The 54,082-nt window shown below is 32.6% G+C and overlaps 3 protein-coding genes across 3 annotated transcripts; 2 read left to right on the plus strand and 1 right to left on the minus strand.

Moving 5' to 3' along the window:
• Nucleotides 1-8,294: 8,294 nt before the first annotated feature.
• Uxs (UDP-xylose synthase) lies at nt 8,295-13,554 on the plus strand. Its single transcript, XM_077437510.1, has 9 exons — nt 8,295-8,511; nt 10,200-10,699; nt 10,899-11,078; nt 11,169-11,274; nt 11,346-11,459; nt 11,536-11,723; nt 11,800-11,932; nt 12,009-12,145; nt 12,234-13,554. The coding sequence occupies exons 1-9, from the start codon at nt 8,442-8,444 to the stop codon at nt 12,348-12,350; spliced, it is 1,545 nt and encodes a 514-aa protein (XP_077293636.1). The 5' UTR covers nt 8,295-8,441; the 3' UTR covers nt 12,351-13,554.
• Nucleotides 13,555-14,213: 659 nt separating this feature from the next.
• On the plus strand, nt 14,214-38,383 carry LOC143917205 (putative multidrug resistance-associated protein lethal(2)03659). The gene is made up of 25 exons (XM_077438677.1): nt 14,214-14,389; nt 28,463-28,553; nt 29,872-29,957; nt 30,042-30,186; nt 31,093-31,300; nt 31,388-31,610; nt 31,692-31,848; nt 31,922-32,124; nt 32,206-32,593; nt 32,671-32,813; nt 32,903-33,055; nt 33,134-33,327; nt 34,207-34,398; nt 34,472-34,671; nt 34,756-34,907; nt 34,989-35,215; nt 35,289-35,439; nt 35,524-35,754; nt 35,843-35,960; nt 36,053-36,292; nt 36,363-36,549; nt 36,627-36,799; nt 36,874-36,973; nt 37,050-37,190; nt 37,276-38,383. The coding sequence occupies exons 2-25, from the start codon at nt 28,474-28,476 to the stop codon at nt 37,339-37,341; spliced, it is 4,158 nt and encodes a 1,385-aa protein (XP_077294803.1). The 5' UTR covers nt 14,214-14,389; nt 28,463-28,473; the 3' UTR covers nt 37,342-38,383.
• A 1,827-nt stretch (nt 38,384-40,210) lies between these two features.
• Nucleotides 40,211-41,886, minus strand: LOC143917043 (opsin-1-like). The gene is made up of 8 exons (XM_077438414.1): nt 41,753-41,886; nt 41,556-41,676; nt 41,362-41,479; nt 41,065-41,278; nt 40,841-40,988; nt 40,645-40,755; nt 40,409-40,575; nt 40,211-40,337 (listed from the first exon to the last, which is right to left on the minus strand). The coding sequence occupies exons 1-8, from the start codon at nt 41,884-41,886 to the stop codon at nt 40,211-40,213; spliced, it is 1,140 nt and encodes a 379-aa protein (XP_077294540.1).
• Between the last annotated feature and the right edge of the window lie 12,196 nt (nt 41,887-54,082).

The following is a 54,082-nucleotide window of genomic DNA, read 5'->3' on the forward strand; positions in this document are numbered from 1 at the left end:
ATCATGAGAAAATAAGATATTAAAAAAACCATCAAGAGTTGCATGAAATTGGGATGGAGTGCATTTTGGCAAATGAAAGTCGTTTTTAAATAAAAAATTCCACATTGCACGAAGAAAAAGATCTCCAATTAATTACCAGTGATGACGTAAGGATGTGAAACTTGGACGCCAAAAGCACAAAGCCCAATGCACTCAAACAAGAATGCAACGCTATATACGGCATAATGAGGAGATACATATATTATAATATATATTATAAGAGTTCATTATATGTTTTTATTATGTAATTTACTTAAATGGGTTTTTACCTGTATAAATAAATAAATATAGAAAACAGAATACGTTGGTGATAAGTATGACAAGGGTGGTGGATATAGTGGAAAGAGTGAAAAGATTGAAATAGCAATGAGCGGGTCACATATCTCGCAGAATGAACGAAAATTGGACAAAGGAAGTGCTGGAATGGTACCCGAGAGAATATAAAAGGGTTAAAGAAAGGCCTCAAGAAATATGGATGAATGAAATTAGAAAAATATGTGAGGTGAGATGGATGAGAATTGCGCAAAACAGAGACGAATGTAAATATGTAGGAGAGGCTTTAATCCAACAGTAGATGGTAAATGGCTGTAAAATATTATGATGATGATGATCTTGCTTGTGCCGACTGTCCAAAAAAAAAAAGATTACAACGTACAAAGTTCTATTTAAAACCAACATTACAAGCTTCGATTTTCTATACGTGACAAATAAGTACTTACGATGCAATAAACTGATACGAATCTGTGACTCTATTTCGACAATAAACTCTACGTATTTCGAAAATAAAAAATCGAATAACAACAATAGTTAGCGATGACATTTTTTGAGTGATTCGATTTGGTGTCGAACGTCAGCGAGAATTGTATTATACTAAACGTAGGTGTGTGTGTGTACCGAGATTTTCACGCGCCAAAAAAGCGAACATTCCCAGTGCCAGAAATCCGTCGAAACACCCGTGACCAAATCGGAATGAAAAATGTACGAAAAAAGCAATTGGGAATCGGGTACAAAACGCGATCTAGGATTCCGGACAGCATTCCACGTAAACAAAAAAGGTAACTCACCTGCAATTAATTAATATCGGTATGTCGGCTTGTCGCTTTTTTGTCTCGAGAGAAGTCCCGACATACCGGGAATGCCAAAACAACTCTCGGCCCGGCCACAATCGACAATTAGAAAACGCACGGTAACACACAACACATCATCAATCATCGATCACTTTGTTTCCAAGCCAATGAGATAATGCAAAACAACTAACCGAGGCCGTGTTCAATTTCGACGCACAACCATTTTAATTTCATTAATCGGACATTGTCCGTCGGCCGAAATTTCCATATACATTTTCCGGCCCGGTCTGATCCAATGAAACTAAACTGCAGTATTTACACTCAAACACTACTTTTAGATTCGATCTCTTTAAGGTTTGCTGACCGCACAGGTGGCACTCGATCTGCATACATACAATTAATAGATACAGAGCATTGCTAAGAATATTGTATATGCACATAATAACAATGCTCCTTCGAATCCTTCAAAAAATGGACGAGTCACGTTATTTTTTCCGCGTGCAAAAATATTTTCAATTCCCGCTTAGGCGTTAATATTGCCGATAACAATGCTTTGCATTCGTTACATATTATATTAATCAATCTGAAACGGTTCTCACATGCGAGCAAAGTCAAAAGGCGCGGACCTCCATTAACACCAGGTGTGTAGCCGTGAAGTGTTCAGCGCTTCTAAAACGATACGTCCACTACATAAAATTCTCCTTCCATTGATCAGATCGTTTTTCGATACCATTCCTAATACCAAAGCGATAGGCGTGGGATACAAAAATTATAGAAGATACTTTTGCAAAATTAATTATTCTCACCAAAATAGCCTATTCCTTTTTCATAATAAATGACATATACGTACAGGGCCACCGATAGGAATCCCGGGCCCAATTCCAAATTAAAAAAAAAATCTTATAGATATATTTTTAATATGCAAAAAATTTATCAAACTATTAAAAAAATACCTATATGTTGGTTGCTATTTTTTAAAATAATTGAATAAGAAAATATGGTACAACAGGTACGATTTCCGACACGGGGCTCTGGAACTTTACCCCGGTCCCCCCCCCTGTCCACAGCGTAGCTCCCTGGAAGTGCTATTTCTCACCAGAAGAAAGGTCTTGGGTTCAAGTCCTGGCCGAATACGTGGCTGGCGAAATCTTAGAGATTATTAAAAACACGAATGGACCATCTCCTGCTAGATTTTCCGATTTATCTAGCTTGATTGTTGTGACGGATCCAATAAATCGGTTCCCCCCCCCCAGTTTCTCACAATTTCAAGTTTCTAGCATCTCAAATTTGTTGATTCTTATAAAATATGCTACCTACATATTCTGCAATAATGTATTTCTTGCAAATTTGGTGTATATTAAAAAAAAAAAAATTTACCATATACATACATATGTATGTATGTCTCTATTTGTATTCTATATATAATTGTACCTACTGTAGTGTTTGAAATTGTTATTACTTATGTACAAAATAATCTAACCATATGTTTTTTGGGGTAATTCCTATCATGACACCTATGATAGAAATGCATGTAATAATTAAAATATGATATATGAATCAGACTATAACTGTCGTTTATTGAATAGTGGACACTGCCATGTGCCATGTATATACATAAGTATGCTTCAGCTTCAATGTATTCCTGTATTTATCACTAGTTCACTAATTCAATTTTCATACAGTTAAACAGTAATGAACTAAATCAAAATTTAAATTTAAAAAACAACTACACATTCAAGAGTATCCCAGGGTATTTGATCATTTCTGCTTTAATCTGAGTATTTCCTGGATAGTTTTTCACTTTTAATAATTCATTATTGTGAGTTTTTTTTTAGTTTTATTCAAAATCGCCGATTCGTTTTCATGGAACGTTACATATTTACAATTTGAGTGAAGCAATTTTCACACTGCAAGCAGCCGAGCGCACGCTAACCTGCAATGTTGGGGGTCAACGGGTCAAAGAATCGTCCGAACGCGTCCCAACGAAAGATTTATCGTTGTTTATGAACGAGAACGAAATTAATAAACGTTAAAACGAAAACAAAAAAAGAGACCATCGACAAAGAGGGCGAAAGATGCAAAAGATGCGACTTGGAAACTTTCGATGCATAATGAATCGTCTGGATTTCGCGAAACGTCCGCATAAATTATAGCAAAAGCATTCGACCGACAGTCAACGGGTTTTTGCACCCGACGACTCAACTACGAAACGACGACCCTAATATAGATTTCAAATGTTTTTATAAGCCGAATTTTTAAACGACATTAAACATTACATATTACACGTGCAAATATTTAAATACTTATACAGGTGTATGTATGTACATGATGTGCACATTCACGCATGATATATAATATTTAATCGAGCCGACGCACGACTCTCACAATGGTGAAAAGGTGTATAAATAGCGTAAAAAGGCGAAAACACAAAGAAGATTAATTACTTCGAGATGAAGAGTGTCGAGACGATCCACTGACAAGACACCGGAGACCAGAGTCGGAGAGGCTCAACACCATCTGCGATGATTGAAGAACAACAATGATCTGGAACAATGCATCGTTTCAATATCAATTTTCTTCTGGGAACGCACACGCTTAACATTATCTAATACATAACGTATATGATTTATATATTACAATTTGAGCAATGCCGACACTTTGTATGAAAAGAAAAAAATAACAATAAAATAATACTAGTCGCGTGGGTGTCGATTTGAAAAAATAAAAAAAACCCTACAAAAGATTGATTTTATGTCTCAAATAAATTTTTATACAAAATGGATATTCAAAGTTCATTTTTTAAGTCGAACGATGTGATTGAGTACTTAAAAATTAATAAAACTTGTGTGTTTGTATAAAAAATAGTGTATTTTTTTTTTTGCCTTACATCTTGATGTATCTTACATATTATAGATAGACGCAATTCAAATGATCTGCCAAGCCCACAGGTTTGATCCTGAATAATGATCGAAGCATCGATCCATGTTATGTGTTCACAAAAGATCTATGCACCTTTTATTTTTGATAAATAGACATGGCGAAAAATGGATCTGTCCAAAAAATATAAAAAGTGAAGTTAGACGAGAAAAAAAAACAATAAAACACCTACCCCCCGTTAACACTACCATTTTTATATTAAAAACCTATTATTTTTCCGCATTCTATTTGTAAAAAAATTTTATACAATTCTTCGCAAAAAAACCATTTTTTGAACATATGTCGCTTTTTTAAACGAAAAACTAATGCAAATTGTTGAATTTAAGCGTATATTTATGTACAATATCATATATAAAACAAAGACCGTTCGTCCGTTGTGTGGGTGTAATACGTTTCTGATTGGCTTTCGTTAAATATTTATATAAATTCAATTCAAATAAATTTAATAAAAGAACAAATTAATGTCTCCTATTAGATTAGCCATGTTTAAGCGGTTTATATCTATTACAAATACCGAGTGGAGCCGGGTGCAACCATTAGTATTATGTATTTTCAAACGTAGGTACACAAAAACGATCAAAGTATCCAAATTGTAAATTCAATGTCAATTCTTTCGATTGTATTACATAAGAAAATAATGAATAATTTAAAATATGTACATATGTATGAACGTACGTATATACATACGTCATCAATAGAAATTATTTTAGGTTCCTATTTTATGCATTCTGTTACTTTGAAAATAAGACGCCGTTCTGTCTATGAGCTCTTAGCAAAAAAAAAAACTATTATTAAATATCTTTTTTTTCGTATAACAATAGCATTGCAAAAAAATAGTGCCACACACAAAGGTGAAACAAAAAATTGTATATAAATTTTCTAGAAGTTTTTGATTTTTGTTGTGTTATATTATATTTAATATAGCATTTTAGCCTTTCGCTGACTAAATCGCGATATGAATAAATAAGCGTCCTCCCCCTATAAAAAGTCGGGTCGACGAGGGGTGGGTGTCTTGGGCATTATTGTGTTTATTTAGCCATAGGCTATGTGTCCAAATTAAAACTTTATTAAAACCTTGGCCTGATCCCCGCAGCATACGAACCGAGCTGAATTAATAATCTAATCGGATTTTGGAGGGGAAGTTCTAATCGGATATCACAGCACGATTAAAAACGTATTTTCACTGTGTATATACATATACATATACATACATATATGCGAGCGCAATATTGCATTCGATAATGTCAGTGATACACTTGCTTAAATACATACGTATTTATACAAAAAATATGTAAATATAAAATAAATAATCATCATGTTTCATAAATTAACTTTATGTTTCTACATAATAGTAGCCAAAACCATTTTGATTATAAAAAAATTCCAAATGGCATTTGAATTTCAAACATGCATACTACAATCCTATAATTACTATTAATATAATAGATTAATTCATAAAATTTTTGTATACCAATTTGTCAATTTTATCTTTAAAAAATGGACCCAAAGGTTTAAATGACTTTGAAAGGAACTACCCTTTTCTAATTTAGCTATACATATTTCGACTTTTTCTTCATTTCATTTATGAGGCCAAATAAGGGTTGATTTCGACAAACTTATAATAAAAAAATATAAAATGAAATTAAGAGCGTGTGGTGGCTGGGGGACGGGGGTAACTTAATTTTATTTATTTGTTTTTATTACTTCATATAATACATGTATTTCAAACAGATTCATTGATGTATTCCTGTTTCGTAAATTTTATTTTTGTTCGAGTTTTTTGTAGGTATAAAATAATATTTATCCCCGTCATCTCTTTACCGAACAATGCTCAATCTTCCATGTACTCTAAAGTAACTTAAAATCATAGTTGATTTTTAATATTTCAACAAAACAATTTTAAATTAATTAAATTTATATAATAATCAAATTTTCAATAATTTTGTTGAGCTTAAAGTTTTCTTATAAAAATCAATATATATATATATATATATATATATATATATATATATATATATATATATATATATATATATATATATATATATATATATATATATACATATAATGAATATAATTTGTAAATATACTATGTAAAACACTAACCAAAAAAAGTTTCGCCTGCAGTACACGACTTTTTAGCTTTGTGGAAGGCTGAATATCCATCAGATCACACTTGGACCTCGGCCAAGTGTGATCTGATGGATATTCAGCAAAAGTTTGACAAACACTGTAAAATGACACCTGAAAAATGAGAAAGCATCTGCAAAATTTAGTCTCAATTAATCAAACAGTGTGGTAATGCACGAGGAACATAAATATATTCACATGCATTGTGATAAATATATAAGTATATGTACTATATTATTTTAATTTACTTGAAATTGTTAATAGGAATCGTATCTTCTATGTATGTATAAAATGTACATATGTACATGTAGTTGTATTTGGTATAATAGAGTCAAAGGGTAGAATTCGTCGGATTACCTGTGGATTATCAGTTGATCCTGTGTTATTGGAAACGTATCCCGCATTGCTATTGACCCTCGCCCTCGTCACGTATTCCACCCGTCATCATCACTGTCGCACCCCTAAGAAATTCACCGACCCTAACGATAACAAATGGGATCAAGTCAAAAAAATAATTAATACTTTATAATTTATTGAATCAATTTCAACTTGGCTGTCTCAGATGTTTGCTTATAATAGTTGAATCATTGCATACCTCATTAATCGTGAAAACAACAAATGAAGATTTTATTTAAATTTTTTGTATTTGAACTAAAAAAAATGAATTCTTTTTAAAAATAGAATGTTATTCAAACGCAATAAATACAAAATTCATTCATTCTTTTCAATTCTACTATTTTTTCTATTAAATCGTTCATGTCTTATTTTAGTTCTAAATCTTCAGATTAAATTAAAAGATTCTGACTATGAATCTTGATGAAATTTGCGAAAATTTTCCAGCATTTTTAAATTCAATAAAAATATACAGAAAGTAAGTGATATTTTTTATGAAAATAAAATGAATAAACAATAGTTTTTATAACAATTTATTTTTTTGAAAACTTGGCAATTCGCATGGTATATAAAATTTCACAAAATTAAGCCGGAAGCTCATTTTAAAAAATCAGTAATTGAATATTGAAAGTGTCCATTATAAATGTTTTTCGATGCCAACGTTTATTCAGTTAGTTGTAGACCATCTATCTTTATGGATGTAAGCGTAAAACCTTACAATTTAACTGTTTATTACAAAGATGAAATTAATTCGGCACCGAAATTAAAAAAAAATATTCCCCTTACTTTTTTTATAGTCACAGAATTCCATTTAATAAAGCTTCAACACTAGACAAACATCTCAGAAAATCACACTCACTCGCGCGGATCTTCTGTCGCACAGAAAACTGCTCAAATATTGCTCAAAACTGCCCAAATCTCGTAAAAAAAAGCATTTGCTGAGCAATATTTGAGCAGTTTTCTGTACGGAAATTTTCCTGTGTGACAACATTTTTGGGGTTATCATGGTAGCGATTCACATTTGGGATGTAACCAGTGGCGGCTCGTCTATATGGGCTGCGGGGCTACAGCCTCCCAGTATAGTTTAAATACTTGCTATTTTTGCCGTCTATATGGGCTGCAGGGTTGCAAATATCCCAGTATAATACATATGCATGCTATTTTTGTCTGCATTTGATAACTGGTATGGTCAACGAGCTAGTTATAAACCGATTAATCTATGCAGCCCTCCCTCTATGAATTCTCACGAGCCGCCACTGGATGTAACCTGTTTACCACTACGGGAGGATTATTAGTCACATTGCGGTGGTCACAAAGACAATTTTTGCCATTAAAATCGCGAATACGCAATATTTGGCACTCAAGATCTCAGTATGACTCAGCTTTTCGGCTGCCAGATGTTCCGTTATAGAGATTTTAGTGACTTTATGACCAGTGCTTTGTGACCTGTAATCACCGAACCGTTTTATATTGGCAGCTCTGTTAACACCGATTGACGGAAGAGAAGAGAAGAGATACCCACTAATGGTATGGGCTTCTTGTTTATTTTTAATCAAAATTCCAGTGCACAGCTAGAATTCAAACGGGAAAATGTCGAGATTTTTTAGGAGGCAATTATAAATATTTTTGATTTAATACATTTGAATAGATATCGATAAATAGTTGAATGCTTTGATAAAATAAAGTTTACAATGGAGCATGGCCGCCGTGTTTCGGCCGCCGTCTGGAGAACTGTCATGTAGCGAGAAGCGAGCGAGTGAGAGTGTGCAGTGTTGTTTGGAAGTGGTCGGGCGCGATGCGTCGTTCTTTGGCTATTCGTGCAGCCGACGAGACAGTCATTGTGAATAGAGAGTGGGATTGTGAATTGGAGTGATAATGGTGCGAAGATGTCCTCGCTGGATGCCGGCCAGAGCCCTCCTGCTGCTGCTGCTCCCCGCCGCCGCCAGTAATTACTCCACACAACACACTCACAACAAATCCACTCCACTCCACTCCACTCCACATAACCTCTACACCACAACAATACACTGCTCCTTTATATCGTCGCTCAAACCATACACCATCATTATTCGATTCGATCGAACATTCCGACTATTCCACGGACCTCGTCGCTCGTCGTTGTAACGTCGTAAGTGCCAAATTACGAAACCGGTCCTGATGACATTTCGGTCTCGGAATGTTCCGCTCTACCATTTCAGCCGAGTTTACTTTCGAATTCGTGATTGGCGCTACGACCAATTTCTCTATACTCTCCATGCACTTTTAACGCATGCCGTATAATTAATGTATCGATTTCATCTTTTTTTTTTCATTTAATTCAATAAAAAAACTCACCTCGAGTTGCAACAAGTTAATTATAATTTTCTTTTGTATTAGATTTTTATCTCTATTCGAATCTGTCAACACGACAAAAACATTCACGAGTGTAAAAAAAAATAACGAGTGGTATAAAATATAGATTATTATCACCTAGCAAAGTATATTTTAAAATTATTGCTACTTATTGTCTTTGCAGAAAGACAAGAGCAATTTAAATTTTAACACATGTGTTTCAATGAAGGATTACAATATATATTCTTCGTCGTTTTCTCAATGCTGCACATTGTGGTCATTTGTATTATCTGGAATCCGGTGGACGATCTGCATCCACTTCTACCGGTCCTGTGCCAAGTTGAAAGCAGCATTTGGGGATGATCCCGTCTGGCCATCCAAGAGACTGTCCTCTCGCTCGCCTTCTCTCTAGTGTTCCGGTGACTATCAGCTTCTCTAGACTCTCCACATTCTTCCTGGCAATATGGCCAAGTAGGAAATAATCCTTTTCCTACGTGTTTTGGAGAGTCACTCTGAATCTTCCAACTCTTTAAGGGTGGTGATATTCATGCGGCTTGCGATCCATGGAATATGCAGCATCTGCCTTCAACACCACATTTCGAAGGCATCTAACATATCCCTTTCGCTCTTTTTAAACAACCATGTGTCGACTCCATACAATGCAATGGGGATCACCAGAGATTGCACTACTTTATTGAAATTTTATACATAAAAGTTCATGAAAATATATGTAGATGCTCCTAAATATAAAGGGGTTTGCATATATTTCTGGAAAAATGGCCGCATTGCCAAGCACTACTGCTAGTATTACTATATGAGTATTGCTACCATACTTCTTATGATATCGCTTGCTATGCGAAAATAAACAGCAATGTGTGTTTCTTTTCCGCTCTGTTACATACGCAGGTCTTTAAAAGCTTTTTTTTCGCTGAAACGGCAAATACTACCGAGTTATTTTTTGTTCAAATTTCAAATGAATGATAATAATTGGCCAAATGAAAAAGCGCTCATGTTGGCCATGATACCTGAGCACACAATATGTGTAAGCACAATCTGGGCAATAATAAAAAAGCAACTATTTGCTGACGAAAGTCGAGCCATGTGGTGCTAAAAATGTTGCTGAGCAATATTGACTAAAAATACTGCTCATTTACAGGTCTCTTAATTGAAAGAAATTTTCACACTAAACTTATATGTATATGTATTAACTTTTATATATTTTTGTAATTGTTAAAACATTTTTCATAAGTATTAACACATACGTAAAAAAATCTGAAATTTTGTATTTTTTTCTATTTTTAGTTTTCACTTTGTACAAAAATGTGCGTTCTGAAGATGCACCTGATTATAAGTTTGACGAGTCGAAAAAGGCGTATCATGTTGATGATTTCGTAGATAACGTTTACATTGACAACGGTGGTAATCGCCCAGTTCAAGATAATCCCAAGTTCTTTTCACCGTCAAAAGATAAACCGAAGCCGCCAGCAAAAAAGATCAAATTTGATTTTGTTAACGAAAATGAATTCGACCATGACGATAACATCGCCGTCGATTTTAAAGATAAACTGGACGAAAATGTGATACCAAACGATGCAAGGGAGCAGTTGAGACTGGATGATTTTGAACCGCAAGTGGACAAAACTGTTAATAGGAGAATGGTAGAAACCGACATTACCGATTTGGCAGATGCCAAGAAAAAAATTGCAGACTTGGAAGCCAAACTGGAATCGCTCGAAATAAGAATCCCAAAGAAATATCCTGATGTTAAATATTTGAATTACAAATTGAGAAAAAGAATATTGGTACGTTTTATTTTCACTTGTTTAGATTGCTTTCGCTATTCACACTTTAAATTACGATAAAGCATATCAAATATAAACAATGTGCCGTTTATTGGAATTTTTATGTTGAATTGTTTGCAACCAATGCCATTGAAATATGAGGTTTATAAATAGGTCAGTAAATATATGTATTTGCTCACGTTTTAATTTTTGTTTTCAGGTAACTGGCGGTGCTGGATTTGTCGGCTCACATTTAGTTGACGTGTTGATGATGCAAGGTCATGAAGTAATTGTGGTTGATAATTTTTTCACTGGCAGAAAAAGAAATGTAGAACATTGGCTAGGCCATGAAAACTTTGAATTGATTCACCACGATATTGTGAATCCACTTTTTATTGAGGTTATACATATTTAGATGTACATATCTAATTTCCTACGTACAAATATAATATGGTAAATAATTTTAACAGTACAATTATCTTTACCGTAGGTTGATGAAATATATCATCTTGCAAGTCCAGCATCACCACCACATTATATGTTTAATCCCGTCAAAACAATTAAGACGAACACTGTCGGTACTATTAATATGTTGGGTAAGCAATTGACTATCCTACAAATTACACGTATATTTGTTTTTTATTTTAATTATTTTTGTCATTGATAGGTCTTGCAAAGCGAGTAGGTGCAAAAGTATTGATAGCCAGTACTTCGGAAGTGTATGGGGACCCCACTGTGCATCCGCAGCCAGAAACGTACTGGGGGCACGTTAATCCTATCGGCAAGACTAATCTAATCTAATTTTAATTAATTCCAAATTTGAAATCAATTTTTTCATAGACTTATTATCATTTTAGGACCCCGAGCGTGTTATGATGAAGGTAAACGTGTTGCTGAAACTCTGGCTTATGCTTATGCTAAACAAGAACATGTACAAGTGTGTGTTGCTAGAATTTTCAACACGTATGGCCCACGAATGCATGCTGGTGATGGAAGAGTGGTTTCTAATTTTATAATGCAAGCATTACAAAACCTTACTATTACTGTGAGTTAAATTATTTTTATTATATTTTTCGAAGTATATAATTTGGTGAATCATTAAAGTTACATTATTTTCACAGATTTATGGCAACGGAAAGCAAACAAGGTCATTTCAATATGTGACCGACCTTGTTGATGGACTAGTGTCTCTTATGAATTCAAATTATACTCAACCTGTAAATATTGGAAATCCTGTTGAACATTCAATTGAAGGTTGTTACTTATTTTTTTGATACGTTATTTCTATCTTAAAGTTTATAATTTTATAACATTTTCTATGCGCTTTCAGAATTTGCTCTAATTATTAAGGATCTCATAGATGGTTGTAAGAGTACAGTGTTGCAAATGGATCCTGTTGAAGATGACCCGCAAAGAAGACGACCTGATATCACAAGAGCTAGGACTTATCTAAAATGGGAACCAAAGGTATTGTTTATTATTCGGCCAAAACACACAATGCTGTTTTGTATACGTATTTATTTGAAGCTGTTACTAATATTAACAAAATTTATAGGTGCCGCTCAAAGATGGACTGAAGAAGACTATTGAATATTTTAAAAATGAACTCAGCCGAACGAGTCACTCTGAAAGAAACATATATGTGCCAGAAAGTATAAAATCTGGAACATGATAAGAGTTTTTTTTTTTCAATTAGGGATCAATCGAAGTTGTAACAAATTTTATATTATCTAGACATGTGGAGTTTTCTGTGATTTTTTGAATAATGCATGCACCACGAATGGTAGTTGCAATTATAATATGTTATGTATGTAGATATAACTGAATACTAAGTCAATTTTAATGATGTATTAGTATATTTGCTTATGTAATTTTAAGCCGTGAGTTTTCCACTGAGATTCTAATATTTTGTGTTTATTTATTTTAATAACCTTATTTTATGTACAGAAAACTATATTTATGTGTCTAATGTCTTAAAAATATTGATAACTACGAATCAAATTGGGAAGATGTGTCATTGTTAACTGATGCTGACAGTGTTTTAATAGTACATCATTCCTCGACCAAACGTGATCAATTAGAAGTTTACGTGATAGTAATTCTTTGAGAATATTTGCTTAATCATTTGAAAACTGGACTATATTTTCTTTTTTATCAACTAATTGATCACAATTTAAAACAGTGACAAGTATTACAGGGTTAACAATAGTAAAAATATATATTTTAATTTGTATTTATTTGTCATACGAGTTTATTTCGTAGAATTTATATGTTTGTAAATATTTCAGTCTTTTATTCAATTTTTCACCCTTTGACCAAATCAAAGTTATTTGCTTATATCTACATAATCTTGGAATTGTTTGAATTTTTTTTACTTTTTTATACAAAATTACGGTTTTAAACAAGAAGCTTATATAAATTTTCTGAAGAATATTTTACTGTGTATTAATTTTATCTGTCTCGTATATTTAAATTTTATGTAATTGATTATTACTAACACACACATTGAATGCGTTAAATTTGAAGGCTGTTAAATTGTACTCTATTGAGATTTCTAAATGAACAAATCATACATTTAAAATGTAACAGTTTTGTGCCTATTAGATTTTTAGGGGAAAGTATCTTTCATTATTTTCGTTTACAATGTACTTTTAATGTTACAAAAGCTAGTCGTTATATATTATCAAATATTTTACAACATACACCGTTAAATATGCGTTTAAAAATAAATTTGTATGTACATTGCTTTGTTTAAGTTTATTATAAAGTCAGTAAGTTTTATTTTAATATATATATATAGAATTTAATACTGTACATAAATGTAATTAGCAATATTTGTGATTGATTTTGGTGATAAAATAAAAATGTTTTCTTTTATTCTGTGATTATTATCTATTCCGATCCAAGATTATGTACATACTCGACTACACTATCAAGTTATCATGTTTCACGAACTATTTCCTAATTTTACAACAGGTGAATGATCTATTTTTAATCGACAATCCCACCATCAATAAAACACTTAAAGTAAGTACTTAATCATTGTTTAGAAAATGCTACTCCGATCAAAAGTAAAGTAGCACTATCGTATCAAAAACAATAATTATGTATTTAAGAAACCGATCAATGGTAGACATTTTCGAGAACACAACTACATAGCATATGCAATTCACCAACCTTCGAGATTACGATGAGCGGGTCATATTTCATTAATAAGCCAAACCTACTTAAACTCCCGCAATAAGAAGTCTGAAGTTTATATTAGTTTAGCTACTGATTAGTTACAACCTCTGTCTGGACTTTACTTTCAAGGATATGTATAATATGTAATGTGACCGAAATACACAGTTGAAGAGATCCGACAGAAAACAATGAGAAGTAGAACGAGTTTTTGGGAAGGCTATGACCCGGCCTGGCTTAAAATATTCATTATTCAGATAAGGTGAATTCATTTGAAGGGAAAACTATAATGTCGGCAATGGTTGTGTTTTAATACGTTTTGTTATAAATTATGTCACGTTGGGAAAAAGGAGATGAATTAGTTTGTGTTTGGCTGCCGCGGTGGTCGGTCGGTGTTGTTGTCGTTCAATTTTGGCGGCGAATCGGCGAAGATCTAAGAGGACTCAATGCTGCAGCAGCCCTAGTTGCGAGCCTTCGCCCCGGTCCACGTTTGCGACTCGCACATTCACACATTCTATCGCCACCAGCTAGGTAATCCGCCCCCTTCGCATTCAACTTGCCACACATAACCTCAAACTCGCATAAATCGACTGTAATTCGTATCCTGTTGACAGTTGACTCCATACTCCATTTTACATACTTACATACGTATTCATTGTCTATACACAAAGTTGTACTCATTTATTTGGGAAAATATTATTGCACAATTGCATGAACTTTTCATCGAATTGCGTACATATTTACAATTAAAACTTTCTGCAGTTAGTTCTATAATATATTGTTCATTGTAGCATCGGCTCTATGTACTTAAATATAGCACATGACATTTAAGATGCATGTTTAATTTTACGATAAATTGCTATTATGTAAATTTTATTGATTTTCTTCGGTAAGTTCATTTTAATGAGCAATTTTTTGTGAATGTTAACTACATTGTATATACTTTATGAGACTCATTTCGATAATGTGATCAATTTATAGTATTCAATGTGTGCATTTAATTTACAAACTGGCTCATGGTTTGTGAGTTCGTTACTAATCTAGTCAGAATGTTTTCCACTAAATGCACCTTGGATTTTTCTTGGAACGCATGCGTGATTCAAAATGTTTACATACATACATATGCAAGTGGATATAAAAAAAGAGGTTATAGAATAAATTGTACTTTTCAGGAAAGTAAAATTAATATTAAGCGTAGTTTTTTTTATCAGAAATTCAACAAAAAAAAACTTTTTTTCATCAGTTTTATATCTGCCCCCTTCATCTTGGGCCCTTTACTTTTGCACCTTGCTAATTGTAGCACACATTATATAAAATTTGATACGATTAATATTGTTTGTATTCACGAATTTACTCGACAAAAACTTCGCATATGATTCTAACAAGAGGAAAAACCATACATGTTGATTTTTTTTCATAATTAGATTAAATTTGCTTTTGGTCGAGCAGTCATTTATAATTTAAATATAGGTTCACACGTTTCTCAACTTCTGAAGTTACGAGCCAAAACATTGAAAATAGAAGAGATAACCATTTCGTTCTGCTTCTATGTAGATACATAGCTAAATTTAATAAATCGAAAGTGTGTAAACTGCCAATATAATATGTATGTATCTCATCATTTACACTAGTCGTAGGTAGCGATTGTTTTGGCAGCGATTCATCTACTTATTTTATTACAAAGTATTATTTTTGGAATTCTATTTTATGCATATTGTATTTGATTGGGGAAATAAAGAGACGTGTGAAATTTGGATGAAGTGTTTTTGGGCGAATGAACACCGTTTTTAAATTTAAAAAAATACCACTTGTTGAAGAAAAAGATCTTCAATCAATGGATTTTGATCAAAAGGATCTTTGAATGCATTAAACATGATGACGCTAAGATTTTTAATGCACTCTATGCGGATTGAAGCTATACCTGCTATCCCGTTATTTCCCCCGAATTATAGTTAAGGTGTGTTATAAGTTGTTACAACAGCAATCCACAAGTATAAAACAAGACAACCCATATGCATTTTAATAAGTACGATGTCTTGTTTATATTTTTTAAGGAATATAATTTTTTAGGCTCTCTTTTCTTTATATTTCGGCCGCCTATGTGCGTTGCACACATTTGTAAATGTGCTAGGCACGGCCCTGGCCACAAGGAAGATAAGTAGATGAAATTATAAAAATGTGTGGGATGAGATGGATGCGAATTGCCCAAAACAGTGATGGTGAATGGCTGTAAATGATGATTATATTTAATGCCTTTTTCGATATTACTAATGTACCATATGTGCAAAGGAGTAAAATAAGGGATAATATTTTTGGCACGGCTGTAAAATAAATTACACGACAAATTATAAATAAATTAAATGTCAAAACGACATTTAATGTCAAATTATCATCTCTAAAATAACTGGCACGACAGAATCGGCGTTCGACCGGCAAATCAAAGGTCAAACGGGTTGTCAGTAACAAAAATAAAATTTTACGTTTTAGTAAAATCTTAACCAGTTGCATTTTCACTGGGTAATCGTATTATCTTGGCAGCCAACACTTATTTATTTAAGGGCTAGGTTGAGTTAGGGTTGGCCCTATTCATTTAAGATTTGGTTGTTCGGGCCGGGCCGCACCGCTCAACTCGCGAACAACTTGGTTGAGGGCGACCAGACCAATGCATGCAGGTAGATGGGACATGCCACACCCGTCAACTTGTTTGTCGCACACATTTCTATACATTTTTTCGTGTCGCGCAACTATGTAGTCGGCCGACAAAGTTGCACTGTGCGGCCCGGCCCTTAGGGTCGGTTTTTATTTTTGTCAAATTTTATTTTTGCTAGTGGCAACTGGCAACCCATTTGACGTTTGATTTGCGGGGCAAAAACCGAATCTGTCTTAGAGAGGGGCATTATTTTTATTTGCCGGGCCGATAAATGGTACCCGTAAAATAATAAAGGCACATACATATAAATGGTGCAATAATTGTGCCGTTTAATTCCGACATCGTTAGCATTTTTATCTTATGTATGCATTCAGTTTCTATCAGATTGATCTGTTGAACAAAGTACGCCTCTTCATTGAAACAATTAATGCTCTCGTTCATGACATATATTGCTCAATTTAGATCTACACGTGCCGTGATATTTAAATAATAATAAAAAAAACACAATGCATGTATTCTTTTGTGCACTTTAAGTTCAACATTTAGCATTTTTACAGTTACCTGTCGTCGAGCATGCTCATTATTTTTTTGCATGCCGCTAAGTTGACACAAAAAAGCATTGCAAATTGTGCCGTCTTCTCTTTTCCTTTCAACTCTGTGTATATATACCTGCGATCTCAAATATAATATAATCGCATTGTAAAACAATAAAGCTATGTATATACAGTGTATATTATACACCCACCAACTAGTCTTTGCTTGTTTGATCTGTTTTTTTTTTTTTTTTTGTTCTTTGCCATGTAGGACGATTCGCAATGAAAAACAAAGATCTTTTTAGTTTCATTTATATTTATTAAATCAGTTTTAGACCATCTCGAATCTTCTTTATTGCAAAAAAATTGTCGCAAAAAAACCATCAAATCGTGATTACACTATTATCGGGAGACTAATTTTAAAACCGCAATTTGATTTGTTGCTGTTATGCAACCATTAGAAAATGTGATGCTACAAACTCCCATGGAAAAATGTTTAATGCAGGGAGGAATGTTTATTTTGTGATATACATTTATATATTTATATGACTACAACTATAAAAATGCCTGTGGTGCAAATTGCTCTTTTATTTGAATTTCGTCGCGAATTTATTGTCCCCTGTCATAAGTTTTTATGAACGCATCGTCGACCCTATTGTTCTGCTCTAACCATTGAATATTTGAATACAAATACATGTGTAACGTATTTACATATGTACGTATATCTAGATAATAACATATGTAGCTTGTTTCGATTTAACGTTACACCACTGTCGTTATAAATGAGATACTATTTTTTGCACGGCCGAAAAATAAATTAAACGACATATGTCAAAACGACAATTAATGTGAAATTAACATCTCTAAAATAGCTCGCACGACCCAATCAGGGTCCGCCCGGCAAAAAAAACGTCAAATAGGTGGCCAGTAACAGAAATAAAATTGATAGTGAATTTATTAAAAAAAATAAGCATTAATTATAATTTTTAAAATGTAAATTGCTATATTACATTAAAATATATGGAAATTTTATTTTTGTTACTGGCAACCCGTTTGACATTTGATTTGCCGGGCGGACCCCGATTGGGTCGTGTGAGCTATTTTAGAGAGGGGCACTCTTTTTATTTGCAGGGCGAAATGTTTTAGAGATGGTCGTTTCCATATTATGTCGTGATAAATACCTAATTTGTCTGGAAATAGGGCTATTTTACCGGGCCGATAAATGGTAGCCGTTATAAATCCGAAAATATTTTAATTCGATCGTAAAAGTGTTGCAATATAATATAATAAATAAACTGACAGTACAATATTAATAAGCAATAAACTTCAAAAGGCAAGTGGTGATAATTTCCACGTGGCTAATAAAGTTCTACGGTTGACTAACATCAGAGAATCCGATGATTTTGGGAATTTGGCAGTGATACGATGCATTGCTTTTCATTACATATGCATAAATGAATCCAACTATCTGTAGGATGCATTGTTATTTATGGACTTTGTAAATTAATTCGCCTTATTGCGGTTTGGCATTTGGTTTTTGCAATTAACATGTATGCTTTTTTAACTTATTGTAAATTAATGTGTCATGCGTCCGTTCTAGAGCAGGCATCGGCAACCTTTTTTGGCTACGGGTCAAGATCAAACAAAATTTGACTATTGAGAAGATGTTTCGAGTCAGTGGATATTTTCATTTTAAAACAGTCTTTTAGAAACATTTTATCGAGATAATAATTACAAAATTTTAAACCCAAAACATAAAAAACCGAAACAAATAAATCTAATTATTATAAAAATATACACAATTTTCTAGTTCATAAATTTATGAAAGTTTTCTTGTTTTAGTTCTCTTCTTTATCAATAACTCCCTGATTCTGAATCTGTGACTTAAATTTAGTCAAGTCTGGTTTATATTTAGTTACCTTCAGACAAATAAAAGAATCTGAATTTTTGGTAGTTAAGTCACTCCTAAGTTTATTTAAAATAAATATCACATGAACATATTTGCTCATATTTGTATGTACATACATATTCTTTAGTTATTATTTTGTTTCTTTTCTTTTCTGTTATATTTTTGACCATTGTGGCGCATTAGAAATTCCTGTAATGCTACAATGGTCCAAATTTTAAATAAATATGTAGAACCGAATGTGGACTGACAGCCTATTTATTTCAAAGATGATAACTTTGTAGGAAGTGATGTCCTTAAGTTGATAACATGACAATAAGATTATTCTTCTTTTTTTTCAAAATATTTCCTCTAGGAATTCGAACATGAACTCTTCTATTCTATTTCCTAGGAGTCATTCGTTGAAATCATTACGATGGTTCATTATGTCTGTTATGAACAGAAGTATTAAAAACCATTGTTTACCATTGAGTTTGAAATCATTTTCATCGGTTTCGTTAAGAAATATTTGTATGTCACCAAAGCACTCTACAAATCTAAAGGAGTTTGCCTCGACTTACATAACTATCGTATTTCAGCATGTAACAGCAAGTCTCTATATTTAGATTTTTTTCGATTAACGATTTTGATATTTACATAATATGTTTATTAGACTGGGTAGTCGTAAGCAAAGGTCGACGTTGATTGGATTCTTTTCGAATAAAAAAAATTGTTCACTATTGTTAATTTCTTTAAACCAATCTTTTTTGCTTTCTTGCTTTGAACACTGATTGAATGGTCTTTTGTTATTTGAAATAAACGAGTTGAAGTCAAAGCGTGTGATGAGTAAAGAGTGGACCCAGAGCGCGACGTTCATTGTTCAATTGTTGTAAATGCATTGTTAAAGGTTCGCCGAACCTTTTTTTTTTTTTTGGACTCTAGCTTTGTAAATAGAGCCAAACCGCCCCGATTCCTGGAAAAAGCACGGTCTCTATCCGCGGTCTAGTGATGAGCAGAGATCGGCGACCTATTTGCTTTTACCCACAAAAAATGATTCACTATTGTGAACCTTATTTTTGCTCTCTTGCTTTATAGGACAATAGTGAACCATTTTTTGTGGGTAAAAGCAACTTGGCCGCCGATCTCTGGTGATGAGTCAGAGTTTCTCAAATTAATCATTCCTGATGAGTTTGATATATTCGCTAATTTTTTTTCTCGTCAGAGGGACATGCAAGACTGAACATTTTTTAATTTTTGGTTCCTTAGTAATTTACATATAGTTCCAATAAGAAATTTAAAAGAAAATAATTGAATTCGGTGACCGGCTTGTTGCAAGTTCATAGAAATGCCGATTTATTAGAAATGTTCATAGAAATGCCTCAAACTGAAAATTTTTGCTGAAATACATGTAGTCATAAAACCCTGAATTGAATAAAATCGGTTATTTTCAAGTAATTTTTGTGCACCCAGCTTGTTAAAAACACAATAATAGTGTTGCGTCTGGGGTGGGTGGAGGACCCAAGTAAAAGGCCAAAGTCGTTTCACAGCATTTATTGGTGATTAAGGAGATACACGCACTGGCAGTGCTCCGTCCAGAATGTCTTGGTATCGCCATCTTTATAAGTACATCCTTATAAAGAATTTTCTTTATAAGTACATCCTTATAAAGAAAAGGTATCTCAGGGCATCTTCGACGTCCGGTTTGTTTATCTATTGTTATGGTCACGTACTAGATGTGCCACGGAATTCAGTCCCACGCTACCGCTGTGCGTTCTGAGAACTCTTCCGGAATGCGACCTAGTTACCGCTACCCCCGCTAAGTGCATTCGGAGGTATCTCATTGTTAGCCGAGCCTGGAGATAATCCTCGAAACCAATTATAACGGTCACACAGTCTCTGGGATGCTACTCGGCCTAATCCGATTGTACCTATATGTATGGCGGAATCAAAATGTAAAGCATTTCATTTACAGTCAACAATTGTGATTCGCGAATCATAAATTACGACTCACAATTGGAAATATTGGCAAATTATTTAATTTAATTTTAATGTTTAATTTACGAAAGGGTTTGGAAATTTTCGATTTTTCACGAAAGAGAACGGCGCTCCCGTCCATTTTGAGCTTTGTTTGGTACTAATAATTACAATAAATATAACGTTCCGTTGTTGAGAAAAATTTAAATTTATAATTTTGTCATGACTGGGAGACATGCTGACCTCTTGTCAAATTTGTATATGTATTGTTTGGGTATATTTTTATCTACCTATACACAGATATTATTAGCTCACGGTCAATGTCATATGTATGGCACACGTGTATCTCCCAACTACATTCCCTCTGGCAGAGATACTGTTTGATGTCACGGTACTCGGGTGACCAAAATTTTTGGATCAATTTTATCGATAACGTGTCGAACAATGGTTATTTGATGCATTTTATTAAAAGTGAATACGAGTCCCTGTAATGATTCTCAAATGAACGTTTTGCTGTGTGAACAAACTGATAAAAGTTAATGACTGCACAGGAATGCCGTTGCAGTTCATCGACATTAATTTGGAGACAAATTCATATTTATTATCATAGATTAATATTTATTAATGAATTTATTTATACTTTATATAATAAATCGTGAAATTAGTATATACAAATAAAATGCTGTAATAGTCATGATTATAAAACATATTCATGTATGTATGTATATTAAAAAAATATTATTATTAATAAATACATGTTTGTATGTATTATAGAATTGTATACATGCACATATTTATAAAAATATATAAAAATGAATGTCTGTGTGTGTGTCTCGAATAGGCTCCTAAACCACTGAACCGATTACGATGGAACTTTCAGGATTTGTTGTATGCATGTCCGGGAAGATTACTGTGGAAAAAAAAACGGGGAAAAACAGGAACGGAAACGGGAAAAACGGGAATGAATGTCATTGCAACGCAATAATTTCAAATGTGTTCGCTGCCTGCGTTTTCCCGACAATTGGGAACGGGAACGAGAACGGGAACGGGAACGGGAATTGCATGCGTTATTATAGCATTGCAACGCATGTCGGGTTCAGCTAGTTTATAATATGTGGAAAACATTACAGGAAAAAATCTTGTTAAATCTTTATTTCCCAATTTTAATGAAAAAATGTGGTGAAATTTTTTCATCCGTAATCCTAATATTTGTACAGCTTTATGTACTTTGAGATAAAGTCTTACAACAGATCTTCTATGATTACATTTTCTTTACTTGCCAAGTTAATATTATAGTTTTAACAATCATCTTTTATTTTAATTTTTTTAATTTTGTTGTGTCAAAATCGTATTGGCACATTAAAATGAACCGTATTGAAAGCCAAGAGGTGCGAGACTATGTGTAGGGGGCAGGCTTGTAATTGTACAAGCTTTCGCCTTTAAATTTTTTTTTTTCTTTTTTGTGTTATATTTTTTGACCATTGTGGCGCTTTAGGAATTCCTGTTATGCCACAATGGTCTGTTTAAAATAAATAAATAAATAAATATTATGCAAATAAACGTACGCAAACATTTCAATGATAACAAAAAAGTTGACATGCCAATAAAGATAATGATTTATCCCCTCGTAATTCATTCATAACCACTGATTTAATATAACATATTCGCGATAAGTTTATCAGACACTTGAGTATGTCAACCGGCGTGCTCGATTGCGATGTGTAAACCGATTGCGAATATGATTTGATGATATTGATTTTTTTTATCATTTCCGAAAAGATTTTCACCACGCTAGTACGATTTTATACTTAAAAAAAAATCAATCGACGACTATCATCTATCTCAATGGAGTGTGTTTATATGGCTGCAATAGCAATTGCCGTGCTTTAGTTCGATTGAAAGATGATAACCGCGTGCCAAAAAATGTTTATCTTACAATTGGATATGTAAAAGATCAGTGGTTTTCATCACTAATTTTCAAAAGAAATTTGTTTGGGAATCGAGCCAGTATGTGGATCATCTCAGGAGCGATTTGATGTGCCGTTTCAAGTCTTTCACATTCGCATTTTATTCTTTACGATGATGGTTTATCCTGACGACTGACATTGAACGGAAGTCATTACGCTCGTAACAATTGTAATATCGTGTATAATAATAATAAAAGTGATGACTATTCACTCGACGAACTATTATTCGTTCTTATATGACGCTGTGATGCGTAAGACCTAACTGCAATGACTACTATGTATGTAATCGATGTGGTTAACTTTATTATTTGTAATTCTACTGTAATTACTATTCATTATTCAACTGTCTATAAAAGTGTTTAATGTTTAATTATAATAACCGCTTTGTCACTTTTCATTTAGCTATTGTCTATTAACTAGTCCGTCATATAACGCCCTTTCGAAAATTCGACCTCTTTTTTTAATGTCAAATTTATACTTACGCTCCCTGTATATCATCACCCATCCTTGTTCGTGGCATGAATATATTTATACAAGTTGATAGATTCATCTCAAAACCACTCGAAAGATGTTGAAAAAGTAAAAGAGGGTACTTGTTCACCAGTTAGGCTCACGCTTTGTGCTCAAAAACGAATAATTACGCTTTAAATTATTCGCGTGCGTTTCTGAAGTGTATAAACAAATACATGTATGTCTTGAATAGTCTCGAAGAGGTCACCGTCGATCCAACTTCTTTTGCCAGATAAACTCGGCTAGATATGAGTCCATAAAGTCCCGGTTCGTTCCTCGTCTGTTGGATCTTTTCAAGATTCATAGATGCCATTTTTATTAAATAAGTAAAAAGGGTATGAAAGTTATTGAGACATGTGTATGTATAAATTTCAGGAACGCGTGCGAATATTTATTTTAGCACTTAAGACATATGGATGTTGATATAGTGTCAAAATGTGATGTCGCAGCGAAGCGTGAGCCTTACTAGTGAACAAGTACCTAAAGGAATACTGAATCCAACATCAATCATTGCCTTCAGGTTACATCTATGTATGTACATGTTGTATTTTGAGACTAAATGAAAAAAATATTCTTCCGTTTACAAATTCATTTACATCATTTAACTTTTTATTGCTTACTTACGTTGACGAAAGTGTCTTCATCTCATTACTTGTAAAATTAACGTCAGCTTCTTATCTGAATTATTGCTACAATGTGTTGTAAAAATACTACCGTTTTTATATTTACAATAGTTTTTTTGCTTAGATTATACTACGACTTACGAAGTGTGCAAATAATGTAATGAGACTGATTTTTTTATTATAATTTTTGCATTCTTTTGAAATTGCAATTCTACTTTGTCTCCTTCAATGTTGCCAAACAGCGTTGGAACTCTTTATAGCAGGAACTCAGATTCTGGAGCCGCTTTCAGCAGGTCGGTTATGGCCTTTTCAATGTCCTCCAATGTTCCAAATTGGTGTCATTGAGGTAAAGAAAAAGGAAAAAGTCACTAGGACTAAGGCTGTGGAGCAACAGGGATGTTTTTACTCGCCAAAAACTCGTTAATTGAAGTCATGCAGCACCCAGCTGCTCTTGACTGCACCCAACTGCACCCAGCTGTTTGGTTTCACACGAACTACCCATTTTCGAAATCTTTCAAGAACTAACTTCTCGTTAAAAATGCTAATTTATCGATTGACTTTGACACATACAAAGAGTAAATCAGCATGCTTCTGATCTTGGACTTGCTTATTCTGCGAGTTTCACCTTCAATCGAGTCTCGTCCTTCCAACAATGCCTTAAACTACTTGAAAACCTAAGCCCTTGACTAAACACTGTCTCCATAGACCTGTTGAAGTTTTGTAAAAGTTTCCGTCACACTATGCCCAAGTCTGAAAAATCACTATAAACCACCAACTAACTATACAAAGTTCAAACTAGTACCGAAAACGCATTAGATATCGGCCTACCTCCCCGCCAAACGGGAAGCCACCAATGTTGCCAGACCCAGCATTATGCCACTTGTCTCATTACTTTGTTTACATACCTCATATTTTTGATTTTTAAATGCTTTTTATTACGAAATTATGTTCACAATACATCTTATATCTATTTTAATAGCTACTGATCTACTGATCATTTTCTATTTTTTACAATTTAATTTAATTTGGTTAGTAATCATAGTATTATATTATTCTAATGATAATGTACAGCATAATAGGAAAAATAGATCAAAAACCTATTTACAATAACATACCTCATTTGTTGAATCTGCCTTTTACCGTGTTGACACGATACGAGTAAAATTTAACGCGGTCCGACTTACTCGGGTCGGATGTCAGCCTCCAAAAACGGTCGGATCACCTGTTGCCACGATACGAGTAACGTCCAAGCCACTCGTTCGAACTACTCGGTTTGGTTTACTCGTATTTTTTTTTAAATGTTCATCTTCAAACTTTTTTTTATTTCAAGCATTTTTTGATTATTAATATATGTATACATACTTTTACTGATATACATAATATGCAATAGCTTTTTGATACCTTTTACCAAATTATCAAAATATACAATGCCATCAATTTGATCACGTCATTATAGCTTACTGCTATTAGGTACCCTCCATAATTTTTTACAAGACTGCCTAATTGATAACCATATAGATTCAGAATAATTACATGCTGTCGTCGTATCATTATTATTTCGTATCAAAATGTTTTTGATACATCTATGTATACATTTGTATCACTTTTAGGGTTTTCGACCTCGTTTCGACCCAGATTTTGTACACAACTCATAGGTCAAATGTCGTTTTTAGGTCGCAGAATTGGGGATTTATGTATAGACCCGTGGACGCCCATTTTTCGTGTCATACTAATTTGATTGAAAATTCTTCTCGAACTTACATTTTTCCAAACGAAAAATGTAAGTTCGACTGTAATCGATAGAATGGAGATTTTCTTCCCTTAATTGAATATACAATTCAATGGCACGTCAAGTTACAATTCCATATCGATTAGTGTTTATTGTGTCGTTATAACTACCAGTTTCGTTAATTGATTGAAGTTATCGATTTTGTCTTCTGACGAGAAAACCTTTCAGCTTTCTTGAAATATATTTTTTTTTAGCCGTTGAGGAAATTCTCAAATAAATACCATTATTGACTTAATCAACTCTTTGTTAATTGTGTATGCGTGTATCGAAGCGTTTTCTGATAATTCGGCAATTTTGTGTATTTTTAGTCACAGTTACCTGAAATTGAGGATACGAAATTATGTATATACATATATTGAATATTTTCAAGGTCTTAATTATGATTTGTCGTGAAATTACGTTAATTTATAAATACAACGCATGCTCACAATGATAGGTAGACATTTTGATTATATCAAATTGAATCGCGTTACAATACATTGTGTATAAAAAATGAATGTTTTTTTTTAAATTCAACTCTTCTCATTTATTGCGCGGGCGTGCCATTCTGTACGAGCCGAATTGAGCCCTATTTTACTATGTCTATTTTTGTATCCTATAGAATAAGATTTTTGTATTCTTTTTACAGAGAAAAAACTTATTTCAATTTTGGAAATCGATTAACGAACTCTTTTATTGATAAGCGTTCGTGTAGACTTATTTGTCTTTCAGACATTCACGGAATATACACATGCATATATGTAATGTAATGTAATTCTAGGCCACTCGGCGCGCCCTTTTAGCCCATTATTCTCCTTAACGTAAATCACGATGGAAAACACACCTTTCACTTTTTACCTTTTTTAAATGATATATTGGAAAAACTGATATATTGGAAAAGGTGTAATTTAAGTTGTTCAACTATTTTTGAGATAATTTCAGGACATTTAGCCTGAAACTAATTTAAATAATGTATATGTTGGTAGTAGTCAAGGTAGATTTAAAAATGGACCATAAACAATATTTTTTTTTTTCATTTTTACATACACATACATATAAACCAGGAAGGCCTAACAGGTAAACCCCAATGCGCCTTCCTGGCAAATGTAAGTCTCAGTTGAGAGGTAGTATAGGTAGATTGAAAAGGTTATTTGATTTTCTCTATGATTACGAATAGGTCTATCGGCCTTCCTTATAAAATCTGGGTCGACCAGCTTCTCTCAGTTTTCATCGTCATTTACAGCCGTTCATCATCCACTGCTGGATTAAAGCCTCTCCTACACATTTCCATTCGTCTTTGGTTTGCGCAACTTTCATCAATCTCACCCCCACACATTTTTCTAATTTCGTCTAACTTCTTTTCACCCTTTTACATTCTCTTGGGTACCATTCTAGTACTTCTTTTGTCCATTCTTCTAGTGACCCGTCTATTGCCATTTCAATTTCTTCACTCTCTCCACTAAATCCACTACCCTTGTCATACTTCTCACCATGTATTCCGTTTCCTATCTCTCCTCGTTATGCCAAGCATACAGCGTTCCGTACTTTTTTATTGCATTTGATTTTGTGTAACGTCCGTTCAAGTCCTCTTTCTCTCTCTCTTAGTTGTATCTGACAATAATTATTGAGATAGTTCAATACAAAATTAGCACTATCAACCTACCCACTTTCTCTTTTTTCCACTGTAGAAGGCTTGAAATAAGAAGCCTTTTCCAAAACAAATTTACTATATGGTAAATAATATAAATGTTTTACATGATGAAACTACGCTCGGATTCGTGTATTTAATGAAAAGAAATCTAAAGTATAATATATTGTAAATTCTAACTGCACATTTCATTTTATCCAGGGATAAAACGTTAGTTCGGTGAATCAGTTTCGTAACGGTTAAAGGAGTGTCACATAACAACAAAATGTCAATGCTCATACATAATTGGCAATTTGAACACAATACCATTCTATAGATTACAAGTATGGACAGCCAATTGAGTTGTGTATTTGCATTTTTTAACGTACTGTGTATTAGTATTTTTTAACCAAGCTAAATTCCAAAAAAAAAAATCATAATTAAACGAGATAATTATCGATAAGCTCTATGATATTGTTAATGACTGTAAACTGTTCTCATTCGATCAATCATTGTACGCCAAACGTTATATGAGTGAATGTTTCATTTTAAGGGTGCATTTTTGAAAAAAAAAAATGGAATCGACACTATGTCATTAACCTAATTTTGTATGTAAATATATACTGTGACTGTGTACAAGATAATGTAAATATTGTAGTTATTATAATATATATGGATCGCAATCTACTCGTCGACGTGTTATATTCGTTGGTTATCATTATATAATAAAACTGATGTAATATTTCAAAGAATCCAATACATATTAAAGTAAATATTCACATTCCATCCATTAATGTGTCCCATTACTTCAAGTGGTACACACTACCGATGTGTATTAAGTTGATGGGACAACTGATACACTTGAGATTGCTAGTGTTAATTGATTGGATTAGTGGATATATCTTGTATGTAATCTGTCGGCGTTTCTTTCGAAGAATTAGAACTACCTATATATACATACTATTATACATACATACATATTTTATGTTTACTTATTTACTTTCTTGTAACATCATTGTTTATTTTTTATATGTTTGTAATTTAAACACTTGCTCGTTTATGTTTAGGTTGATTCACAATGGATGATGGCAAAAAGAAGGATGGGAGGTTACCTCATCCTAGAGCAACTTGTAATCCATTTTCAGCCCTCACATTTGCGTAAGTATATCAAAATTATTTTACTATGGACAAGTACATGTGTAGTCTTGTATAAAAGTAATTGAATTTTACTGCAATTTTTGTAAAATAGAAGTAATATTATTGAAGCGATTAGAATTTATATAAAATTTTCGTCTGTTCGTTTATCTTGATTTTTAAATGCTTTTTATTATGGTTGTGGCTATTTGCAGGTACTATATCTGCGAATTATTGGCTATTTGCAGGTACTGTATCTGCGACAGGCGCAAAGCTTTCTGCGCATGCGCGTCAACTTATAATTCAATTATAATTTCTTACATTTAATGTATGCTAGACTTGTTTAATCAATCGTTCATTATACATGAGGCAAATAAATTTCGCACTTTATTATAATATATCATATAGCTAGATCGCGGCTTGTACTTGTATGTAGGTATTATACGTTGTATATGATAATAATTTTCTAAAAATTAATACTATTAACTAATTTGGAATGTATTTTTTACTCTACGTCACTTTACGAGTTCGAACTAAATTTTAAGAGGCTTAAAACAAAATTTGAACAGTAAATACGCTGACAGTGACAGTTCACGAGCATGCGCAGAAGGCTTTGCGCCTGTCGCAGATATAGTACCTGCAAATAACCAATAGTTCGCAGATATAGTACCTGCAAATAGCCAATAATTTGCAGATATAGTACCTGCAAATAGCCACAACCTTTTATTATTACTAAATTATGTTCACAATGCATCTATTTTAATAGCTACTGATCTAATGATCATTTTCTATTATAGTTAGTAATCAAAGTATTATATTATTCTGATGTTAATGTACGGCATAATAGGAAAAAGAGCTCAAAAACCTATTTATAATTCTTATAAATGCTCATAATAAATCTTATACATAATATTAACTGAAGACTCTCCAAAGTCGACGATCTAAAGCAGATTGTGTTTAGATAATCTGTGATTATACCTGAAGGGTATAGACATTTTGTCGTCTGTTCGTAGTTTTTACTGAAGTATCTATGTAAATGTTGATTAAATAATTTGTGAAAAAGACAAAATAGGTCAATCTTTTAAATGCCTATGAAATTTGTATAATCATCAAGCCTTGACCACATTTTGTCTTTTATTTGTGCATTATTAAAATTAATTACTCGGTTTAAAAATTGTCAACATGAATTCGCTTTGTAATTTGTTATGTAAATTGTGTTTTGTATCATCACGTGCATTGTCTACTTTTGTTTTATTTTTGTTTCATGTTTGAAATTAAAATTTTTCATACTGTATAAATCTAATTGTATTGATTTATAATTATATTTTTGAATCTGTTTTAGATGGACCTCGCCTTTATTTTGGACAGGGTATAAAAGAGACTTAGAAATAAATGATTTGTATCAACCTTTAAAAGAACACACTTCAAGTAAGTTAAAATTAAAACGTAGTCATTTTTTTAAAATTAATTAAGACTAACTTGAATTATCTAAATATGTTATATGATGTATAGGTTCTCTCGGTGACAAGTTTCAAGTTTTGTGGGACGATGAAGCGAAAAAAAAGTCTCCTAGTTTATTACGGGTAATGGTAAGATGCTACGGCTTGGAGTGTGCCATGTTTGGAATGATCTTATTTGCAATGGAATGTTTATTAAGGTATTATTACTTTGTACATACATACATAATTTTAGTATTATCATTTACTCTATGAATATTTATAGTAAATGCGATTGTTTTATTTGATAATAAATAGATTTATATTAAATTGTGTAGTAAAAAATCACTTCTCAGTGCCATGATTTTTTATTACCTTCTAGAGTCCATCAGCCCCTTTTTTTAGGTCTTCTCATCAGATATTTCGATCAGACCTACTTTAGAGATGCTAGTGTTAAATTTCAAGGGCAAAATACTTCCATTAGCTTGCAGAACTACGACTCTTACGTGGGAAGGAATTTCCAAAGTCCCATTTACTCTTCGCCGATTGTTAATTATACTTACGATAATGTTCTTTTTTCTAATTTAACTTCACGCAATTCACTGATGAACGAATCCGAACAGTTGATGTCTATGAACTCGTATGTAAATAAATATATGTACATGAATGATTTTTAGTATTTGCCTGTGTCAGTAGCATGCATTTTAGGTATTTACATTTATTTCTCCGCTGCACAATCATATTGCTGACAAATCATCTTAGTTCGGAAATATCACGTTTAGTGATAGTTTTGTCCATCGTTTTTCGTTTAGAAAGTGTTGTTTTATTTCATGTACAAAGTCATCAATCTTTAATGGCAAATATTTATAATCGAATTTTTATATCATATGATATGAGCATTTTATTCACATTTACATGTAATTGTCGAACTGAAATAAAAACACATTTTATTTGGATTTTATTATACCATTTTCTGATTTTACATTTGTTGACCTTTTTATTCATACTATTTATGGTTCTGTGATATGAATTTTTCTATTGAAATATTATTTCATTTTGCACGTTGTTTTTATATATTTGTTTTTTCAATTTCTTGATTCTTTTTAATTTAATTTTTATTTTTTTAGGGTTATACAACCTATCTTTTTAGGACGCCTTATTGCATACTATATGCCAAATCAAACGACCATTACAAAAGACCAAGCTTATATATATGCCGGTGCTGTTGTACTTTGTTCGGCTTTAAACGTGTTTATAACTCACCCGTATATGATGGGAATCTTACATATGGGAATGAAATTCCGTGTCGCTTGCTGCTCACTCATTTATCGAAAAGTAAATAAACTATCGCAATGAATATTCATTAGTATTTAGATAAGATAAGTACATAGGATTGATTAATGTGGAAATATATCATTTTAGTCCTTGAAGTTATCGAAAACTGCACTTGGAGAAACGACCGTGGGTCAGGTTGTTAACCTACTATCAAACGATGTAAACAGATTCGATACTGCCATCATATTTTTGCATTATCTTTGGATTGGTCCACTCGGTACAATTATTATGACATACATGATGTGGCAGGAAATAGGCGAATCTGCACTGATTGGTGTTGCATTCATGCTCATGTTCATACCGCTACAAGGTACAAATCTAATATACTAAATAAAAATTAAAAGAAATTTCAAGGAACCTTAAGTGATAATTGTAACTATCTCAATTTTAGCATGGCTTGGAAACCGAACGTCAATTTTAAGATTACGCACTGCGCTCCGTACAGATGAACGTGTTCGTCTCATGAACGAAATCATCAGCGGCATACAAGTCATTAAAATGTACACTTGGGAGGATCCTTTTGCTGCCCTTGTGAATATGGCTAGAAAGTATGATATTTTATTATAGTTACATACAGTTTTGTCTTATACGTATGTAATTATGATGATTGTTATTTTTCAGGCGCGAAATCAAAGAAATTCGCGCTACATCCTACATAAGAGGTGTTCTCATTTCGTTTATCATGTTTGTTACTCGAGTTTCTCTATTCGCTAGCATACTTGCCTATGTACTTCTTGGAGAGTATATTACTGCCGAAAAAGTTTTCGTAATCACATCATACTATAACGTTTTACGTCAAACTATGACTGTATTTTTCCCTCAAGGTAAATATTACGTTATATGTAATAGTAAATTACTCTATAAATATATAATGTCTCGTTCTGATTGAATTTATTTTTATATAGGTATAGCGCAAATGGCCGAAGCTTCCATTTCTATAAAACGTCTCCAGAAATTTATGCTCTACGAGGAAACAGTCAAACCAATTCCGGACTCGAGCGGTTCTAGTGATAAAAAAGATCATACAAATGGAAAACCATTGACTGATATGAAATTCAAGGATCTTGTGAAAGACGATTTTCCAGACGATGATGATTTAAAAGGCAATGGCACTTATAAAAATTTAGACGAAGAAGAGAGCAAAGAAGCCCTCGATGATATTAAAAGAAAAGTTAGAGACGTCAATCAAACCAGAGATGGTGGTGTTTATTTGAACAAAATTAACGCCAAATGGACTGTCGCTCAATCTGAAAACACACTAATCGATCTCACTATGAAAATTAAGCCTGGAAGGTATAATCAATATATGAATTTTTATTTATATATGTATATAAATTGATTGTGTAATAACAAATATTTGTTTTGTATAGTTTGGTTGCTGTAATTGGACCGGTCGGATCTGGAAAGAGCTCTGTTTTGAATGTTATCCTTAAAGAGCTTCCTTTAAGTAGTGGCTCAGTCGAAGTAAACGGTAGCCTAGCTTATGCGTCACAAGAACCGTGGCTCTTTGTCGGTACGTCAAGTCTTGAGAATTATGATGACTTCATGTCTTCAGAATATTATTGTCAATATCAGTATGTTTCATGGTTTTTTCTCATTTAGGTTCTATTAGACAAAACATTTTATTTGGAACACCCATGGTGAGGACTCGGTATAATTTGGTTATTAAAAAGTGTGCACTCGAACGCGACTTTTCTCTGTTTCCGCGCGGTGATAAGACTGTCGTCGGAGAAAGGGGTATAAGTCTTAGCGGTGGTAAGTGCTTCGTCCTCGTATTCTTGTCTCATTACCTAGTTAAAATATCACTAGAAAAGTTAATTATGGTATTTTCAGGACAACGCGCCAGAATAAATTTAGCCAGAGCAGTGTACAGAAATGCCGATATATATTTACTCGATGATCCTTTGTCAGCTGTTGATGCTCATGTTGGACGTCAGTTATTCGAAGATTGCATTTCTAATTACTTGCGTGGGAAAACAAGGATTCTGATCACCCATCAACTGCAATACCTAAATGAAGTTGATCATGTATGTACCCATTTTTGCTATTCACGAATTAAGACATTTATGAGTAGTGCAGTGGCGTAACAAGGAGGGAAGGGAAGGGGGGTTAAGGATGTACCGATACCCCGGGCGCTGCAAAGGCAAAATATTTGCCATAAAATATCAAAATGTCAAATTTGCAGTAACTAGTACAATATGAGTGGGCAGCAAATTAGTTGACAAATTTTCCAATAACATTAAAAGGTTTTAACCATTCTTTGTAATTCGTCGTGTCACAAATTAGTCTTTCTAGGCACTTTGTATTGAAAGCAATAATGTGGGGCCAGATTTAAGTCTAACTGTGAAAGCGGAAGTTGCATTTAAGACAAAGCTTTCTATACATATGTATGTATACAGAGATCCCTATTTACTGTATTTAAAGTTATATTACATAATTCATAAATAAATTGAGATCATTTCGTCATCGCCAGTCAAGAGGACATCGTCAACATATATAATATTATATATTTGTTTCTTATCAAGTTATAAGTTGACAAATATGACAAAAGTAGAGGGGGGGGGGACAAAAAAAATTGCCCTGAGTGACTTCTATGTTATTAAACTTGTACATATATAAATTTTGAAATCCTATTCAAATAGTAGTGACATAGTGGGTAGGATGATTTTTGCTAATTTGATGAGGAACCGTTTCAACACTGAAATCAGATAAATCGGCAAACTCTGATTGAAAACGATTGACTAAGTCTAGCCAGCAGCCCTACAGATAATACTCGGAATAAGTTATTTTCAATCGAGGTCAACCCACGGGATCGAACCTGGCAACCTCTCGGTGGTTAGCATTAACGCAACCACCAAGCTATGCTGCTGGATAATATTAGTGTAATATTGAATTTTTTTTTTCAGATAGTGATTTTGAAAAATGGTGCGATTGCTGCAGAAGGTACGTTCGAGTCCCTCCAAGCGTCTGGGCTCGATTTCGCTGAACTCCTCAAGTCAGATACTGAAGAAAATCAGTCTCCGACTAAAGAAGCGCAAGGCGATCATGAGAGCGACACTAGTAGCCGTGAATTTGTTCGACATTTGAGTATTCATTCTGTTAGTATTTCGCAATTATCATTTAATGTTGTTCGAACTGGGCTCCGATGTTCTAATATTATTTTATTGCTAGACAAATTCGGTCGAAGAAACTATAAATCCAGCCGATAATGATAACGAAGAAGAACAGCGTAGTAAAGGTGCTGTGGGTAGCAAAATTTACGGAGCATATGCTAGTGCTGCCGGGTCTTGTGCTCTTATATTCATACTGATGGTTTTAGCAATTGCGTCTCAACTGTTGGCTTCTGGTGCAGATTACTGGACGACTTATTGGTAACTAAACTACATACATGAATGTGTCAAGTATTATTCACATAATACCTATTATTATTAATAACAATTTCTATCCGATTTTAGGGTAAATATGGAAGAAAATTTAATGGCCGTCCAAATTAATAATAATGCGACATCTAATAATACCCAATCTGTCTACGACGGCCTTGGTAACATTTTGATAAATACTGGAAGTTTTGTTTTAACTCGAGCCGATTTCATTTACATTTATACTGGTATGTTGTATGATAATGTTTCTTTTGTACATACACAATTTTAATGCGAATATATGAATTATGAATATGTTTCATTTCCAGGAATCGTCATATCTTTGATTATCATAACACTAGGTCGTTCATTTATGTTCTTCTGGCTAGCTATGCGCGCATCTATCAATTTACACAATAATATGTTCCATTCTATAACACGAGCGTCTATGAGGTTTTTCCACACCAATCCGTCCGGTCGGATTTTGAATCGCTTTTCAAAAGATATGGGTTCAATCGATGAAGTGCTTCCGAGTGCATGCATAGACGTTCTCCAGGTAAATTATTCTTTTTTATTTAATTTTGATAATGTATATATAATTATAATATGAACGAATTATTATTTTACAGATTGGTTTATCTCTTATTGGTATCATTACTGTTGTGGCGATTGTGAATTATTGGCTGCTTATTCCAACATTGGGCGTTGGTTTTATATTCTATCTTCTCAGAATATACTATCTTTCCACGTCGAGAAGTGTGAAACGTCTCGAGGGAGTAAGTAAGTTCCTGCAGTGTCGAAAATTTTATATTTAAATTATGTAACTAGCAATCGGGGTATTAATTGGAATATTACAAATTTTAGCTAGGAGTCCGGTATTTTCCCATCTTAACGCTTCTCTTCAGGGGATGACAACGATTCGTGCATTCGGAGCGCAAGACGTGCTCTCGAAAGAATTTGACAATCATCAAGATTTACATAGCTCCGCATGGTATCTATTCATAGCCACTTCACGTGCCTTTGGATTTTGGTTGGATCTTGTCTGTGTGATCTACATTGGATTCGTCACTCTTAGTTTCCTTGTCATGGGCGATGGTAAGCTCAGCTGTACAATCAAGCTATATATATGTACATATGTAGTACTTTACACTACTTTAATGGGTGATTTAATTTTACTAAATAGAAAATCTTGGTGGAAACGTTGGATTGGCCATAACACAAGCAATGGGATTGACTGGAATGTTCCAATGGGGAATGCGGCAAAGTACAGAACTTGAAAATCAAATGACGAGTGTTGAAAGGTATTTTTTTATTTATTATAAAAGCACTCGCTATCAATGTATGTACTGTTCAATATCTTAAATTTTTTCATATTATTTTATTCTTTTTTCAGAGTGATTGAATATAATGATATAGAAAAGGAAGCATCTTTGGAAAGTACAGGAAGTAAAAAACCTCGTCCAAGTTGGCCCGAAAAAGGTGCCCTTGAAATGCGCAATGTTTGGATGCGATATGCTCCTGATGGCAATCCAGCTCTTCGTAGTCTGTCATTCATTTTACATCCTAAAGATAAACTTGGCATTGTAGGTCGTACTGGAGCAGGCAAAACTTCAATCATTAGTGCCTTATTTAGGTACAAATTTCACAATTACACAACTGTGAAAATAAAGATCATTTTTAATTAGAATTTTGTGCTATTTTAGATTAGCGTATGTAGAAGGAACTATTGATATAGATGGAGTTGATACAGGTGAAATTGGCCTACACGATCTTCGCAGCAAGTTATCAATCATTCCGCAGGAGCCTGTTCTATTTTCTGGTACGATGAGAAAAAATTTGGATCCATTCGATGAATACAGTGATGAAATATTATGGGAAGCTTTAGAAGAAGTGAGATATTTTAATTGTATACAAATTATAAATGATTTCGATTAAAAAATGTTTAATTTTAATTTTGTTTTGTGTAGGTTGAACTAAAAGATGCTGTAACAGATCTTGCCGGTGGATTAAATTCAAAAATGTCTGAGGGTGGATCTAATTTCAGCGTTGGACAGCGTCAATTGGTTTGCTTGGCTCGTGCTTTAATCCGAAAAAATCGTGTTCTGGTTCTAGATGAAGCCACTGCTAATGTTGATCCACAGTAAATATTCAATTATCCTGTAAAAATTGATATTTATGTTTTTGGATATTTTTTTAATATTATTTGGTTTTTAGGACGGATGGTTTAATTCAAACGACTATTAGGAACAAGTTTGCAGATTGCACCGTTTTAACCATTGCTCATCGACTTCATACAGTAATGGATTCAGATAAAGTAAGTATTCTTCTAATTTGAATCTTCATTATACATTAGCGTTACAATAATTTTTAATTATTGATTTTTGTTTTAGGTTTTAGTTATGGATGCTGGAACGGCTGTAGAGTTTGATCATCCACATATACTTCTTCAAAATGAAGATGGTGTTTTCAGAAGTATGGTCAACCAAACTGGAAAAACTATGAGCGAATCTCTTATTGAAATAGCAAAACAGGTACATACATGCATATATTTCACTATGACTTCTTGAATTATATTTTAAAATACACATAATTGTACATGTTTTAATTTATTTTCAGTGCTATGAAAACTTACATAGTAAGAATAATGCAAAAGCCATAACTTTGGAGAAGAAAGATACTTAAAGCATTTCATTCATAATTAATTGATCTGCGAATGCGTTTATAACATAATAAATGGTATGTTAAAGCTTTGTGATAATGAATAAACATGTATGCCAGTCGTCAGTATTTTATTGTTTTAGTTTAATTTGTTAGAAATATGGGTAGCCTTCAAGAGTAACTACATATATTTTTATTACTATAAACTTAAATTTATTGAATCGATGTGTCGTTTTTATTATAGTTGTACAACATGATGTTGAATATTTTTGTAACATATTTCATCTATTTATTATGTTAGTATTGATTTTAAGATAATTGTGCTTATTCCAGATTATTTTTAAATACTGAAATTTACCATTTAAACTTTACAGTTTCCATTAGGTCACATTTTCTACAATATAATGTTAATATTAATTATTTAATTATACATATGTGATGAATACAGTGCCTGTGTTGTTAACTTTTAAAGTATCAATGACATTGCAAAAACAATTTTTAAAATTAAAATTTACTTTAACTCAGTACTTACTATAAATTTTACTTAATTTTTTTTAAATTTTGATGCATCTTACTAAATGTTTGGTAAATTTTCTACAAAATACTTAAAATAAATATGTACTTAATTAATCTTTGTACTGGTGTCTATACGAGATATATACAGATTTGACTGTATATTTTTTTATGGAAGTATCTTCAAACAATATATGTTTTGATGTATCGATGTCTTTAAATACAAGTGCTTATTTTTATATGCCGCATTTATTTGAATACTAATTTTACTTGTGCTATTGTTTATCTGTGATTTCTGTCCATGTCAGATATACCATTGTAATCTGACACTCATTAAAGTTTAAGATTTTTTTATGTATATACCTTATATACATACATATGTATGTATGTTAATACACATAGGTACTTAAAATATATTGTATTTTACGTTTATATGTAATATTTTTGTTATAAAAATGATAGATGGAAATTTATTGTTTAAATTTAAAATATGGATATTATAATACAAATTGTATATGTATTTAAATGAAAAATTCAATAAATGTCTTTTATCAAAAATGACTTTTAATTTTGTCACCTATTCTGTTTTGCTTGTGTATGCGTGTGTGTTTAATTATAAAATATCATCAGAGAAGATAGATGTATTTATATGCAATGGTGGTTGCGTTTATGTTTAGCACCGAGAGGTTACCGGGTTCGTTCCCATTCTAATCTTTAATACTGCTGGTCAGACTTGGATATTTGTGACTGTAAGTCGATCGTTTCTTATCAGAGTTTGTCAATTTATCTGATTTCATTGTTGAAACGGTTCCTCTATCAAATTGGCAAAAATCATTCTAACCGCTGTCACAAATATCTGAATTTGATTTATGTACAATCTGTAAAAATGTATGTACAAGTCTAAATCCATAGATGTCTATGGATTAATTAATTATTAATTTCGTGTTCTTCAGCCTCTTGAAATACAGTGATTTATGTAATAAAAATGCTGCAATTTTATAATTGTCTAGGAAGGCGCATTGAGGTCAACCTGTTAGGTCTTCCTGGTATATGTATATCTATTTAAAAATTGATTTTGATTTTGATTTTTAAATGCTTTTTATGATTAATTTTATGCTTAATTGCTATTGATCTACTGATCGTTTTCTGTTTTACAATTTTAATTTAATTTTGTTATTAATCGTAGTATTATATTATTCTCATTTTAAAAAGAGCTCAAAAACATATTTACAATTCTTATAAATGCTCATAATACATCTAATACATAATATTAACTAAAGACTCTAAAGTCGATGATCTAAAGCAGATTGTGTTTAGGTAATCTGTGTTTATACCTGAAGGGTATAGACATTTTGTTGTAATCACCGAGACTCTTCACAAGTGTGTTAGTGTGGTTATTAATGATTCTGTCATAGAATCTACTAGTTAGTTTGTTAGTAATGTCTGTAACTAATGGAATATTATTTATGGCATGCAGTTTTTTCAAGTTAGTATATATGGGTGTGTTATAAATAATTTGTAGGGATTTATTTTGTATTATTTGGAGCTTGGAAAGGTTAATATTGGAGGCGTTATTCCATACAGGTGAAGCGTAGGTTAATAATGGTAATATGAGCGCGCGATACAATTTTATGCTATTTTGAGTTGACAAAGAATTGTGGCGATTAAATATTAGGTATTTTGAGGATATTATGTAAAAATAAAATATGGTATTAAAATGAAAATCAGAAGTTGCCTTGCATGCTGGGGATCATTTATTATATTTATACAAATATACATTAAAAAAAAACAATGTTTCAATATGACATCAGCTTAAGGATAATGATTTGCTACTTACAAATATGTTAAATATCAATAACTTACACTAGGTTTTACTATTCAATATCTCCCATAAACATGGAGAGTTGTTACAGTGTGCAATAGTTAAACTTACAAATCAAGCATGTTCCCAAAATACGCATCTAATTCAGAACAACTAAAATGTAAATAATTGATAAAAGTAAACGATTTCGTTCTGTGAATATTTTGACTGAAACATGCTCGATGAATGAGTTTTACATTTTGTCTTATAAAAATAGGTCAACAGTAAAACTGGATTAGTTCGTCGATATGGAAGAGCATTTTTTAACAAGGTTATTTATACTGAATAAGAAGTGTTCAACTGAAACGTTCACAAAGAGGAAAATTTTCAGTCCAGTTGCATTTAAAATCATCGTCCAAATAATATAGAAGACTATATCTGGTAGAAGAAGAAATGCAACTGCAAATTGTTGGTTGAATTTAGTTTGATGTGATTTGATCCTTCTTCGTATTTATTTCAGTAGTTACACTCCAAATTATTCAGTATAAGATTCAGTCGATGAATTTATATCCTGTAAAATTACGCCGAAGGCTTTTCTTCAGAGACGTTGGTAACCGCAGAAGCCACGGATCCTGTCTCTTCTGGAGCAGATTGGCAAGACAGAGCTGGGAATTTCTTGTAGAGAGCCGCCCGATATTTAGGATGACTGCCAAAAACAATTAACTTATAATATTGCCACGATCATTACTGATAAGTAAATAGGGAGAAAATGCTTACCTGATGCCATAAACGATTGGATTGTAAACAGCGTTAGCCTTTGCAAAGAGTGATCCCCAAATGGTTGCTAGAGGTGAAATTGGTGCACTTTCGAAAATTCCGGTGAAGTTGATGACCAAGTATGGAGTCCACGCGACAAACCACAAAGAGATGGTCATTAATGCAACCTGGAATATAATTATTTAATAAATAATTTGAAACCTCAATGTGGTTGAATAATTGACAGTGATTCAAACCTTGGCAAGTTTGTGTTCAGTGCTTGTGTTATTTTGTTCAGTTGATCGCAGAGATGCAACGTTCATTTTCTTGGCTTGTTCTCTCATGGCTTTCTCGTGAGCTGTTACGGCCTAGAAAATACATAAATTAGTAAAGTAAAGGAGTATAAATTAAATAATCTTATATATGTATAATTCAAGTGTTTGTTAAACATACTTGAACAATGTAGAAATAAGAATAGATGATCAAAAGGAGAGGAGCGAAGTAAACAAAGATGGCGTAGACGAGGATGTAGCTGCGGCTGAACCAGTCCTTGGTCAAATAGTCAGTTCCGCAAGCAGTCATGTTTCCTTCAGGTACATATCTAATGGATTTGAAAACGTTATAGCATCGATGATTGTTAAAATCATGTATAATAATATAGTATAAATGATTCTTACCTATTCCAGCCGAAGAATGGAGCCAAAGTCCAAGCGAGAGACAACGCCCAGATGCCAAGAACCTTTAATTTTGCTCCACCTTGAGTCATGGGCCTTGCAGCGATACCCTTGACGATGACGTTGTATCTGTCGAAGGCTATCATGGTCATGGACCAGATGGATACACAGCCGAATAGAGATCCGAAGCACCCATATAATTCGCACATGAAAGGACCTGAAACAATTATATATGTAAATCTGATAACAAATGGGATATGTACATATGTATATGTAGAATAATATGAAACATCTTATTACCTAATACCCAAGTCTCGTTGTAGCAATTGATAACCATTGGTGGTGCCATCGTGAACATCATCAAGAAGTCAGAGAAAGCCAAGTTCACAACCAATATATTTGAAGGAGTTTTCAAAGACTAAAATATATTATACATTCAGTACTTATTCGATTGAAACACTACTTATATTATGTTATTGGTTGGTTTTGCTCACTTTTTGACTAGAGAATATATAAATAACCATTCCGTTTCCCATTAAAGATATGATTCCGAGTACACCTACAGTAAAGCCAAGAAGTCCGTGCCAGAGGGGATTCATAGGGGGAAATTGATACCTACGAAATAAACCATGATACTAGAGATTTTCTGCAGCAATAGATAAGTTTGATCGATCAGTTCAAATAAATATACCAGTGATCGTTGACCATGTGAAGCATGTTGGGTGGCACTTTGTCAACGACGGTAACGTTGGAGCCATAAGCAGCAGCATGAGACCCAAACGACTGCAATGCGCTGTATCCAGCTGGAAGAAGTTCGGCAGCCATCCTGAACAGCTAACTGACTTACCTGAGAGATGTATTAAAAATAATTGTAAATATATATGTATGTATTTCTCAAATTATTGAAATTTTATATCAGTTTCTAATATATAATAAAAAGTGTTTGTTTTTATAAGTATTATATATGTATGTATATAGTTACCTGTAGTAGATGAAATAGGTATAGAAGAATTGGTGCACTGAAGAAAATCGAGAAATCGAACTACTTCAGTCTCTGAAGAGCCAGTTAGCTGCTGAAGGAACGCCTTGGTGGCTACTCATCTTTTTTGAAACCGTGGCAAGCTTATATAGTCGAAATTTGAGGATTAAAATGTCGCTTTTGAATCGATAGTCTTAATTTAATAGAAGAAAACGGACAAAAACGTCTTTAGTGGGACGTATTAGAATTTCAGATTGTATTACTTAATATTTGGAATATTATTGGAAATGGTGTTGACTCACTTTTAATAAAAGTACTTGTTTAAAATGATTTTTTATTTAATGTTAAACTTTTAAAATTATTTATGTTATTGTTAATTGTAGAAACAAATTATAGTTACGAGAAGTTCGGTCCTGCACAGTAAGAAAATTATATGATGTGATAATTCCATTACCTGAAACTTGATACGCTTAAAATTATACTTCGGGTTTCTTAAAATACTATAATTTTGTTAAGTGAAAACCTTCAGTGTTTTGTGTGAAAAGTCGAAAATTTTCCATATACAGAATAGTAATTTCGGTTTCACTTCACTCTATTGATTATCTCTCAAACAGTTCATTTGTTTTCGTGATATGTGATGATATCTAAATTGTTGTAAGTATATTATGTTATTTATTTGTACATTTACAATTCTGTTTATAAAGTACGACTTTATGACTTGCAATTTCAACTTTGGTTATTTATTTATTTATTTATTTTTATTTATTTATATATATTTTAGCTATCAAGCTAATTTAAAAAAAAAAAAAATACATCTTAATTATTATACTTAACTCTAAAATTTATAATTAACTTATATGTACTGTCCCTCACAGAGGTGTCTCTTCGCACCTCGCAGGAATGCATCCATGTTTTTAGCAGACCTGACGCACTCAGGGAGGGCATTATACATGAGCACACCCCTGTGAAAAACACCCCCAGCCGTCTTATTCTTTCTTACTCTACTTACAACTAGTTTGTCCTTATTTCTAGTATAAAAACTATGTTTATCTCTATTCCTTATTATATAATCATCAAAATACTTAGGTAATAACTTATGATCTAACTTATAAACAAAAGACAATGTACTAATATTTAGACTAATTCTAATACTCATCCATCCTAATTCATCTAACATACTTCCAATACTCTTAAATCTACTCACATTCAAAATAGCTCTCATAGCTTTATTCTGTATTTTTTGCATTTTTTCTAAATCTTGGCCACTAAACAAATTAAGCACAGTGGCACAATAAACCACATGTGGCAAGACAATTGAATTAAACACTAAAATTTTACTTTTTTTACTTAAAATATTTCTTAATCTACATAATACACCAACTTTTCTAGCCATTTTTTTTATTATATAGTCAGCGTGCATTTTAAAATTTAGTCCTGAATCTATGTATACACCTAAGTATTTTATATTTTCAACTTTTTCAATTAACTTATCATCAATTCTAATTTCATTCAATATATTTTTATTTTTACCATTCAACCACATCATTTTTGTTTTATTCACATTCAACTTTAATTTATTTTCACACAACCAGTCATTCACATAATTTAATTCTATATTTAAAATCTCAGACATTACATCAACATTCTTTCCAATTATATATATCAATGTATCATCTGCAAACAAATGTATTTTACACATCTTAATTACCTTAACAATATCGTTTATATATAATATAAATAATAAGGGTCCCAATTTGGACCCTTGCGGCACTCCATGAGGTGTTACAAATTCAGAGGATAACACCTTATCAATTATTACTCTTTGCCTTCTATTATTTAAGTATGATTGAAGCCACTTTAATACTATACCATTTATTCCTAACTTATATAATTTTTGTAATAAAATATTCCTATCTACTGTCTCGAACGCTCGCTTAAAATCTAGAAAAACTGCTCCAACAACCATGCTAGATTCATCCATCGTCTCCATCCAATCAGAAACCACCAATTGGATAGCAGTTTCTGTTGAATGTTTCACTCTAAATCCAGACTGTTCCACAACCAAACAATCATTTATACTAATGAACTCTTTCAATTGAATCATAACGATTTCCTCCAGCATCTTCTCAACAATTGGTAACATATTGATGGGCCTCATTTCACTGGCTTTATGTGTGCCCGTAACCTTTGGTACCGGTACAATAGTAGACACCTTCCATGCATCCGGGACGGATCCCACTTCTAACGATTCATTTATTAATTTCAGTAACTGAGGTCCAACCATGTCCCAAGTGTTGATTAAAATATCTAGAGTCAATCCATCCATACTAGAAACTGATTTCATGCCCTTCAATACACCATTTAATCCCTCCATTTCCACTAATTTAAACCTTTCAAACTTATTTAAACCCAAATTAATATCATCATTCACACTATTATGCCTTGTTTGTATTGAATTAACTATATCATTCACACTATTGATGTAAAACTCATTCAATCTTTCAACCATATCCTCTTTATCATTATATACTACTCCCTCGACTTCTAATTCATTCAAAGAAACATTTTTTCCCCCGGAAATCAAAGTTTTAATTATTCGCCACATTTTTGTGGGATCTTTTTTTGCACCATCAATATTTCTTTCATGCCAATCCCTCTTCGCATTACGTAAAACATTCACACATTTATTCCTCTTTCTTTTATACTCTAACCAAGCCTTTTCTAATTGGATTCCATCCATAGCCTTAATAATTTTATATCTTTTATAACTAACATTCTTATCAACTAAGCTTTCCTTTACTTCCTTGGTAAACCAAGGTTTCAGCTTATGCTTATGCATGATTCTTGTGGTTTTTACGCATTTACTTTTAGAATATGTTATATTACGATACATTATCTCCCACATTTCATTCACACTATCACCATCCTTTCCCCATACACACTCCTTTAACAATTCATTCATCAATTGATAATCAATGTTTTCTCTTTCAGTCACCTGCATATTTTTAAGTCCTCCGTTACTAAACCGCTGTCCCAAAAACATGTTGACAATAGAATGGTCTCCTATTCTCGGTACATCTTTCACCTCACACCGCAGATCCATTATATTTGTTATAACCAAATCAATGAGAGAGCTTGATAAATTATTCACTCTCGTTGCTTCCGTCACTTTTTGTTTAAAACCCAATTCATTTACCCAATTTCTCAACTTTTTTACATAAAATTCTTCTGTCTGTAACCAATTAAAATTCCAGTCCCCAAACATAATTATATTTTTACTCACATCTATACTTCTTTCACTCAATTCTTCTAAAAATTTAAGAAATCTTCCACTTCTACCATTCGGAGAGCGGTAAATTACTAGCAAAAACACAGTAACTCCATTCACAAGCAGATCCACACCAATTGTCCAAAACTCACCATCAACCTTATTAACTATTACATTACCGTAACTTAAATCATCCCTTAAATACAATAGTACCCCACCCGTATGTCTAGAATTAGAGTCACATCTCAAAACACAATATCCATCTATATTCAGCTCAAAATCTTCAAAATCACTAGTTACATGCGTTTCACTTAAACCTATAAATAATGGTTTTTGACTTACAGTTAAACTCCAAACCTCATCCTTGTGAGCAAAAAAACTTTGTACATTTATACCGATACCTTTTGGTGGTTGCTATATATTATTATACTTAATTCTATTTCTCATTAATTCTATATTTCTTTTATATACACTGCACTTAGTGTCCAACGGTCCGTGATTTGTGTTCAAATTTAATTTTAATTTATTATTACTTTTAAAGCAATTATTACATTTTATTATTTTATTGTTACATCCCTCGCTTTTGTGCCCTTCTTCTCCACATTTCGCACATGTCACCTTGTTTCTACAATCCACCGCTTTGTGATTAAATCCGTAACAATTTAGACATCTTAGAATATTAATTTCTTCAAAAACCCTACATCTATCCCAATTTATATTTACTTTTCCATCTTCAATAAATCTTTTAAATGTATTGCAATCTACTTCCACTATCGCATTATATTTATTATTTTTTCTACTTTTCCATATTTTTAACACCTTCAGTTCACCATCATTTATAACTTCTTGATTTTGATTCATCAAACACTCAGCCAACTGTTCACTTGTAAGTTCCTCCGACATATCTACAATTTTAATTTTGGGATTTTTTAATTCCCCTCTTTTAACATTATAATTCTCCCCTAATTTATTTTCTACTTCTTTTATTAATTTAATACTATCCTGTGCACTGTTACACGTTACAGCAATGCCCCCTTTACCGATTTTTTTAACCCCTTGTATTCCTATTTTTAGTTCCTTTGGTTTTATTAAACTTTTGCATTCCTCCTTTGTTTTGTCCGTTTCTTGGATTTTTTTCGGAACAATTATTGTTATGTCTTTATTATTCTTCTTAAGTGCATTTGCATAACTATTTTCACTCTTATTTACACTTTTTAAAATGTTTAATTCACTGTTGGTTTTTATTATATTTATGTCTTTTTGTATATTGTTTTTCAAATTTTTAAATTCACTTCTTAATTCACATATTACATCCAAAAATTGTTCCTTATCATTATTTTCATTTTCACAAATATATTCAACTAATTTTTTTACTGATGTAATTAAAAATGTCTTATTGTCATTTGATATACTGTTAGTTTTTGTGGTCAAAATGTCCATAATTTTTTTTTCAATTGTTATTACTTCACTTATGCGTTCTGATGCCATTATTATACACTTAGAACGTACACATAATTATATATTACAAATTTATTTTTAATTTTTTAATTGTTACAATTTCGTTGTCCAAATTCATATCTGTGCTATCGTTGTGTCTGGACGTGTTAAATCGTTCTCATTCTACCATGGAGGATATTGTTACTATAAGCCAGAGAATACTCGCGGACCTTTCAAAAAAAGGATCTGGTGCCAATGTCCTTACCAAGGACAGGGTGCGATACATCAGCGACGAAATTAAAAATATAGTATCCATCGCACGCGTCGCTTTTAATAACCTGGCCTCGCTAAAAATCGCTGTGGAGTCCCTCCAGACTATCCACACTGATGTCGGTGAAATAAAGAGGATGATGTGTCGTCCCTTTCCAGCAGCTCTGGCTCCAGCTGTTTTTGTTGAACCTACAACTCTGCAATCGGGCGAGGTAACATTACGAGAACTCTCCACACTGTCAACTGAATGTAACAATACTACAGTACATAAACAAACACCTGTCAGATGCCCGTATGACGTTATAGCGGCATCCTCTACCGTTTCACCTCCGCCTTATTCAGCTTCAACTTCACTCGCGTCTGCTTTAGCTTCAGCATCTACTCCTGGGTGTGCTACTGTTTCTGCTTCTACTGTTTCTGTTTCTGCTTCTCCTCCTTCTCCTATAAAACCTGCGAAATCTTACAGTCAGGTCGCAGCGCTATCTTCTACTGCTTCACCTCTGCCATCTTCATCTTCAGCTACACTTACATCAGCTTCTGCTTCAACATCTGATTATGTTCCTGTCTCTTGTGCTCCTGCTTCTGCTTCTACTGTAGATCCTTCAAATTCGTTCAGTCAGGTCGCTGGGACTTCTTCCGGGAGACTGCCATACACTCGTGGATCTGGAGCACCTGATAAAACTTTACAGGTGGCCACTATTCCGAAATTGAAGAATGTACACGTTTTTAATTTGGCAAATAACTGCACTTGTGATACTGTGAAACAGTTCATATTAAATAAAATTAAAAATAAAAGAATCAACGTTTCTCAGGTTGCTAAAACTGACATGTGCTCGTCATTTAAAATTAGTGTAGATACTGAAACTTTTAATATAATTATCAATCCTGAATTTTGGCCTATGGGTACTGGCATAAGAGAATGGTTATTTCTCAAAAAAATCTCTTCGAAACCGATTGCCCAAACCCGTGACCCGTAACATTAAACTTTATTATCAAAATGTGCGGGGTTTAAATACAAAACTCAAGGAATTCTACAACAACGCCGCTTCTAGATCTATTGACGTCCTTGCTATTACTGAAACATGGCTAAACTCATCTGTACATGATGCCGAAGTACTTGACAGCAGTTTCAATATATATCGCCATGATAGATCTGCCAGAGGTGGTGGTGTTCTTCTAGCAGTTAAAAATGCAAATATTATTTCGGTTGAAAGACTTAGTCATCTTGAGGACATTCATGAATGTGTATGGCTAAAACTAAGATTTGTTAACATTCCTTTTTTTATATACATATGTACTATTTATTTTCCACCAAGATCTCCACCAAATATTTATAAGCGATTTTTTGATTTAATTATATCTAATTATTCACATTTAAGTAATGGTCGCATTTTTATATCTGGAGATTTTAATCTGAATTCTTCTAACTGTTTTCCTGATGACCTTAATTTTTTTATATCTTTATTCAACTTAAAACAAATTAATACTATTCGAAACTATTTTAATAATTCCATGTTGGATTTTCTATTAACAAATTTAGATTGTCAGAATATTATTATTTCAAATTCAGTTGATTCCTTGGTTCCTGAAGACAGCTATCATCCTGCTCTTGATATTCATTTAAAATTAACTATAACTTATTCCTCACTTCGTTTAATAAATAACTGTCTTAATACCTCTGTCCTAAATGGATGGTTATTTACAAATGTTGATTTCAAATATTTAAATGATATTCTTTGTAATTGTCAATGGGAGCGAGTTTATGAGTGCAAAGATGTTAATTTGGCCCTCTCTAATTTCTATGACATTATATATTCTATTTTTAATGATTGTTTTCGGTTGAAAGGATTAGTGACGAGTAAAAGGATTTATCCGCCTTGGTTTACTAAAGAAATTATTAATCTCTTAAAAAGTAAATATCAAACACATAAACTCTGGAAGAAATCGAGCAATCCTCTTATCTTAAATAATTTCCGTATTTTACGTACGGAAATTAAGAAATTAATTAATAATGCATATAATGTTTATGTAGCTGATTGTGAAAGTTCCATAGTTAAAAACCCTAAGAAATTCTGGAACTTCATCAATTCTAAACGTGTAAATCGTGTAAAGTCGACCATTATGTACAATGATTCTGGATTGTTAGAGGGTGATCAAAACATTGCTAATGGATTTGCCGACTTTTTTAAATCAGTTTTCAATAATCCTACTGATTCCATGGAACCTACCAATGACTCGGAATTTACTTTCCCCACTTTAGCGATTAATCATCTTGACTCTTCCGATCTGAAATATGGCTTTCTAAAGTTAAAAAATATTTATTCTTCCGGTCCTGACTCCATCCCTAATTACATCCTAAAAGGATGTGAGGTTAGTCTCTTAGAACCTTTAAAATTCATTTTTAATTTAATTCTAAGGAACTCTTCATTCCCCAATTTATGGAAATGCTCTAAAGTAACTCCTATTCATAAGAAGGACGATAAATCTTGTGTAAGGAACTACAGACCAATAACTATCTTGTCAGCGCCAGCCAAAATGTTTGAGGTAATATTACACAGATACATTTTTAATCACTTTCAAAGTATGCTCATTGATCAGCAGCATGGCTTTCGTCCGGCCAGATCAGCCATTACCAACTTGTTATGTTTCTCTAATGACATAACCAGCACTTTGGATTGTAATAATCAAATGGATGTAATATATACTGATTTTGAGAAGGCGTTTGATAAAGTTGATCATAAAATTTTGGTTAGTAAATTAAGTTTTATTGGATTTACTTATAATCTTGTTGGTCTTTTTATTTCTTATTTACAGGATCGACGTCAATTCGTTAAGTTTGGGAGTTGCTTTTCTTATGAGTATGTTGCCACTTCTGGGATTCCCCAAGGATCAAATCTTGGCCCTTTATTATTCCTAATATTTATCAACGATATTCAATCTTCTATTCACCATTCTAAATTTTTATTATATGCGGATGACTTAAAAATCTATAAGAGAATAATTGATTTACCTGACGCTCTTTATTTGCAAGAGGATTTGAATTCTATTTATGAATGGGCTAATGTTAATAAACTTCCCTTCAATATCCTAAAGTGTCGGGTCATTTCTTACTCTCGTTCTCGTTCTCCTATTAATTATCCGTATAAATTTCATGATTCTCTTCTTCAGAGAGAATTATTTATATCTGATCTGGGAATAGTCTTCGAAAATAGTTGGAGTTTCAACATTCACATTGAGAATATCTGTGATAGGGCAACAAAAATCCTTGGATTCGTAATCCGTAATTCGTCCGAACTAGGGCTCACTGCCATTCGTCTCTTATATTGTACATTAGTTCGCAGTGTGCTCGAGTTTGGCTCCATTATATGGTCTCCCTATCAACTTCGTTACTCTCTAATGTTGGAACGAGTCCAAAGGAAATTCCTTAGGTTTTTATATCTGAAGACATTTGGATTTTATCCATATCTGTTCCCTAGTGCCTTTGTCTTGGGATCTTTGGGTTTCAACTCCCTGGCAAAGAGAAGAGATTTATTTCTTGGGAAACATTTCGTAAAATTACTTAGAGGAGAGATTCACAATCCCACTATCCTGGAGAAACTAAAATTCTGGGCCCCGGAAAATCGTAGAGTTTTAAGAAAACATGATATATTTTTACCAATTAGGGCTAAATCAAACGTGCTCATGAACTCCCCCCTCTCGAGAGCTGTTCGACTCCTCAACTTACTGGCACATTACTTGGACCTATTCGATGCCAGTTATGTTGAGTTGGTGGAACACATCCTAAATAGCACGATATAAATTTTTCAATCTTATTTCTTTGTTTTTATTTTGTGTACATATTTTTTACTTGATTTTTATTATTTTTTTATGATGTTTTTTTTTATTTATGATTTTTATTATTTTCTTATGTTTTTTTTTATTTATGATTTTTATTATTTTTTTTATGGTGTTTTTTTTGTAATTTTTATGATTTTTATTATTTGTATTAAAATCACATTGACGCTTTGGGGCAACCTGTCAAGTCTCTGTGGTATTGATTTTTTAAAATAAAATAAATAAAATAAATCGCCACACACGTAATCAACGTCTGTACACGATCACGACACGAACGATACTCTTAGCCACTGGTTAGCCACACAAATTATGTATAATAATTTTGAGTTAATCAGATAAATTATAAATTATATTACATACATTTTCAGTACTTGGATAAATAAAATTGCAAATGAAATTGAGCGCAAATACAATTAAAGGTAGATTATTGAAAATGATAACTTACCAATAAAATTATTTTTTTATTCTTAGTCAATCTGAATTAATGTTCAAATTTTCTTTTATTTAATATTTCGTGATTTTCTTGTTTTTTTCGGGTAAATCTGACATTTTGCGTTATTAAAATTAGCGTCAACGTTAAAACGTTTCAAAAACTTATAAACTTATAATTTTTGACAGAAAGAATTTCTTATATTCTTTAATATTGATTTATTCATAATTTTGGTTTTGTACATTAAACTCTATGTATATACATATGTAAATAGATTTGTAGGGTTGCCATACGTCCCGTATATACGGGACATGTCCCGTATTTCACTACTCGGTCCCGTATTACAATTTGTCCCGTTTTCTCCCTAAACTTTTCTCCAAAAACAGACTGTCGATTTCTTTAACATTGCTGTAGAATACATTGATAAGTGGTCCCAATCATTCAAAAAATTTAATGCTTTCGATTGGATGACTCTCAAGCAAGTTCCTGAATGGAGGGGAAATAGAACGAACCGTTGAATATTTGCAGGTAAGGAACATCGATGTTGGAAACAATGAGCTTCTTTTTAACCAATTCGTATATTTAAAAGATTATTTAAATAAAAATAATACCAACGAAAACTGGGAGACAACGCTGAAATTGAATATGGAAGAGAAATGGCTGAAGTATCTTAGAGATACCAAGCATATTGAACAGAAGTCATGTTTAATAAAACTATGTGAGTATATATTTGCCATTCCAGCCCACAATGCCAATGTGGAGAGAATATTTTCCCCGATTTCAACACAATGGTCGGATGAAAGAAATAAGCTGGCAGTTGAGACAGTTGAGGCAATTTTGGTTTGCCAGTATAATTTTAAAATGACAAATTTTATCATCATGTAAAAGAGGAAAACGATTTAATTAAAAAAGTTAAATCATCGTTAAAATACGATTGGGCTAAAAAAGACTAATTTTTTAAAATAAACTATTACCTACCTACTTTTCCATATTTTATTTATGTAGCACTGAAATGTCCTGAATCAATGCTTGACAATTATGGCAACCCTATAGATATGTAAAATAATAATAGATAAAGTGAAATCATAATAAAAAATAGTTTTATCTTCATAGCGTGTTTTCATCTGCCAAGACGTCAAAGATTATTCTCATGACATCTTATACATATGTATACACATTAGCTATTACTTTCCGGCTAAACCAAGTTTTACTTTAATGATTATATCAATTATAGTCAGTTTTTACTTTTACCAGGACCGCTTTTATGTATTTTATTCGATATTTAAAATAAGATATTTGTAAGTTTATAAAAAAACAAGTGAATTAACTTTAAATCAAAATTTAACCTTAGTTACATATGTACAATATTTCTGGAAACTAATTTGTCTGATCGTAAAATTTCAACACGGCACATACAGTGATAAGAACGAACATATTCCAATTGTTCGGTATGGTTTGTGCGGATGAAAATCAAAAAAAAAAACGTTAAACCCTTTTTAGAAAATGAGATACTTATGGAAAATGTTACAAATAATTCACAACGTTTTTTTATTGTCCCCAGCAGACGATTTGTTTCCCAATCGAACGTTTGATATACATATATTTTGAACATTTTTCGGTCTCCGTGACGGGCCGGAATGTGAAATGCCGGAAAACGCAAATATCGGAAGGCAAAGATCGAAAATTGAAAAATTCTGCGCGCAAATTAATACGGGAGGAAAAGCCTGTTCCTGTTGTATCCTGCTCGCGCAAATTAAGTGAGTATGTACCGTTTACCATGCACCCTTTTTTTTTTTGATCTTTCGATTTAAGATCTTTCGATTTTCGATCTTTGCCTTCCGATATTTGCGTTTTCCGGCATTTCACATTCCGGCCCGTGAGGTAGGCCCATATTTTTATCCCCAAATATTTTTTATTTATCTTCAAACTGGGCCACTTCGTACATATTCAACCTGTTTATGCGCCTACATTTTACCAAGGTTTCCAGTTTTCAGTAAAGATCATTTCAGGTGCAGTAGATGAATTTTCTAAGCTTTTCTTGGATTTTAAGTAGAAAGATTTCAAATTTCCAAAAAACCAAAAATATTTTTTAAGATTCATTTTCATATTACCCGGGTGAAGTTTTTGCAAATATGCAATTTGAATTTATATGTTGGTTTGCTAGATAATACCGTAGCAAGAGCATCTTTTCATAATAAAAAAATGGTTGAATTCTACAAGGAACTTTCAGTTAAAATATTCATAATACTAATATACATAATACTATTATTCATTATTTGGAAGTACGTAATTACATTTGTGAAAAAAAAATTTATGCCATGTGCATTAATAAATCGGCTTCAAGATCTCAATTAATAGACAGCCATCTCCCATTTATTTTGCGTATTCAAACTACTCAATTGACGGATTTAGTTTCAAATAATTAAACAATTACAAAAATCTCATAGTGGAAACTTTTCTATTAGTTTTTGATGAAAATATAAATTTAGACACATCAATGCAAATGCAAATGCAATTCAAATCAAATCAAATTTGCGTACACAAATAATATTTGCCATAAAAATTTGAGGATCCCCAAATATTTTTAATTTAAAAATTAGCCCTTTGACGAAAAAGGCTGCGAATATGATAAATTGTAGTATTCCAAATTTAGTGGTTCTAAATTGAAAACTAGATTTACAGGAAATTGTGCAAATAGCAAAATGAAACATTCATCTTTTTACTTAATATTATATAATATACATACATAGATAGCTATATTTCACAATTTTTTTTTAAAATTTAGAATGTGTATTTTTACTTG

This window comes from Arctopsyche grandis, chromosome 9, assembly GCF_051622035.1.
Source record: "Arctopsyche grandis isolate Sample6627 chromosome 9, ASM5162203v2, whole genome shotgun sequence".
NCBI classification, from domain to species: domain Eukaryota; kingdom Metazoa; phylum Arthropoda; class Insecta; order Trichoptera; family Hydropsychidae; genus Arctopsyche; species Arctopsyche grandis.

Excerpts from the sequence above, each read along its gene's own strand:
- LOC143917205 (XM_077438677.1), top strand. The coding sequence starts at position 28,474 with ATGGATGATGGCAAAAAGAAGGATGGGAGGTTACCTCATCCTAGAGCA. Across the intron at positions 28,554-29,871 it reads TTTTCAGCCCTCACATTTGC|ATGGACCTCGCCTTTATTTT; the intron begins GTAAGTATATCA and ends AATCTGTTTTAG. Across the intron at positions 36,293-36,362 it reads ATCATTAGTGCCTTATTTAG|ATTAGCGTATGTAGAAGGAA; the intron begins GTACAAATTTCA and ends GTGCTATTTTAG.
- LOC143917043 (XM_077438414.1), bottom strand. The coding sequence starts at position 41,886 with ATGGCTGCCGAACTTCTTCCAGCTGGATACAGCGCATTGCAGTCGTTT. Across the intron at positions 41,480-41,555 it reads ATATATTCTCTAGTCAAAAA|TCTTTGAAAACTCCTTCAAA; the intron begins GTGAGCAAAACC and ends AATATATTTTAG. Across the intron at positions 40,756-40,840 it reads CTTATTTCTACATTGTTCAA|GCCGTAACAGCTCACGAGAA; the intron begins GTATGTTTAACA and ends TGTATTTTCTAG.
- Uxs (XM_077437510.1), top strand. The coding sequence starts at position 8,442 with ATGGTGCGAAGATGTCCTCGCTGGATGCCGGCCAGAGCCCTCCTGCTG. Across the intron at positions 8,512-10,199 it reads GCTGCTCCCCGCCGCCGCCA|TTTTCACTTTGTACAAAAAT; the intron begins GTAATTACTCCA and ends TTCTATTTTTAG. Across the intron at positions 12,146-12,233 it reads ATCTAAAATGGGAACCAAAG|GTGCCGCTCAAAGATGGACT; the intron begins GTATTGTTTATT and ends CAAAATTTATAG.